The sequence below is a fragment of the Phyllostomus hastatus genome, unplaced genomic scaffold, assembly GCF_019186645.2.
Source record: "Phyllostomus hastatus isolate PE091 unplaced genomic scaffold, TTU_PhHast_1.1 phas_scaffold_1066, whole genome shotgun sequence".
Classification (NCBI taxonomy): Eukaryota; Metazoa; Chordata; class Mammalia; order Chiroptera; family Phyllostomidae; genus Phyllostomus; species Phyllostomus hastatus.
In genome coordinates, this window is record NW_025334004.1 from 26,235,957 (window position 1) to 26,308,045 (window position 72,089).

Genomic DNA, 72,089 nt, shown 5'->3' on the forward strand with positions numbered 1-72,089 from the left:
ATATTTTACAGCTTATAAGTCATGAAAGATGTTCAATAACAGTACATTACTTTAAAAAAAAAACCCTTTACATGTAAACATAAAAACATGCAATGTGCTAGGGGACCTGTGAATGGTTTACGACCAACAAATTCTTTTCCTGCAAGAGGCGCTCACCCTGTGTGGTCCCAGAGAGCATCACCCGACTCGGTCTGAGGGTGGCAGCTAGTCCGCCTGTGAGCCCGGCCTCTCCTCTCCTGCAGGTTCTTTCTCTGCCATTCTTCCCCCCTCCCCGGCCCCCCAATTAACACACCTCCATCACTAGGAAAGGAGAGGGAATTCGTAAGCCAACTTTGTTACTCTCTGGACTAACTTTAGCAAAATTCTGCTGAGAGAGGCTAAAACCACATCATTCGACTTGAGGATTCTGAATCAGCTGCGGCTTTGAGGATCTGGAGCCCTTTTCATGACAGGCTGATGCTGGCCATGGATGCTTCCACTGGGGGGGGCGGCGCATGATGAGTGAAACAAAAAAATATTTTAAAAACCCAAACCCAGCAACTTTCGCCAGTGTTCAGATGTCTTCGAATCCATTTTATGCTCTTCGAGTTCTCGCGATGATTCCACCGAGGAATAAAAGCTGTTAAATATTCCCCTGGTGGGTGTCCCTTCTCGCCACGCTCATTTGAAATTGTGTTACTTAACCTACTGTTGAACGGCCTGTTCCTAATCATTGGGTGTTTCTACTACGTGTGCAAGATCACGCGAGACTTTGAAATTTCACCCTAGATTTCCCCAGACAGGAGGGCTCGGCTCAGAATGTTTGTGAAAAGAATGTAACCCTTTGATGAACTGATTGCCCAGATGATCGTCGCTAGCCAAGTTACAAAGTGCCTGTTAAGGAAAACCTCTCACCTGACGTCACAAGTTGGCTTTGTTATATCAAGGCTCGTTCCCCAACTTCACACATATGTTCAAAACGCTGTTCCCCACGTTCCATGCCTGGCCGCACTTTCTCTCCCCTCTTCTACACTTTCATCTGTGGCCTCAGGAAAAAGGCCTCTGGGCGGCTGGAAGAGATGCCCTCCTTCAGCCAGCATGGCACAGCCGAGTCCCAGCAAAAGGAAGACATTCTGCAGTTTCGCGTTAAAGCCCCGCGCAGTCTCCGTTCTCAATCATGACGGCAAACCGTACCGCACAAACGAAACCCATCACATCAAGGAATCAGCAGTCCGCGCTATGTATCCACTCTGTGTAACGCAGGGCACGTACCTTATGAACATTCTACCTCTGTGAAGCCTCATCGTGGAGATTAGGTTTCTCTAAAATACAAAATATTCATTAAAACACTGAAACAGCAAGGAAACTTACATTAAGTAAAAAAAAAAGGGGGGGTTCTGTAAACTACATTGAGCCAAGAAAAAGAGGGGGGTCTCATCTCTACTTCAGTGGTTCTCCAATATGCATCTGACACCCCCGGAGGGCTTGTGCACAGGGCTCTGTGGGTCCTACCCCCCGAGTTTCTGACTCACTGGCTGTGGAACAGGGCCTGGGGATCTGCATTCTGACAAGTTCCCGGGTAACACCCACATTGCTGCCCGAGGCAACACTGGGTGAACCAGTGGTCGAAAGCAACTACCCTTCTTCATCTGGCTCAAGTCAAAGACTATGGTAGATTTTAAATGGCTAATGTATCAAATCCAACTTTGGAATCCCTGGCCACTACATTTTAAGGGAAAACCATTATTTTACAACCTAGAAACCTGATGGAAACACATCAACTTCAGTATGCTGGAAATGACCCTACAACACACGTGATCTGACCTCCACAGGGCACAATACTGGTATTACGAGCTTAGCTGATCTTGGGGACACTAGTAGTTTTCGTACCATTTTTACCAAAACACAAGACCATCATAAATATTGAAAAAAATCATACTTACCACAAAAAGGTAGGTAACCAATCCTGGGGTAACATTCAAGTGCCCTGACCACTGGACCAGGGGACTGGAGTTCAGATCACGTACCTGTACGGTTCCCCCCGTCAAAAGCACCTTCACAGTCACGCCCAGGGACGGGCACACTGGAGAAAGTCTTTTTTCCTCCTTAATTGTTGTAAGAGCGTTTAACCTAAGATCTATACTCTTAATGGAATTTTAAGTGTGCAGTACAGCACTGTGGATTACAGGCACGGCGCTGCACGGTGGATCTCGGGACTCAGGCATCTCATACAACCAAAGCTGTGCACCCGCTGAATAAGTATTCCTCCTTCCCTCCCACATGCCAGGTTTGGGCTGTGCTTCTGTCTTACATCTCATACCCGCCGCGCCCCCCACCCCAGGTGCCCCTGGACCAAGCCAGTCTTTGAATAAACACACAGTCGTTTGCGGGAGAAGCACACCAGCCCCCCCTCTGAACTGTCCTCACCACGAAGACGAGGAGAAGGAGAGGATGCCAGACGGCGCCTCCACACCAGAAACTCGCTGAAGACGAGATTGCAAACTGGTGGCCCTCAGATTTCTTGTGAAAAAAAAACATCAAGAATTAGTTGCTCGCATTTGGAAATCGTATTTCATGTAAATATCTGTGGTTTCAGTTTCTCTACGAAGACCACGTTGAGTGGCCCTGGCCTGGCCTTTATTCCCATATGGCCGCACAGCTGTTGCCTGCTCTTGGTGAGAAAAATGGGCTCCCCGCATTGCCACTGTCCCCAGGAGTCCCTCCTCTTCCGCCCCAGGCCTGCCTTCTCAGCCGCCCTTACCTGCCTGGCCCTGGGAGCATCCGAGTTTGCAATCCCGGCTCCAAAAATACAGGGTTTGCTGGGAATTGCAAACAACCCGCGGTCTCCGTCTCTCACACTGTCGTGTCACTCACCAGCGCGTAATACAACGTCATGTTGTAACAGTGACAATCTTACTCTCATGTATTAAATAAATAAATCAGTTGCAAACTTCGATACTAGTATTCGAACACACTGGGCCCTATCTGACACGTGTCCACGACGCACCGTGATTGAAAACCTCTGATGGAGAAATTTGCTCTTGTGCTTCCCGGCACCAATTGTGACTTTGGACTATGCTTCACAAATGATGAAACCACTGACCACTTTGGAATCGGGCTGCAGGCTGTTAGGGGTGTCAGAGAGCATCAAGTGCTTCTAGTTCATGTAATTAAAGGTACATAAAGATGGTGCTTATAAGCATCAACTCTGCCTGTCATACAAATGTGCAAGGATGACATTTGTGTTACCATGTGAAACTACTGGGGAGGAAAAATGTAGAATGCTGGGCATCCAGACCATAAATAAGCTTTGAAAAACCGGACAGAAACATTTCTGGGACAGGCGCTGCACTAAAACAAAACTTACGTGAAAAATAGCCACTTTGCTTCAGTAATAACTCTCTACTTTCAAATTCCTCCAAAATACCTTTGTCTCAGTAGACCAAGGGAAAATAAGCGTGTGTACCAGGAACGGGTAGGAAGGGGAATGATCCAGAAGTGTGCTGGGGGAAGTGAAGGGTTAAGTTCCACGGGTCCTCCAGGACTGAGAGCGACGGGAGGCTGGGAAGGCGTTCTGGCCTGCAGAGAAATCTCTTGCTCCAAAGGCGTATGACTGATGCCCAGGACTACGATGTAGGGATCCCTTCTCAGAGCAGAGAATACAACCGCCTAATACACTGCCATGACCTGCCCCACCCCCATCCCAGGTCCTGAGATTCCCGCTTGCCTTGGACAGACATGTGTGTACATGGATGCTATGCTGAGAAAGCACTGGGCATAGGCCTTATATAAAGACTCATGTTATTTTCTACCAAACCACAGCTCCATCCCTATGAGGGGACATCCTGTACAGAGGGCATTCACACTGCTGTTGCGGAATATCCACTCTAAGGCACTTAGACATTTGCCTCTCAGTGAGTTTGCAGAAGTCTTCTCACAGTGAAGGAGTCTGTAGATCTCACAGAACACCCGCTGCAGTGCATCCAACAAGAGGAACCGTCAGGATTTGTGATGGACAAGGAGGACTCATGGACAAGTGCCTATGCCACAGTGTTCTAACTGCAGTAAGAAATTAGCCCTGGCTGGCGTAGCTCAGTGGATTGAGCGCGGGCTGCAAACCAAAGTGTCACAGGTTCGATTCCCAGTCAGGGTACATGCCTGGGTTGCAGGCCATGACCCCCAGCAACTGCACATTGATGTTTCTCTCTATCTCCCTCCCTTCCCTCCCTAAAAATAAACAAATAAAATCTTAAAAAAAAGAAATTAGACAACTGAATTAAGATTAAACACTTTAATCAACGATAATAAATCAATATATATTATATAAAAAGTCTGATTCATGCATCAGATTACATAAATTATACAATTGTCACATTATGCAATGCTTACATACTTTTGAGTTTGTACCTGCAAAAACGTATACAAGTTACTGGAGCATTTTACTTAGTAAGTGTAATACTCTTCAGTTATAAATAATGCTTATATCTTTCAAATACCTGCTAAATATATACATTTCTAGATCTGCAGCATTTTTTTTTTGTACCTCGAAATACAAACCACCTGGGAGCTTCAAAGACGAACAGGCCCACTGGATTGTTTGTTACAGACTTCGATTCCACGGTAAGAGTGGGGTTTTTTTGGCATAGAAATAAAACAAAACACCAACTCCAGCTTAATGCTTGGAGAGTTGCTACACTACTTATCAAACACATCAGAAAACCCTTCAGATGCAGATTAATTAGTTAAGGTGCTACCTATTGCATATTAAATACTTCCAATAACGGCATGTGGATTAGGCAAGTTATAAATCTGCGAAAATGGGGGCTTTCGGCCGTGTGCCGACAGACCCTCACACCTGCCCTCACGAGCCAGCGGCGCTGCGATCCTTCCCCTCCCACTTCAAAGAGGCCGAGGGAGCGAGCGTGCTTCATACTCCACTTCCACACGCCCCAGCGACACCTAGCACGTCGACGAGACACAGGAGTACACGGACACCAAAGTTTCCGCTGGGCTTACAAACCCAAGGTAGGTAGCTTTTCCTAGAAAGCTCCAGAGGCGAATAAAAGCTCTAGTGTAACAGGTACTGGATAGATTGAAGACAGTTCTTTTCTTTTCACATTCTCCTTGCTAAAGAACAAGCACCCTACTGGGGGGGGGTGGGCGGGGGGGGGGGTGAGCGAGGGCAGAGGGGGGAGGAAAGCAGGGCTGTCGCTAATGAGCTGCGTTTTACTGAGGTTTCCAGCCACGAAACCCTTTTAAATACAAGGCAACATTTTCACAGCTGGAAAATTACGACGACATCTTCATTTACTGCCAAAAGCAATAGACGCGGTTATGTATAATCTATGGGTAATACCACATTCGTGGGGGCATGGCAAAACCAGGCTCAATGCAGAACACAGCAGCCAAAAGCAACACGTGAGCATTTCTCATGAATGGTGACGCGTCACTCTATGTACAATGCTAAGACAGGACCCAGGGGTCAGTGCACGAAGTGGAAGCTGAAGTGGAAGAACAGTATGTTCAGTATTTTCAACACTGAGTTTTAAAGCTGGGAGGGGAACTGGTTGTAAAATAATAGAAATATTTTAATTACATCAACAGAAGTATATTAACTTAAGATAGACTTGAGATAAGCATCAATTCTGTGATTTTTTTTAAAATCCTCTTATTGGTGGAAGTATTTTTGAGCATGCATTTTTAAGCATAAACAAAATCCATTTATAAGCCTATAGTGCTGTGCATTATTTCATGAGTACCTATATTTTATCTCCATTTCTAAGCTACGAACAAAATACACCATTAATACTTAAAAGCTACATTTTGGAAAAACAAACTAAGGCAATCTTTCTGCCGTTTATTCTACGATGCTAGGAAATAAACCTACTGTTTGCACTTCTGCCCAAACATGGGAAATACTGATATGTTTACTGGGAAGCGGATTTTCACTGCTTTTCAGTTTGTTATATTGACTAACTATGAAAATATATGTAATATGTTGTGTTCTAGGTCATGACTGAAACTTCATAAACATCCAATTAGAACATTTTTAGGCAGTGATAAATGCAGATTGAGTTTTCAATAGAATTCTTGTTTCAGATTTAAGGATAAAAATATTGGGTCACTTATAACTAAATCCGCTCACATATGGATAAGTCTAATTCTTAACTATTTTTATACAAGCAAAGAATGTCTCCTTAAAAATGAATTTCCTCATAAAAAGAATAGCAGTTACTTGAACCATAGTTTTTAATGAGCTCTTTCACATAAAACATATCCCCAACACAAAACCAACATCTCCATTCATTCTATAAAGAGCAAATTTGGCCAAAGCAAATTAAAATATCTGCAAATAATCTGTCATACTACTAAAAACACATGGATTTTGGTATTTTAAAAAAGTGTAAAATGTGCTTCAATCATACTAACAGAAAAAATAAATGCTAAGAATTTTTTAATATTTAATAAACATTAATTAAAAATGGCACCATTTAAAAAAATAATTATTAAGACTTCAAATGGGAAAATAAAACTCTACCCCAGATTTTGAAGTTTATTAAAGAAATATGTAAGAAGGAAAAGTTGGTAAAGCTATTTTTCCTTCTCTATTTCTTCATTTTAAAAAATTATTTTTGTACTTGGGGAAAATTTTCATAATTTCAAAATGTATGCTCTTACAGGAAAACTAAAAAAACTCAGAAAATATAAATAACAAAGGACTTTAGCTTATACATTGAATATAAGCTTAGCCAAGTATTATATGATTCAAAACATTAAAATGAGCAAAACTATGATATCTGCTTTGTATTTAACGTTCAATGAAGTCTTAGTAGAGACACATATTAGACAAAAATGTACTTCATTAAAAGATTGAGAAATACGTGTCTCCACACACAGGAATGCTTTTCATTTTAAGTTCAGAGGAGACAGATTCGGTGTTTCATAGCAAGTATTTCATACGTTTAAGGTAAAAAGCAGTAATTAGTAATATTTTTATAACCAGTGTTCTTCACTTTAAATTTCAGACTAGTTTTGTACAAATACATAAAGACAATTCGTGGAAGCAATCAACATTTTGGGGGGGGGGGCAGACTGATTTAGAAAAGCCGACGTATAATTTTGTGATAAATCAATTCCTTTTTAAAAGGGTCAGTGAAGAGCAATGTGCAACGCCATGCGAGCCAAGATCCCTTCTGCAGACTCCGTCCTCCTTCAGTAACTTGTTATTTTGGTTCAAGACCCAAATGCAACCATCTGTTCTATTATTTATGTAACTGGAAACCGAGCCTAATGCTTTATTCCCAGAGTTTGCCCACTGCTTTGGATTATCAGGCATCAGAGGATCACCGACTCCTCCACCAAATTATCGTCAGCTTGAACTTCTTAATATTTTCTTTGCCAGTGATTTACAGGCATTCAGAATCTCAACAAAACAAATCGCATTAGCTTATCTTCTGCTGAGAGCTTCAACAAAACTCAAATGTTAAAAAAAAAAATGAATTCAAGAAGTCCATGCTGCTGTGACGTTAATCAAGTTAAAAAAAGGACTTTGGAGCATTACTTCTGGGTGAGGAGCAAACATCTGATGCAGGAGTGGTCCAGAGCAGCAGCTCCTTTTGAAACCGAGGTTCACGCCGTCAAGAGTGACCGGAAGCAGCCCCTCCGGACCGAACCGTAACACTGTAGTAGCGGTGGGGGCGCGGCAACAGCGCACGCACGTTTTCAAGTTAAGAATCGGCATCCTAATTTTAGAGGCAGCCAGTTGTTTCTCAATGTCCTAAAAACACATGTATACGTGAGGTATATGCACGTATTTTATACACAAATATACGTGAACTTACATTCACGTACATATATATGTATATAAAATACGAACTTTTTTCTTTAAAGTAGTGTGTATCGTGAGCAGTATTCCTGCAGCTGAATCGTCTACACATCGAATGCTGGGGAACCAACCACAGTATCAATTCTCACATCTCAGTTGATGAGAAATCTATTCCTGAGGAGTAAGTCATGTACCTTTGAAGACACTCCTAGGCCCAGGGGGGTTCACGGGCTGGTTCCAGCACCTAAGAGAGACCTAAGGAACTGCATACTGATCGAGAATCTGGCCCATTTTCACTTTTAAACTTGAAAAGTTTAAGTGACATAGCTTACTTCAAAGGTCACGCTTGCTAGTCCCTGCTGGTATTTGCAGGTAAAACAATTTTTCACAATGGAGAAGAGCATGTAATGAAACCTGGAGGTGTAGTAGTCTCTTTCGGTAACAAGTCTTTCTTCTTTTTTTTTCCCTGTCCTTTGCTTTCTTTCTCTTTCTTCCCTTCTCCCCTCCCCCGCCCCCGCCGCCCCCCCCACCCCCATTATAAAGCACGGTACAACTGGCTTCCTAACTGTTGGAGAATTTGCCGGCCTTCCTGGACGGTTCGTAGGGCACTCTGAGAATGCTGGGCGTCTCCTCCATCACCCGCACCAGGAGGTTGTCGATGTAGTCCTCCAGTTCCCGGATGTGGGTGTCCTTCCTCCGCAGGAGCTCTTTGTGCTTCACGAGCTCCTGGAGCACCTCCTCGTAGGTCAGGCTGCGGTACCCCGCCGTGGCGTCAAAAGGGTTGCTGTCCTGGAACAGGATACAGAGTGTCACTTCAGTAGACACAGTATCAGGGACAAAATCGGAATCATTTTGAACTCCAACTTTCGGTTTTTCGAGCCCTGGTCAAGTGCCCCCTCTATCCCTGGCCGGAGCCAACGCAACAGCCCACAGGACGGCGGGTCTGTGCCGAGGCAGGCACGGGGCCAGACGTGCGCAAGTCTTCATTATGACTCTGAACTCTCCTACAACCCTTTGCTACAATGCAGGCAACGTCCTAAAACAAGGAATCGACATACAACGTAAGATTACGATACGACGTTCTATAATAAATATATCTAAAAATCCCCTAAAGACCTCTGAGAATTAACTTGGAGCAACTACAGAAAGCTACCGAAAACGACGCATTGGGACATCAGTTCTCATGGAATCACTTCCCTTGAACTGTCATTTACTGTCACGCCTTTTGATTGGAGAAGGTTACAAGCAGCAGCAATACCAAATCGGCTTCTTGCTGTGAAATGCTGAAGGCATTCAGAATTAAATCAACGGGCTTCCTTATAAGAAGCTCCCGTGGGAGTAACTTCTGCTTTAATTCAGAGGCAAACAGCTCCTTCTCCCTTGAGTAACTAGTTCATTTCCTCCTCATAGTACCAATACCTATACATTTTATCTTATTTCCCTTTTTGCCCTGGTTATCAGGAAACTCAGAGTTCAACTCTGATAATGATATTTAGGATTAGTATATCTACATTGTCTTCCATGTCACTATTGGCTTATTTTGTAAAATTTATTCTATTGATGAAATTTTTTATGTAAACGTAAATATAAACAAAAAAGAAAGAAAAGGGCACTGATTTAATTCATGTTCATTACACATTTTAACATTAAAAATGTATTTCTTGGGCCCTGGCTGGCGTAGCTCAGTGGATTGAGCGCAGGCTGCAAACCAAAGTGTCGCAGGTTCAATTCCCAGTCAGGGCACATGCCTGGGTTGCAGGCCACGACCCCCAGCAACTGCACATTGATATCAGTTTCTCTCTCTCTCTCTCTCCCCCTCCCTTCCCTCTCTAAAAATAAATAAATAAAGTCTTTAAAAAATATATATATTTCTTGGGAATGTGCTAAAAATAATGACATCTATTACAGTAATAAAGTAATTAAGTTTTTCAATATGTAAAATATAATGGCCAAATATAAAGTAGCATTTTAATGCCTTTTCATATGCAGTTCTAGTATTAAACTCAACAACTTAGAATGGTTTTCATCACTTTCTTTCAAAACATTTCCATTTGGCTTTAAGGAAAATAACCTAAAATACTGAGGAAACTGCTCTTACTCTTCCAGACTAAAAGTATCTACTCTAAACAGCGGGGGACGGAGAACAGGAACCAATGAATGCAGAAAGGCCATTTTTCTTCCTTTCTTTAAAAATAGGGATTAAATGTGTCTTTACTCATTTTCAGGATCTACTCTAATTTGCTATGTGTCCGGAAGTCTTCACGAGTGGAGCCAAGGTGTAACTTTCTGTCCTCTCCTGCCCCAGGCGCCGCGCACGGCTTTGCGGGCACCGAAGCTCAGGCTGGGGCCCGGACAACAGGGCGTTGCTGGGGTCATCGAACCACACTTTCTTCTCTGGGACAAGGAAAAAAATTCAGGGTGGAGAACTGTTTCCACCCCCATGGGATCTCTCCGGCTTTCTGGAGAAGCCACAGCCTGCCCTTAGCAGAAACGCTTCATGGGCATCTCAAACGGTGGGCATCTCTGCGTGTTCAAAGAAAGAAACGAGGTTGCGGGCATACTGATCAAACAGGTCATCGGTGGAGTATGCGGCTGGAAGCTGCGGTTCAGGACAGGGAGCAGAGAAAGGCTGAAACGGTGGGTTCCAGGCAGACCTTCAAGGACGTTCGATGCCATCATTAAGGACCTGTAGACTTACTGCTGTGGGGAAAAGGAGGGCATTGAACGTCTCCAAAGACAAGAAGGAAGTGATTAAAGCTAAGTTCCAGGAAAATTAAAATGGCAGCAGTGCGTAGAATCATTTGGAGGGACTGAGGTCAGTTATAAAGCTGCTGAAATATTACGGAGGGGACTTAGTAAGAGCCTCCACCAGATTAACAGAATGGAGAGAGACAGCACTAAAGGATGCGAGTTTAAGTTCTGTAATATGTACTTGTGAAAACTTACTTTGTTTCAGCATTAGAAACTGGGAACAAATACAACTTTATGTGTTGTATTACCTTTGTCCCTAAAAACATTCCAGAATGTTGCTCTGCAACAATTGAAGGACGATTTTGGACACAGTGTGAATTTACTTTTTATTCTCTTCTCTCTCAGATCAATTAATCCTTTTAAAGATTAATCCTCAATACACATACTCTCTCCTGTGTTTAATTTGGTCATGAGTAGTTTAGACATATAAACATTATAATTCCTTAACCACATTCTTATTAAATAATTGTAATATTAAGCAGGTTTCTACAGAAAAGATAAGACATACAATACAGGTAAGTATATCTTTTAAATTTATTAAAAATAAGCTGAAGTGTCTCACTTTAACCGGAGTAATTCTGCACAAATTTGAGCCAGAAACCAACCGAGGCTCCGCTTTCCTTATTTGATAAATGAGCTCGCCTCCAGGGTCTCTTGTAACTCTAAAGTCTCCTTGTCTACACGCCGAGTTTTCTCAGCTGCACTTTAGGAGAGTGGCACCATCCAACTGACTCAGTTTCATTCTTCTAATAAAACATTTAATGAAAAATAGGGATTCTTGTGAGAATTGTAGGGATTAATGTCATTAAACTAAATGGGATTCATTACTGATTGGTTGACTTTTATGGTTTTCTCTTAATTTAACATAAGAATAGCATGTATGAGTCTCACTAATCTTAATCAAATTATACATATATGAACTGACTTCTCCAAACTAAGTACTCGATGAACACAGAAAATCACTTGAGCACTACATGCCGGCACTATCAGAAAACACAGCTAAAAAAAACTTTACCATTTCTCTAAAGACAGTGAGGAAGAAAGATGTTAAAAAAATCTTATTTTGATATCATCTAAATTTAATGCCATGATATAAATCAATTTAACAAGTTAATCTCAAAATAATCCATTATTATTCTGGAATATTGTTTGACACTTTACAGTCACAATTTAAAATATACAGATCCATTATTTGGCTTATTTTTTTTCCCCTACAACTGTCTAATACTTATATATTAGACTTAAGTATTATTATGTCTATACTATTATAGACAGATTTCCTGAAAATACATTTCTGACCTTTTCAATAAATTTTCCATTTGTCCTTTTATGTGAAAATTTTACCCCAAATTTCTGCATCAAGTTTCTAGGCAGAAAAACATCTTAGAAACACATGTACTATAAACTAAATTCTGAAAAAGAATATAATATAATTAAAAACAGTTTTATGCTTAGTTCCAGATTTTACCCCATATTTGGAAATCATGTAAACCTTTTAATATTAAACAAGAGATTCTTAAATTGATAAACATCAATCCTTGTTTACTGATATGATTCTAAATAAAATAATAAAGATTAATATCAATTAATATATACAACAGAAAACTAAAACATTTTCCGGTCAGGAAAAATTATTTTGCTTAAAGAGGGAAACTCTCAGGCAAATATAAAAATTGATTTTTTTTTCAAAAGATTTTTTTAATACTATTATTGGAAAAACATCTAAAATTGAGAAATTTCCAAACTGGTAAAGACTCCAAAAACCTACAGGGCGATTCCTAAGTTCTCAGCATTTCCCCCTGAGCCTTTCGACAGCACATATGTTTTTAAGATGTCTTCTCACACTGACATGTAATGTACATTTTTCTTCTCTCTTCCCCTTTCACGACCAACCCTTTCTCGTTCATACCCAACCTCTGTTAAAAATTTTCATACGCAGGAACAAGAAATTAGGGAGAGAATAGTGGAATTATTACAAGAAGTTTCCTAATCAGAACTTTAAATAACACAGTTGTGCAGAAGCCTTTGAGTGCGACCAGGGATCTGTTGTTACTTTATACACAGCCTAGCCTCTTACTTACATCAGGAAATGGATATGTTTTTTACAATATTTAAATTGGAACAAAAGCAAATTATCAGGACTCAAAATAACTGAAGATTTAAAGAAAGGTTGTCCTGGCAACCAAATATTGGTGGGGCTGTAGCTGACACCCAAGGCAACTGGAGGGGAGCGGGAGAGAGATAAGATGAAGGGTTGGCATTCTGTGATCATCTCATTATTGTTCTAATGAGGAACTTTGCTCTGGGAATATCATCTCAGCTACTTTCACATCTTTTGTCCTGCTCCCTTCATCTCCCTTTCAGGTCTTAATTAGGCCTTAAAGAGCTCGCGCTGCCCTTTCAACTGGCTACTGGTCCTGTTTAAACACGGCGCTCTCACCGACAGGTGTTGGCACCAGCCTGTAAGACACACGAACTTAATTACAAAGTACTATGTCCAGAAGGGGGAAAAAATAACTTGCTGGATGGCTATTATGGGAGAACTTAATGTAAATTACTTCAAACATCTTATGATCTTCACCATAAAAATCGTTCAAATACTTTTCCTCGAAAACGATCAGCATGAGGATGAGCTTTCTCCTCTTAATTGTATCTTGCAGTAAATTAACAACACCTAGTAATCCTTTAACTGTCATTTAGAAGAGTTAGTATTCCGGAGAAAAATAATCACACATCAAGGATTCTTTTATCACCTTTAAATCCTTTAACTAAAACAATTTTCACATTTTATTTCTTTAAAGAATTCTAAGGATGCTTTTATAGAAATAAATTACAAGATTTGGAAAAGTACATTTACAAGCACATAGAAATTGTAATTAAGGTTACTTAATAAACAATCGCTGCACATTAAATCGATTTTTTGATGTTGCATTTTGTTTGAGATTAAGTAATCGCCTGATAGAATTCATTTTACTATCTGATCAAAGGCTGACTTCATACATTCTGACATTTCTCGCCAGACTGCCATATTATAAAGACTTGAGTATTTATGAAACATAAAAACTTACAAATCATTTACATAAAGCAGCAAAAACACAATACAAAGTCCTCCGCTTCTATGTTTTCTACAATTTTAAAGAAATGACTACATTTAGAATGGTTTCTACACCACCATGGTTTATTTTGGGCATATCTCATTATAGAAAATTGTGGCATCTTATTGCTTTAAAAAATTCTTATTATACATCTGGACCGCACACTTTAAGGACAGATGGTTCAAACAGCAACCGCCAGCCTCTTGGAATAAAGGCTCTATTTCTGTTATTCAGTGAGAGTTTGGTTTTCTACCAAGAACATGTGCCCAAGTTTTTGCAAAGTAACCTCTTCCCTAGGTTTAATATATTTAGAACTGACTGAAGATGCAATGGAACTCTGAACAGACACAAAACTGGATTTCAAATAACAATAAAAAAAAGTCACAATATCTGCACAAGCCTTGCCAAAGACGTGCGTTAATTTAGCCGGTGGCTGGCGAGCCTGTGAGCATACACGGTTTTGTCCTGACTAGCCAGGTGAGTGTCCGGCAGGTTCTTTCAAACACTTTCATGGTTAGCGGGATCTCTTGCCAGGACGCTTTTCTTACTGTTGAATATTCACAAACAGTTTTAGTCTTTCTTCAGTCTTTGTCCCAGTAACAACAACAAAAATGTTTGTTTTCCCCACATGCTCTTATTTTATAACTATAATTTTGACCTTGACATACAGCTTCCCTATTTATCTGAACAGAGTCTGCAAACAAAATGCGTAAACTCCAAGCACACATCAATTCTAATTCCGTTTACCTGAACTTCCAGAAATTGTACAGAAGTCACACCCTATCATACGGTAAAAATAAAGATGTTGCTTTCCTTCTTTCTCCTCCAATCATCACGCTGAGCTATAACCTGCAGGTAACTGGAGGGTTCAAGGAGATGGAGGCCCTCTTAGAAACGGGGACCAGACAGAAGGCTGGCCTGTGGTTTGTTTCTCTGTTCTCCTGCAAACCCCTCCACGACTTACCGGGATTTTCCTGAGGTCTTCACTGCTTGTCAGGTTCATAGGAAAACTGAGCAACAAAAGACAAACATAAATGTTAAAAATGCACCATAGTCCACATGGGAGGAAACATAAAAACAGAACACTGTTAACCAACATTTCAGTAACAATTTCTAAAGTCCTAAATCACTCATCTGGGTGAAACTTTATCCAGGATTTAGAAGAAAACCAGTATCTACTCAACATTCTGAAGCCACTACAATTTTTAAACTTAGACAAAAAACCCCTCAGTTACTATCAGAACTGAAGAACTGTACCTCTAAACATGCAGTTTCTGAATAGCTTTAAACAGAAGCATTTTACCCATGGAGCAATTTCATAAAACCCAGTTTCATAACGTTATTATTCATTTTGCATGCACACACCTTAGGCCTCTTGATATAAAATGATGGAGAATAAATTTAAGTTGGAAAGATGGTAGCATAAAAGAGTTAAAGCAAACTTTTCAAAAGATCCTACAGGTATTAGAAAAATTACCTTTTAAACATTAGCCTATCAATGAGAATGCATTCACAGTGGTCAGAACCATCTCTGCAATGAATGTGATTTCTAAGTAGCTGGTCTTCAAAACTCAAACACCCAAATGGACCAAAAAAAAAAAAGGATTTCCTCTACACAGAGAGTAAGAAAACATCACAGCTGAGGGCTGTAATCATTTTCTTCTCCGAAACATGTCCATTAGGAGGAAGGCCGCGACCAAAGAGCAGCTAAACTTCAAAGCCATCTGATGAGTAAATATTTCATCGTTGCAATTCAAGTTTAATTTTTACCCCGCACTTAAGAGTATTAGCCATTATAACCTCCTCAAAGCATTTCTATCCTAGGAACCTTTTATACCTCCTCCAAAGACTTCACAGTAAAATATTTTTTTACATTATCTGTGCTTTATCAGCTGAATAATTGGAATCCTTTGAAGAAATTCACTTTTAAAACTTTTGACTGTGCACACAAAAATCTGGACACTACATAGGACGTCTGGGAAATAATCTATTATTGCAGGTACACGTCCCAAGCTGTAAATCTACAAAGCATACACGCCATGTACAACCACCTCAAAAGAATCTCTCTTCTATCCAAGGCTTCATGTGTTACGACTAAGATTTGTAGTGCTAGCTTCCTGAACTGGTGGCTGACCTCTTCTAGCTAAGATGCCTAGGCATACATTTAGGACTTCGGTATAGCTGGGCAACGCGGCAGGAGAGAATGAAACATGTTTTCAATACCTCGAATGCACTATTTATAGGCCGAGGCAGCTGACACATTCTCACTTGCTGTGTCTCACCACCGCCTTTACTGTGTTCTGCACGGTCCCGGGCTAGATCGCTGTACCAGCAAGGTCTCAGGAGCCAGACAAAAACAGCGGCTTCAAAGGAAACAACAAAAACAAAACCCGAAAAGGCACGATCACAGAGCACACCTCGGCCCGGGGCGCCAGGGGAGCAGCTGCGCACACATGGGGTTCCCATCCCCTCGGGCTCTCAGTCCTGGCGGTCAGCGCCAGGGTCCAGCGGGACCGATCTCGCCATTCTCTCACGGCTCACCGTCTTCCCACGGCCAAGAAACACATTCTGCTGCATCTCCCTCCATCTGACCGTGATAACCTCCAGGACAAAGTGACTGACACTCGGTGTCACAGACACCACGGCGGTTACAGGCAGAGGGTGCGGAGGGCCCTGGTACCAGGAAGTGTGGACGCAAATCCTGGTCCTGCCCTGTGCCTGCTGCGTGACCTTGAGCAAGTTACTCAACTTTCACTGTCTGGGCTCCTTCGTCTGCGAAGTGGGGATGGCAACAGGGTCGACCATGTGCGACAACAGTGAAGACTAAGTTAGTTCATAACGTGTAAAGCACTCAGCACGGTGGGCAGCAGACAGCACGGGTTCGATCATTTATTTTATTTAATAATTTACAAAGCACTTAGACCGTTCGAAGCATTTTCCCCAAATTCACTCATTTCATCTTCACGGCCCTTGAAGTAGGTAAGATCTTCATTTCCAGAATAAGGAGCGAGAGCCACGAAGCGGCGTGGTAGCTTGAGTGTGGTCATCCCGTTGGTGATGGCGGGGGTGTCTGGCTCTGGCATCCGTCCTCCCGCCTGTGACACGCAGCCCCGGACCCCGTCCTTGCACGCAGTGAGCACGGGCTGCACTGCGAAGCCGTGAACACACGGGACGCGTGGATTAATCGGAAAGTGCGCCTCCCCTCACGGGGGGCAAGCGCACGGCCAGGCTGCACTCGGGGGAGGTCGGGACGACACTCTTGAGAGTGAGACGTTCCGACCACTTGGAGGAAGGAGCACCCCACCGCGGCGACTGGCCGAGGAAAAGGTGGGGTTCTCAATGGCATGAAGGATCCGCCGGCAGGCCAGAGACAGAGGACTCTGGAGACGCAGGGCACGGCCCGGGCCTGCCCGACAGCGGTGTCCCCGCGGACAGCAGAGACTGGAACCCAAGGCGGCCGCGGGAAGCAGCCCGGGAAGGGTTCTGATGCCGAGATGGGGCCCTTGCACCTGCTCACAGAGCAACAGGCAACTCCTTGGCACGTTCCGTCTTCTTGCAGGACGTTCTCTAAAGGTTTCGTGTGCGGCAGCACAGCCCGCCCCGTCCCACCCTTGAAGACCAGTATGATGACTGTGTACATTTCACTACGTCTGGGGAAGAAACGGTTGAACTAAGAAATAGAGATGCTAGTATTCTATTTACATTGATAAGGGTTTTTCAGAAACAGACATTTAGGACAAAGATTTTATCAAAGTCATAGAAGTTACGGCACCCGACGGCCGTACCCTCTGGAGCTAAAGTGACACTCGGTGACGACCTGAAACATGTCTGGGGTCCCTTCAGAAGGGTGGCACTGTGAAGGTGGCAGCGGCAGGGGTTTACAGGTGCAGGGACACGGCAGAGCCCCTCCGGGTCCCGGCCTGCCTGAGTGTAATCGGAGCCCTCCGACGCTGGAGTGGTCCCCAGCCGTCCCCAGCCCCCCAGCCATCTCTGCTGCGGACAGGGCCATTGTGTGGGGCATTGTCTGAAATCTAAAGGCAGAACCCTCCCTCGTGGGTCGGCTTCCCAGTCGCACCCTGACGTGTCAGACGCATGACAGACTCACTCATTCATGGCCGCTTTTTTGATCTGTCCTCGTAGGGGAAGAAACAGTTAACTGAACTGGATTGAATTAGCTTGGTGAAAAATAAAATGTCTCTATTTATCGAAGTGTGGCACCAATTTGCGATATCTTTTCCTTTGGACCGCTCCTCACCTCACACAAGATACTGAATAATGCAGCCTGACTGCTCAGCTGAGCTGCTGACAGGTGAAGGAACACGGTGTTTTCCATCAGGTAGAAAATGAACTTGGACATGTTCGCACTGAAAAAAGTAAGTTTAAACTTCAGAATTAAAAAAAAATTATTTTAGAAATCAGAACTGAAGGAGTTTGGGGGTGGCAGGGGATTTTAAAGTAACTATGAAGCTGTTACAAATATTTTAAATTCATATTTTTAAAACTTTCTTAAACTAATAAACTGCATTACCTTAACATTCTCTAGTTTTTAAGTAAAAGCTTATTTTTTATTGTAATATTCCAATTTTAAATAGTTTTTCTAAGTAAACTCTTTAAATTTTGAGATGAATAGTATTCGAACGTATCTTAAGGAATCACTAATATCTCTCATAGAACATCACTTACTGATTTATTTTGTAGAATGAATATTGAGTAAAGAAATAAGTAAACCGGCGAGAACCTCCAAGTGTCACTTAATTTTTGCTAGGAACCAGTCTCCTACCGACAGGTCAGGAAAGCCAACCTGCTACACGGCGATCAAACTGACCCCTGCAGAAACCACTCACACACTGAGCAATCGTCAGAATTTTCTCATCATCCTTCCTTGTCTCTTCTTAAAACATAAACAGATTCTTTCGGAGCGAGAATACCTAAGACTGGGAAGGGACTCACGAGAGCAGAAAAAAAAGTAGGAGGTGCTTGTCAAGATAAAAATAAAAACCCGCAGAAGAACAAAGGTCTCTTAAAACTGCTTAACTGTCTTGTTCGTGTAAGACACCGCAAATTGCAAATTCTCTGCTCTGGGATTTTACGTCTTTCAATGGGAGAGACGCTGGAAGCTCTTTTGAAGGCATTTACACAGTAGTATATATTGCATCTTCCGTAAGATCTCCGTCCAGGCCCCATTAGCGCTAACGTTATGAAGGTAAGTCCATTCTGGCCTACAACTTGATCCACTTCGCGTTTACCGAGGGCATTCAAGCTCTCTGAAAACTCCCACCTGGCTGGGGGTCCACGGGGGAAGGAGCGGGCGGCAGAGGAGTAACGCTCTTAGACGCCATTCATTCCCCATTGTGTGTGGGGAATATGTCCAACTTTAAACTATCGCAGAAGAGCTTCTGACATTAATTATGTTCAAAGGGGAGTAGCCCATTGATCTTCTTGTTTCACTGAGAGAGTGGGCTCCAGAGACCTGGGCCTTCACTTTGGTGACAAATGCAGCTGGGAGGAGGGGTATAAACAGAACTGTGACATAACATAACAAAACCTTTAATGAGTCTGAAAAGGGGGGAGATGCCCCATTTACAGTAAAGCAAGGGCAAAAAAAAAAAAAAAGACACTAGGCCTCACAACAACTGATATTTATTGGACGTTAACCGTGGTACCTACCACGTGCCTTTCTGGGCACTTGAACACACTTACTCCTTGTAACTACCCTAGGAGGTGAGCGTTGTTTTCATTCCCATTCACAGAAGAGGAAACCGGCACAGAGGAGGGGAGCAGCTGACTCTGGGTAATGCAGGTGCCGGGAGCCAGAGACAAAGAAAGGCAACCCGACTCCACGGCCCAGGCTCGGAGCCACAACCCGCACCTCTTCCACACAGGTGTTCCAGCCTGTTCAGTCCAGTCCCGCTGTGAGCTGGTTTCAGGGAGTCCGATACGATCTCCTAGGAATTCTTCTCCACAGAAATGACTACAAAAAGTGCAAGGCTTAGATCATTGTATAGAGATAGAATAAAGGCTGAAATGCAGGAGGTGTTGAAATAACAGTGCCCATTACTTTGTTTGCCCTTCCTGCTCCCTCCCTGCACCCCAAGGAGGGTGCATCACCTGGGCACCCCCGCTTTGGCTTCCATTTATGCTCAGAAGGGAGGGGAGACAGAGTCCCCTGCCCTACTTTGCTCTGTCCCTCTCTGTGGGGGCACAGCTTTAGCCGTAGCTTCTCTACAAACAGCCAGAGCTGCAGCTACAGCTGCTCCCTCACACCTAAGCACGGCAGTCCCACCCAGACGCCGCTGGTCCCCAGGGCCATCTGCCCCTCCGCCGCGTCCCTCACCCTCGCCACCCCTCTGCAAACAATCTCTTTCCTAAACTTTCTCCAATGGTCCATTTTGAGTGTATCACGTGTCTCCTGCTGGGACTCGAACTGACACAGGTATACACAATAAATGCTGTAAACTATTCACTTAATAATTTTAAACAGTTTAGGACAAAGGTTTATATTTATCTAACAAAAAACAGAGAAAAAGAGTATGTCACAATTATTCACATGAATTATCTACACTGTCTTCTCCCCCTCAACTTGGAGCTTATGCTCCATACCTAGTTTTTTTAGCACTTTTTTTTGTTTCCAACTTAGAATTGCATTATTAAAGACTACTCCTGCATAAAGTGACATGTACTTGAATAAATATCACCTCATATTTACATACTGTCTTACTATTTGCAACACGGTTTCACAAACAGAATTTCTCTACACATGTTTTCAAAGGACTGGTAACCAAAAAGGTTTTATACTACTACAAAGGTGGACACAAATCATTACACATTTGTCGAAACTCATGGAAAATACAAGAACCCTAATGTAGACTACGGACTTTGTAGAATTACGATGTGTCGGTATAGGTCCATCAGTGGTGACAAGTGCCACTCTAGTGGGAGATGTTGATCCTGGGGGAGGCTATGCGTTTTGGGGAGCAGAAATATATGGGAAATCTCTGTACCTTCCGCTCAATTTCGCGGTGACCTAAAACTGCTCTAAAAATTTCTTTTTCATGAAGTTTGCCTTTTGTGTGTCTTAATCCCTGGATTCCTTGCCCCTTCTGTAAATTACTGGAAGAAATATTTCCCTCATCTTTTCGGTCCTAGCATGTTACAGTACTTAGAGCATCACAGCGCATGCTTAAGAAATGTGTGGGGAATAAATTAATAGCCAGGGCCTACTACACATTAGTAAAAACAAACCTAATAGTTGACTGAGTAAATCAATGGTAGGTCGATACAAGTTTCAAGAGCAAGACATAAAGTCCCCAAAGAGGACAGGAAATCACTTTTTCCAAATAATGAAGATTACTTCTTACATCTAGGCCTGACAGTAGATTAGTGGAATTGTTTCAGTTCTTTTTAAGATAGGAAGAATTGTTCTGATACAACTGCCAGGAGGCAGCAAAGTAAGTGTCAAACCGGTGACTTCCAATAAACTCCGTCCAACCAGCCAGGGTAGGTAGCATTTCACCAACCGGGTGCACCGGTTTCGACCTCTGCCCCCAGTACAGATTAACTTGAGCTTTTTCTGGAAAATGCTAAAATAGTTTACGCCATAGAAATTCAACAGAGATGAAAGGAGTTAAGGAGTTTAAAGAAATGGTCTTGAATGACCTTCTTTACAAAAACCCAGATAAGTGGCGTCTCCACAGAGAACTTCCACTAGTAAATACGACAGCCTGCCTTCAGCACGTCTGCACCAGGGTTATTCCACACGCGGGTGGGGCTGAAGGGGCAACGTGCGACCCGCACTGCTTTTTCTCCCCTGTCTTTTTTTGGGGGGTGGGGGGCGGGAAGAAGCATTCAGTGCCAAATCAAATGAATGATACCAGAGATGAAAGTGCTACCTTATCTCTCTTGGGACTGGGCAAGTATGCTAAATACGCGAATAGCAAAATAGAGCCTAATGCAACATGTCTACCGGGATTACCAGTAATTTACGGACTAACGTCCTCACAGGGTAACTCCCGTGGGATGCCACAGGCATAACGACTGAAACTGTGGTCAGTGACCCCAGGGGACACGGACAGCACATTCAGACCCAGCTTCGTGTCCGTCACAAACAGTAACAAATATGTTGTTGAAAAAGTCCCAAAACGGAACAATTCAAAGATATTTATGAAATTAAAGCATGTTTCATTAAGAACACTATATTCGACTGAGTTTAACTTACTGTTCTCCTCTGGAGAATAAAAGAAATAATTATTTCAAATATAGCCAACCATTAGGGATTCTGGTCAAGATGGCGGCATGGGCAGACACGGCTCGCCTCCTCCCACAACCACATCAAAATTACAGCTAAAACACAGGACCACCATCAGAACCGGCAGAAGGCGCTGAATGGAAGTCTGACAACTACGGAATTAAAGAACCCACATCCATCGGGACTGGTAGGAGGGGCTGGTCCCTCACCCGCAAGTGGTGGATAAAAACAGGGAGGGATATCTCGGGGACAAGGAGACCCAACCCCACACCAAACCCCCAGCCCAGGGTTCTGTGCCAGGAAGGTAAGTCCCTGCGACTTCTGGTTGCAAACACCAGCAGGGACCGAGTTGGTGGAAGTAACTTCTGGAGCCCCAAGCAGTTCCTCTTAAAGAACTCACACACAAACTCACCTACTCAGACTCACTCCCTCTGAGCTCCAGCACTGGGCTGGCAGCTGGAAAGGCACCAGCGGTATGCAGGGGGATACTGAAGTGTCTGGCATCAAGGCAAGTAGAGGCTACTTTTCCTGTTCTAAACACCCCCCCCCCCCGAAACTGGCAAGCTGGTGCCATATCTGAGACTCCATCAATCTGGCTAACGCTGTTTTACTTGCCTTGGAGATCCCCAGAGACTCTGCGCCATCCAACTTACAGGCCCACTGAAGCTGCTTTTCCATATGAATGGCTGGTCTTGGCTCATGCTTCACAACTTCCTAAATCTTCTCAGAGAAGCAACAGCTGGCCTCAGTGACCCTGGCCTGGAACTAGCAGTGGCCAGCCTAGATTCACAGCTTGGCTTTGCCTGGGAATCTCCAAGCCCAGCCCAAGTAGCAGCCATCTCAGATTGCTTTGTAGCTCAGGCAGGGTGGTCCCAGACAAAACACAGGTGGAGACTGGTCTTGGCCTGCACCACCTAGGAAACCCCAGGGCCAGGGCAGCTGATGGAGAGCTAGAGACCGTGTCAGAGCACCACCACCCTGCCCCTGCACAGCTGATCCTCCATAGAGGGCAGAGGTCGGTGCTCACAGCCAATCCTTGCAGCTGACTGGCCTGGGTACATCCCTCCCACTGATCTACCAGCAGCAACCAAGGCTCAACTATAAGAGGAGGGTGTACTCAGCCCACACAAAGGGTGCACCTCAAGTATCCAGCTCGGGGGCAAGCAGAGGCTGTGCCACTGGACCCTACAGGACACCTACCACATTAGGCCACATTGCCAAGACACAGAGTCAAAACAGCTCTACCTAATACACAAACATAAGGAAGCTGCCAAAATCAGGAGACAAAGAAACATGGCCCAAATGAAGAAACAGATCAAAATTCCAGAAAAAGAGACAAACAATATGGAGATAAGCAATCTATTAGATGCAGAGTTCAAAACACTGGTTATAAGGATGCTCAGGGAACTTAGTGAGGACCTCGACAGCAGAAAGCAAATCCAGTCAGAAATGAAGGATGCACCAATTAAAATAAAGAACAATTTACAGGGAAATACGGTAGAGCAGATAAAGTTCAGAATCAAATCAATGATTTGCAACATAAGGAAGCAAAAAGCAACCAATCAGAACAAGAAGAAGAATCCAAAAAAAATGAGGACAGTATAAGCAGCCTCTAGAACAACTTCAGGAAGCCCAACATTCGCATCATAGGGGTGCCAGAAGGAGAAAAGAGCAAGCAAGAAATTGGAAATCTACCTGAAAAAATAAGGAAAGAAAACTTCCCCAGTTTGGTGAAGGAAACAGACATGCAGGTCTAGGAAGCACAGAGCCCCAAACAACATGGATGGAAAGAGGCCCACTCCAAGACACATCATAATTAAATTGCCAAAGGTTAATGAAAAGAGAGTATCTTAAAACAGCAATAGGAAAGAAGTTAGTTATGTAGAAGGAGGTTCCCATAAGACTTTCAGCTGATTTTTCAAAGGCAACTTTGCAGGCTAGAAGGGATTGGCAAGAAAGAGTCAAAGTCATGAAAAGCAGGACCTACAACCAAGACTGCTCTACCCAGTAAAGCTATCATTTAGAATCAAAGGGCAGATAAAGAGCTTCCCAGACAAGAAAAAACAAAAGGAGTTCATCATCACCAAACCATGAGTATATGAAATGTTAAAGGGACTTATTTAAGAAAAAGGCCAAAACTATGAACAATAAAATAGCAAAAAATACAAATCTATCCACAATTGAATCTAAAAAACTAAGCAAACAAGAACAGAGACAGAATCATGGACACAGAGAACGTTTTGATGGTTGCCAAATGGGAGGGGGAGGGGGAAATAAAGAGGCGAAGGGGTTAAGAAGTACAAGTAGGTAGTTACGGAATAGCCCTGGGGATGTAAAGTACAGTGTAGGAAATGGAGTAGCCAAAGAACTTACATGCATGACCCATGGACATGTATATTGGTGTGGGGATTGCCTGCGGGAATGGGGGTGCTGGGGGGAGGGGGTAAAAGGGGAAAAAATCAGGACAACTGTAATAGCACACTCAATAAAATATAATTAAAAACAAAATAAACAGATAAAATAAGTCTTTGTATTAAATTTTTTAAAAATACAGTCAAACAATTCACAAACTGTCCAGTATAAGGTAAGCCCTATGGATCCCAGCAGCTCTCCATTTCTTTAAAACCGAGCTTCTCAAACACATGTCTCTTTAGCACCCTAATGCAGGAGGACACACCTGGCAACAAGCACAGAATGTCCGTGACACCTCAAACTGAAGTTACAAATTCAGGCAGACTTTTGCGCCTCACTCATATTTCTTTCTCTTGATATAAAAAGAACCTTTTCTCCCTAAATCTTTAGGGATACCGTCACTCTGAGAAGTTGTGTTTACCCTGTTGCTCTGAGCAGACCCTGGCCCACTGCCTGCTTTATACCCACTAGAGTCTATGTGGGGTTGGAGAGTGTGCATGTGTGTGTGGGGGGCGGGGGTGCAGTGAACATCAGGTTCTGTTTACTTTAGAAGCAGACGGTCAAACTGGAAAGGAGTGATGAGAACGAGGCCACAGGCCCCCGGACGGGCCAGACCCAGCACAGGCTGTCTCTCTGTGTGACCCGGGCCAACCGGCCTCTTCCCTCGGGGAAAGAAGGAGAACCGCCTGGTGCAGCAAGTTGGCCCTGGGTCGCTCTGGACTAGGCACAAAAGGGTAGACGGCCCGCAACGCCCTTGGCCGAGAGTGCCCCAAGCTGGCTCTGCAACTGAGACAAGGCCAAGTTCTGGAGACGACACTAGGGTGCCCTCTTTAACCACTAAGCTCAGCCATGTGAGTTTAGGAAAGAGGTGACATGCTTTAAGTCAAAGTCAAAGCTTAGAAACGTACCAGTCACCGGCCTTACTCGTGCTATGCAAGAATTTCTGAACAGAGGATTTCACAGCAGTATTGAGTATAACGCCTTTGCCACGAATAGGAACAAAGTAAATGTTCTCCTTAACACAGGAAATACTTTTACTTAATCTCAATGTAGTTTAGTTTATTTCATCAAGGACTATTACTGAACAGACATCTTGAAAGAAACCAGAAAAATCTATAAAGTTTGTTTTGGGCCAAATGTATGTCCTTTATTGGTCAGGAAAAAACAGGAGCTCCTAAATTCCACTTGTATTTAATATTTTCAGAGTTGAGGATGTATTACTACTTAGAAAGATTCTCACTGAACTGCCAACGGTTCTGGGGATGCTACGTAACGGAGTCACAGAGACAGCCACCGTTTCCGGGTTCACTGTGTGGCCCACACTCCGCTCCGCGCGGTCCTCTCTGCTCCTGCAGGACGCCAAGGTCGCTGTCCCCTGTAACGGCTGGAAAACAACGAACAGCTGGAAAACAAGGTCGCTGTCCCCTTAGAAAGGCTAATGCAAGGCCACACAGCTATTCGGCAGACTCAAATCCAGACCTAGGTCCCAAACCTGAAAACTTCTAATTCTCCTTTCAGAATATTCTATGACTACACACATATATTTTTTTCATGTTCTGCTTGCAAAGCCCTTGGGTAGAAGTTAACTAGAGCCTCTGAATCAAATATTAGATTCTGCTCAGTATGATTTCCATTTTTAATTTATTTGGGGCATGTCATGTCTTTAAAAAGGAAACAATTGAGATGAAACAAATATGATGTGCACCTCAAGAAAACAAAACACGTGACTAACCTGGACACCCCGACTGCCACCGCCCCAGGCCCCGCAACAAGGAGGTCTCAGTGCGGAGCCGCTGCGGGGCCCTCCCCTAATTGGCTCCTCGGTAGCCGCAGCAGCGAGCAGAGACTTCCTCGGGGAATGGCAGACAGGAGGGCACAGCGCCCGACTCCAACTAGGGACGGAGGGTGAGATTTCTCAGGAGTTGGTGAAGAGCTAATGATAGGAGTTCAGAGTCACTACTTAGAAAAGCTCCCTCCAAAACGCATCTCACAATTTTAACGTTTTGCTGCTCTTCAGGACGACGACTCTCTCTCGTAATCATTCCCCAACTAATAAAATCACGTTCCATGGTCAAGGACGAGCTCAAAGGCCTCTTCCTTAAAGGAGCATTTCCCAGATTCTAGCAAACGGTCCCTCCACCTCCCCACAGCAAGCACCGTGGTCAACACGGCCCACTCTGCCTGGATTACGGGTCACTGCTCACATGCCCCGCTGCGCAGCTCCTGTGGCTACCAGTCCTCTCCGAATCCCTTCTTCGGCCCCGCACCCCAGCCCCGGCCCCGGTGGAGCTGCACATACATGTTTGCTCAAACAACTTTAAAAACTGGCAACATGGACTAGGTTCTATTCTGGGCCTCGCTGATTCATGTAACTGCTATTTAAGCAGTATTAGCACTTTTGTCAGAAAGAGTTCTAGGCTTAAAAATATATATAAAATACATTAAAACATTTTATTCAATGTATAATATTTAACAGTAATACATGTTTATATATATTTTAATATTTATACAATTATACTATGTTGTAATTATTTTATAATTTAATGCTGTATTACATTTAACACATCAAATCAAAAAGCAATAATTTATCCTTAAAGTTTAAGTTCAAGGAGACAAATGTCTGGATCCTAACATCCTTAGAAACTAGACAAATGCATTAAAAAAGTCATTTCATAGTCAAGTTAACTGCCTGATTTTCTATCACCAGCGGCCATTTAAAACACCCTGGCCACAGGTAACGCCACTCCCATACATTAAATATACAGAAACAGTGCCTGTTTTCCAAAAGTTGAAGCTTCGTTGTCATGAAAAACAGTAACGACAGCTAATGTGGTCACAGTGGCCCCAAAGAGCTGTTCTCAACATGAAAGCAGGAGGCCTGGAAACAATGTGTCCACAGAAGAAACGAGAGTCATTCTCTTCTTGAGAAACTAACAAAAGGTGTCCAACAGGGGATCTGGTAAAGCCAAAGCCACCGGAGAGACATACATGTAGTAATCACAATGCTACAGTGAACAAACTTTACATGCATTAAATCTCTAAGCAATTACAGAAATTTGCGTTCTTGTGTTCAAAGAAGCCGAAGTGTGTTTCAAGGATTTCAAACCGCACTCCTAAGAGCTACTTTACCATGTTGATACTAACTTGCCTGTCTTGTCAACTCCATACACATAATTTCCCTTCTCTGAAATAAATCTCTAAACAAGATAGCATCTCATTAAAAACAAAAACAAAAAATTCAAACATCTCCATCAAAACGAAGCTGCCAAGCTCAGTTCCGAGACTCCAGACCTGACATTGCTGCAGTGGTTCTCCCAATGCTGTGTTTCATCCAATGTAGGGCACAGACCGAAGACACATCATTGGGATGACCCTCACTGTTTCTTTTCCAATCCCCCTCCCCCTACACACACACACACACACACAGAGTAGTTAAGCCCTGTCTGTTTCAGCCCAGAAAAGTTTGTCAGAGATGTTCTCTTCCATCCTCGCCGCCAAGTAACCCGTCAGCTGTCAGCTCAGCCATCACACTCCCTTCCTAACTGCTTTTCCTGCCCCGAGTCGTCCCCCTCTCCTCTCCACTCCTGTCCCCGGCAGATGCCCCGCGCCACAGGGCTATCTGCGTAAGATGGTCCTTCGATCGTATTACAATCCAATTTAAAAACCTCTTATGGTTCCCCAACGCCTGTAGCATGCCCAGTCCTTAGCACAGAATTCAGACCTAATATTTACATGCCTGCTTCTACATGCTCTAAGAGCAGGAGTTATATCTCCATAACCTCTGATTTCCACGCATACAGTAAATTTCCAAAAGTAATGAAAATGAAAATATCATTCGATCACCAGATCTGAAGTGCGGGAAGAAGTCACATTGCGGGACGGAAGTGGCCGCCCCGTGGGAGCAGGGGAACGCAGCGGGAGACCGGCACGGGCGTCCCTTCCGTTCTAATCCTCAATCCTGATAGCGTACGCCATGTTTGTACTGAAGGTTTGCTGACTGTAGGAGTTTTCCGAACCAAAACTCAATTCACACCCCAACAACTTCAAATGCACACAGGCGACAGTTAGACCAAATGCTTGAAACTGGGCGTATCAAGTCCCAGCCTCGAAGGCACCTGGAAGCATGGCTGGAGGGATCTGTGCGCGCGGGTGAGAACCAAAGCGGTGAGGGGCAGTCTCCTCTCTGGCCGGGGTCCCAACAGCCTTCCAGGGGATGAGAAAGGTCAACATGGAAGAGGCAAGAGGCAAGATGGAAAAATAAACAGAACAGTAAGTGTCCAAAACAATTTAGAATCATATCATTTAGTCTCTCCAATGTATTGTTCTCAAAATACACCTGTTGTTCACCAGTGACAATGAACAAAGATTAGAAATCTCCATGTAACACGCTTTCCTGTTTGTTGGATTTTACAAGGAAATAATCCTCTCAAATTCTATATGGAAAGTTAAACCAAAAAAAATAAATCACACATTGATTTACAAAAACTAGTGCACTGGGGTCACTGGAAGATAATTTTCATGCTTCCCTATCAGAAGCCTCGAGAGCACTTCCGTACCGGATCTTGTGTTTGATCCTATCATAGCAACCTGTTCTCTTTAACTATCGGACTCACTACGTGTTAGCCTGTGTCCAGTGCCTAAGAGCGCGTTAATTACCTAAACTATATCTCCATAGGTCTTGTTAATTACCCGTCTCCTGTCTCAGAGGACCTTGTTAATAACTTGTACAGTCTCTCTAAAGAGGTCCTAACAACACATTAAAATTAAAGATGCTTTTCTTTTAGCACCTGTCAAGTGTTGTAAATTGAGAAATTTTCACATCAGTTTATTAGCCTACAGTAGTTTTCATGGATTTGTTTTTTTTTTTTTGGCTTGTTTTCTTCTCTCACAGAGTCTTTCTGGATCTCAATCTCTCAGCTCAAAATAATAATAACTTAGCTAAGTTTGTCTTTTTGTCACAGAGCTTTTTTTTGTTTTCAATTTTGAAGTCTATAAATATCAATTTGCATTAGTGAGTTAGCAAAAGGATGGCATGGTTGGTATCTGCAAATTAACCCATTGGGAAATGGACCAATTAATGAGAGCTATTATAACGAGTATTAGGATGACAAAGGGTAAGAAAGTTTCAAGTAGTCTCTGCGGAGTTAAGCCCAAAGTTCTAGTTAGTGGGAACTAATCACATTGCGTATTTCATGTTCCCAGTCACTGTTTCACGGGACACACTCTGTTAATCCCCGGGCGCTAATGGATCGATGGGGCTAGAAATCATCCCCAAAGTTTTTGTTTTCTACCTCATGAACGAGGGTATAAATTTTCAGCTGTGTCAAAGATTTATGGCCTGCCATGACTACCAGGCAAATTATCTTCAACACTAGACAAATACGAACAAAAAGCATTGCTATTAAAATAAGCCTTATGTGTGTTAAGGTTTACTATGCCAAAGAGAGGCCTTTAAACTTACACGAGAAAAAAATCTCTGTAAGGAGCATGATATAAATGGAAGTTTTAAAACTAAGAATAGGATCTTTTCTTTAGGGTCATTTACTGTAGCTTTTAAAATTAAAATGTGAGCCTACAGTAAACAGTCTATCATTTTTTATGCACGTGTTATTATAACTTCATAACAATGATTACACGCTTTTAAGCCTATGGTAATTTTTTTGATTTGGGAAAATGAGAAACACATTTAACTATACAGTGCAGGTAGCCAATTTTTGTCACTTCAAAGAGAGGTATGATACAAGCACAGTCAGGAAGTGACTGGCGAGGGCAAGAAAGGAGGGAGGGAGGGGAGCAGGGCAACCTGATCCCAACGGTCAAAGGCATATCTGTCGTGCAAAATTATAAAATATCAGTAATAAATAATATTTGACCTTGGACACTATTTCTGTACTGCCTTAAAAAGTAAATGATTGGCCCAAGTTCACTGGCTAAGTAGAAGACACGTTCTTTCAAGCAAACACTGCAAATGGAGGTGTATGCATATATGCTCTTCATGAAATCAATGATACTAAGTATATCTAATGTTATAAAACTAATACTATGAAACACTCAAGTTATCACAGAGTGACTGAGCGCTCACTACGTGGTCCTCACAACTACAACGAGGCAGAGACGAATGCAGGGAGAGCATGTTCTTTGCGCAGGTCATAAACAGAAGCATGCCCCGCCCCAAATTCTCGGGCAAAAACATCGCTGGTAACTTCCAGCTCTCCCATGAACTCCTCTGACATCAAACATGAGCTCATCACACAGAGTATGCTTATGTTATTGGTTACATTATTTAAATTTCAGAATAAGAAATGCACAACCAACTTGCCCCCGACCTTAATGAATTCCCTAACTACGCAGAATTCTTCTGTCCTACCTGAAACCTGAGAAATAATTCACCTGCAGATGCCATCAGTATTTAATAGTCAGACATTTCTGCCTAGTCTTCAATGCCCACTATAACTTAGATGTTTCTGAGCTACTCTGCCAAATCTTGTATTCCTCTCCACATCTGTTTCCGTCATTCTGGTCTTCTTACCGCACCCTCGACCTTCGTTAGGGCCCTGTGAGGAAAGCTAATGTGACTCAATTTCTAGTCAACCACAACCAGACAAACACAACTCCTGAGTACTACTCACCAATAAGTACTTACTGAACCCCTATGCAATAAATGATTTAATTTAGATGGGCAATGTTTAAACCATCTGAGAATCAGTGGGAAGTTTTAAAAATGCTGATTTTTATTTCAGGCCCATTCCCTAAAAATTCTAATTCAGCCTGAGTTAGGACCCAACAAATCATAGCTTTTTAAAAAGTCCCCAGGAGTCCCTGATGCCTCATGCCAAGGATGGGCACGGACCCAGACCCAGGTTCTGTGGGGCACTGAAGGAGACACAGCACCCCTGGGAAGCTCACATACCCTAGCGAGGGGCACTAAGACCCAGACACAACCAACAGGGCGTGGCAAATACATTCTTCTGTGTCAGCAGAAACCCAAAGAAGGGAAACATCACATTATTAATCAAGAGAGCAGTGCAGAGTTTTTAGCATCAAGGGCAGACAGGCTTAGGACACGCGGGTGGGATGAGGGTCCATTCTAGCACCGAGCCAGAGAACGGGGATGGGGAGTCTCGCCAAGGCCTCCGGGTGGGGAGGTAAGGAGAGTAACTCACCGGAAACAGAGAGACACGGAATGGTAAAAGAAAAGTTGCGCAGTTAAGAAAAGCCTAAAATATAGTAAGTCTTAAAAAGCTGAAGGAAGGGTTTGGGTTTGGTATTGCAAATGAGTGGTTCTTGGCTTTTGTCGAACTGGGCTTTCCTAAGCAGAACCAGAGGGCCCTGACCTGGGTGGCTCAGTGGGCTGGGTGTCAGCCTGCAAAGCAAAAGGTCGCTCGCTGGTTTGATTGCCCGGGGTCAGGGCACACACCTGGGTTGCAGGCTTGGTCCCCAGTCATGGCACATGCAAGAGGCAATCAATCGATGTTTCTCTCTCACATCAACGTTTCTCTACCTTTCTCCCTCCCTTCCCCTCTCTCTAAAAATAAATAAAATAAATCTAAAGAAAACACACACAATAGAACAAAAGGTACTATGGCCCCTATGCCCTAAGTGCTAAACAATAATCATGCTAAGTGCTATAATAAATAAACAAAAATTTCAGTAATTTAATACTTTGAGAATCCATCATTCAGACGAAGTTCAAGGTTCAGCTGGTATCCGTATTCAGTTAGGTGGCCTCAGGTTGTTCCTATCCTAGGAATCTTCTCAAAGGTCTCCCTCCACTCAGCTAGTACAGAGTTCGGCAAACTAGTTCTGTTATACTTTGGCTTTGCAGGTCATAGCCTGTACTACTTGGCCAGCACAAAACTACCATAGACAAATAGGCAGGCTGTGCACCAACAAAATTTTATTTACAGAAACAGGCAGCAAGCCAGACTGGACCCCCCGGTTTAGGATACGGAGGAAGAAAGACCATGGCATTGAAAACGGCATAACAAACATCTAGGTGTATTTGTCTTTGGAAAACTGTATGCTGCTGATGTGAAAAAGCATGACTTCACACCCTATGGGGTGAGCCACACAGCAAATTACTTGATTCTGGTGATGCTCAACTACCTGTGACTTATAACTGAAAACCAAGAATAGAAGCAATTTTAAAACACAAACAACTCCAACCGGTAAAACAATGATCATTTCAACTACATGTCCGTGTACCTTTGTGTGTGGTACGAGTTTTGCAGCCCGCCAAGTGTCAGCATCCAGACCTCTGAGAACCGGCATCTGCAGCAAACACAGAACTGTGTACTCGCCACCCCCAGCTCCGCTTCCGCTGAGTCAGAGCTGCTCTGCGTTTCTTAGCCGGCCGCACCGAAGTTGGGGTACAGCTGAGCTCTGGCCGATGGGACATGTGGGAAGCGCTGCGCACCACCGCCAGGCCTGGCTTACTCAGAGATGTCCCGCGTGGGACCCTCCACTCTCTGTCCCCACTGCGTGGCCCTGGAGGCCATGCATTAAATGGGAGCATCCCAGGGAGGAGGAGCCTGGCTCCTGAACTACTATGTGGAGCCAAGCACCTACTCCTCTCATCCCCATCTCCATGAATGAGGCTGTGACAACCACAGGCCTCTCCTGTAATAAGCCACCGACATCTGGCGTTGTTTATTACAGTTGATAACCTATTCTAACTAATACAGAGTTCCTAATAAACTCCAGAAATGTGCTATTTAGGGTATGAATATTAAATTTTAACAGTCCTTTAAAACTCACTCAGATTTTCCATAATGTTTTGCTGCACATAAAAATGCACATATTTGCCTTTATGGATCTGTTCTCGGTCTATCGGAAAGATGCCCACAGCCCACACTGAGCTGGAGGCAGGAGACTGTGGAAGTGGAAGTAGCCTTTTAGGAAATCAGTCAGTTCTTCTGTGCTCACTGATTGAAACATGTTTCTCCAACACGTACTACCTACCAAGCATCATGCTGGAGATGAAGGGTGGAAAGATGAATGAAATTCAGGCGCTACCTTCAAGCTGATCGGGGCAGTGGGAGGGGAGAGAGTGACGGGGCTCCCGGCGAGTAATGGGGTGCCATGGGAAGTAGCCGGGTAAGAAAGAGCTGCGGCACAGGATCAGCCTCCGCCCCCAGAGAAGAAGAGGGGGGCGGTCAAAGAGGGGCCTGGAAGAGGAAGGAGACTGAGAAGTAGAAACTTTGGGAAAAGCATTTCAAAGAGCCCCGCTCTCTGTGGAAGTCACCCCACGAAACCCTAACTCGGTTCCGTCATCAGTTCCACGCAAGGCCGTGGGGTCCCCCCAGGAACAGAAGCAGAAGGCAGAGTCCCTGTGGTTTGCAGGGCGGTTTCTCCGGGTGGGCTTCACTGACACTGAGGAACAAAAACTCTAACGTCTAAGTAAGGAAGTGTTCCTCAGCACTCTAGACTGTTCTGGCATGAAGGAACCGCTCCTGCTGTCACCGTGCACACCACGCACGCACGCACGCGGAGGGCAAGGACAGTCCCCGGGCCCCGGCAGCCCCCGCTGAGCCAGCGGACTCCCGGAGACAGAGCCCAGTTCCACAGCGTCACGTCGCTCCCTCGACTCTGTTCAGCGTCCTCGCCACCTCCAGCCACGGGAGTCCAGGGAACTGTGTGGGGAGGCCTACGAAGCACGACTAGGACAAAACAATCATCCCCAGCACACGCCCTCGTGATGCGAGTCCGCAGCTGCGACAGCGCAGGCGGGCTGGCGGTGAGTGCGAGAACTCCGAAATGCCCCGTGGAACGGAGGGCGGACCGGCAGCGCCAACGGGGCTGCTGTTACCTACAGATGAAGCGTCCCAAGTCCCACGCAGGAAGGAGCCGCTTTCCCAGGACGGACCGCACTCTCTCTTCCCAGCCCCAGCCCCAGGCCATCTTATTAATTAGAGCTCCTTTACAGCAAATGCTTTAAGTTCACCACAAAGGGCGTTTATGACACAGTAAGAAAGAGGAGCCTCCAAGAATCTACACGTGTGTCTGTCCTTGTCATTTCTGGCATCTCGCAGAATAGGAAGATGAAAGAATATTAAAAAAGAGAGTCTTGAGATTTAAAAATCTATTGTTTTTCTATATGCCTGCTATCATTTTATACATATAACATGAAACAGCTTTAACTTTGACAGAAAATGCATCAATACTGAAATAACCCAAAACGAAGCTTAAATCTCACAAAATGTCATGCTCACTTTTAGAACCCATGACAGTCCGTGTAAACAGCCCAAGTATAGGGCAATTAAAGGTTTGAGGATATCTATTTTTCCATACGCTGTCATAATTTAAAAACATTATTTCCCTACCATTTCCCATTTTCTCTGACTCTAAAGTAACATAAATTACCCAATCTCTAAGTTATCTTAGATGGTTGTTTTCAACAGTCTCCTTCCAAACAAGTTCAATGCAGGAGGAGAAAAAAGCAGATGGGTTCCTACTCACTACGCCTATAGCTTAGGAACTGATGCAACATGTAAAGTACACTATATAAAACCCCAAAATAAAACAGTTCAGAATGGCGTATCAAAACTATGGACTCCTTAATAAAATATTAATGCCATAAGATAAAAATATACAGTACTTCTTTGGAGTGCAGTCTGCAAAGAAAACCGACCGATCCTTTCTAGAGCCACAGCAAATCCCATTTACTGCTAAGGGAAAACCGAAGAAACACTTCCCCTCTGAAAGGTTTAAGTGCAAGTTGTAACGTGCCATTAGGTCACCGGAGAGGTGGGAGGGCGCGGCCTAAAGGGCGGCTGTTAATACCGAATGCTGTGTGTACAGCGGGATGAGACAAAATCCTGTTTTTAAATACAGCGGGACGTGACGGCAATAACACAGAATGGTAGCTGCCATTTTGGGGGTTCCCTATTTGGGGCCTGGCTTTGTACCTTGTACTGAATTTATCATTTATAGGAATTATGTCCCTTGTTTCAAGGGTGGAGATGCTGAGACGGACAGAGGCCACAGGGCTACTGAGCCAGCGCGCCCACCAGTCTGTACCCATCACTGCCTAGAGAAAAAACTTGTGTGTCACACAGCAAATACGCTACCACGCACTTCTGTGATAACTGCTTAAGACCGAAATGAATTCATCTTTTTCTTTGTTTGAGGTTTCCTTAATTGGCTACTCCATCGTTCACTTCTGCAAAATCCATAATCTTAAAGGCATACAGTTCCAACCTGTGCTAAGGAATAAGAAAAGTATTATTATACACATAACTGAGAATGAAGATTTTGAAAACCTTTATCATAATAGTGATTATGTCTATGACTATATATCATTATACAGATATTCTTTGATGTATTTATAGTACCCACAAGGGTCCCTGAGGGTACCCACAAGGGTCCAATAAACATTCACAAGTAAAATTAGTTCTACACTGCCATTTGATAAAGAGAGTTAACATCTATTATGGAAACCATTAATACCCAGGCCAGTATTTCCTAAAGAACAGCCCACGGGCTGCTATTGGTCCGTTAACCCTCTCCCGACAGCCTGCAAACTGGCTCCTGGGAAATAATACGTGGAAACACAACTCGTCTCCCCAGCTTCTGGCTTCCCTGAACAGCCACCGGGGATCCCCTCACCACGTCTCCTCGAAAGCCCTTCTCGCCATCAGTTCTGGTGAGCTTCCGGCTCACCTAGGTACACATACAGGGTCTGGCACAGGGAACGCCCCTTTTTTACTGCACAAACATCTTTTATTACAAAATCACAAGTTCTGTAACCTAACAGTATCCCGCTCAAGCACACCGTATGACATTTTAGGTGAAATGTTCAAATTAAAACCATAAATCATTACACCCACATTGTTACCCTACCAACCACCCTCAAACAGGGGTTATTTCTGCCAAACCCTGTAGACCAGGGCAGGGATTAAGACTCTGTCGTCCTTCTAAGATAAAAAGTTCAAGTCCAAATATTATCTGACTCCATCATTAACTATAAAAATAGGAACTTTTTCAAGTAAAACAAAAAAAAACTAGAATATTCAAGTATTTTTAAAAGGGGTATTTGATGCTTTCAAGTACAACATTTTTCAAAATAGCATAGCTTTCCCCCTGTTAAGCTTACCTTGAAGATGGCATTATATGGGAGGCCCTGAATTTTGTTGTAAACGGATTAGTTGACTCATAATCAAAATAGTCCTGCCGATGTTCACTAAATGCATTCGGTGATTTCAAGTCACAGGGGCTGCCGGCCGCCCCATTGTGGAGTTTATCGGATCTCCTGCTGTCCTTCTTCCCAGTCACCCTCTCAAACAGGCTCACCTTCTCCCTTTTCTCTCTCTTATTTTCCTTTCTTACTTCAACGGATTTCGAAAATAAAGTCATGTTGCTGTCCCAGGATTCGCTACTTTCTTCGAATGGGTTTTTCTTCCTTGGCAGTGTTGCAAATTTTTGGGGTAATGAGGCAGTCACATTGGTAAATGGGTCACTTTGTCTCCCGAAAGACGACTCGCCTTCCTCCACGCTGCTGTCGGGCTGGTTCATTTTGGAAGTATCAAAGCTTAATGTTCTTCTGTGCGGAGACTTGAGGCTTCCTGCAAACAATTTTGTAGGCAGTACATAATCAGCGACACATCACATCACACGAGCTGGCACATTCTGTGTGCGTGCTGCTGCTTTTAGAACGAGAGCAATTAGCTACTTAAAGATTTAACCTCTAAAATCATCAAAGAAAACAATCCTAAAATGCTAAGGGATAGCACTCTGAAGTATCAGGCTAATAATAATTAGTATACTGCTAGAAACAAGCACATAAACAAACTCTCATGTCAAAACTAGAGGCTCTGCTAGGCACGCCAGTGCAATAGATTCTCAAAGACTTTTTTTCATCATTAGCATTACACTGACTTTCTTACGATACTTCTGAACGTGGGCCTTTTCCCAGGAACTTTCTGATTAAACGAAATATCCATTCATGCTTCAGCTTTGCAGACGGAAGCAACAGCAGGAAAAAAAAAAATGAGGCCGGGCCATGAGAAGTGGCTGAGACTCATTTTTATTATCATCTAATAATATAAATGCAATGCTGAATGCAGACAGACTCAGCCTTTAGTACTCCTAACAATGTTATTGGATCGCTGAATTTAGAAAATACTATTAAGAAACTGTAATTATTATTTTCTAATTTGAGAAGTTGAACTGTGAAGATTGTAAAGGGTATCTCGGGCCACGGAGGACACAAGCAGAAGAAGATGCGTCACTCACCGCTTTCTGGAACGGCTCCAAAGGAGTCTACCTGGCGGCCAAGAAGATGCGCGTGACCGGCGGGGCCAGACTTGAGCTTCTCGGAAGACACGTGGGTCCCCGTTAAGTCAGACATCGAATGTGCTGAGGAGAGTCGCTGAGGACCCAGAAGGAAAGGCTTTTTTGGTTTGGATTTCATCTGTATCTCACCGCTCGAAAACTCCGAATTGGCATCCGTCAAGTGAGAACTCGGAATGATCGCAGAAGACGTGTCAGAAAACGTCCCATCGTTCTTCCTCCCTTTCACCTTATCTTTCAGTTTTGCAAAGGGAGACCTGGTCTTGTCCTTCATGGATAAGTCGAACATGCTTGCTGTCATGTTGTTCCTCATGAATTGAATATTGACCTTTATCTCACCCCTGTTTTTGGCTCTTTTTCCTTGTTTGGATTCTAATCTAAACCACCTTAAAGAGAAGGAGAAACTGGGTTGTAACATGTGATGAAGAGAGGACACCAAGCTTTGCTACATACAAATAGCTTCCTAGGTGAAGCGCTGGCACCCGAGGGTGATCTGTGCACCGGATGAGAACGTGCCGGCCAGAGTACGTCCGCTTGTACTCACTGCTTAATTCTCAAAAACTGACCGCTGTTTCTGGGATGGGACATGTACTAAGGAAATGGGTCTGCAGTAAGTTTGAAAAGGTTTTCAGATAATGTTTTCTTTCTTTCATGATTTGCAAATCACTCACATCAAAAATCCTTACCAACGAGGGCTATTTATTATGTTTCCATCTGGGATAAAGGTTGCTAATTGTCTAAAAACGTTTTTCAAAGTGAAATGATACTGAAGCACAGATTCCGAAAGAATTCATCAATACAAACTATTATGGGGCACTATGAAATGATAAATGTCTACATTTTTAATAAAGTAGTAAATATTTAGCTCCATCCCAAAGTTTCTTCTGTGAAAACTATTAAAAGAGTTTTATTAATATTGGAGACCACTACATATAGTTTACTAATTATAAAAATTGCATATTGTGTAACTTAGATTAATATAAAATGGGTCAAAGCCTTTTCCTGAATAAAAAGTGCAACATGAATTAAATGCAGAAAGTGACAAATACTAATAAATCTTATAAAGTTTTCCAAAAAAAAGTGTAAATGCTTCCTGTTACAACTTTTGTTTCATTTACTGTTGCTACTGTGACAATACTGAACAAAACTTATTTTAATAGGAGCCAAATCTCATGATCTTAGCCCTTTTGCTGTATGAGATTGCCCACTGTTAAATGATGTATAAGAAACAAAGTTTATTTTGCTTTTGTTCATAGTATTTTCATCCATGAGAAAGTCTCCAGTTGTCAGTGTTACAAGTGGTCATTCCATAGGGCAAACAGCCAAAAAAAAGAAAAAAGAACAAGAAAACCCCAAAAAACAAAAACCACCCTGCAAAACCAAGCCTAGGAGACAGTTTCTCCAATGTTTTCACATGACTTAACAATGAAGCATAATATCCATTCCTGCAGATGAGTTATTATTTTAATATAGCTCTAATCAAGGGTAACAAATTTTCTTAGCTACAAAGGAACTCAGATCTAATTTTATATTAGTTCTTGCCCTCATTTGTTACCAACAGGATACGCCAGAAGGAGGTACATTTACTATATATCACAGGGGAGACTGGTCCCCAGGTCTTCCCAGGCAGGAGGAAAAACAGGCAGGCGGCAATACACACGCCAGCTGCACCTCAGTGAGTAGCACTCTAAAGAAGTGTTTTCCTGATTAATTTGGAGCAATTCAATCAAGTAAGATCTAGCCGCATCAAAACAAGCAACTTTTTTTTTTTTAAAGAGAGAATATTTTAGAATAGAAAGCATTAACTTGGTTTACTCTAAACTGAGAAAATCCTTTATCTGCGGCAAATGGTGAGATCTGCAGCAGCAGAGACTAGACGTGACAGTGATAAACTCTGTGGAACAGAAACACGAACTTGAGCACTCGAAAAGTCTGGAAATGAAACAACGTTATATACCCAGTTTAAACTTAGTTTTGGAAAACAGAGCTATTTTCAACGGGCGAGGGATACTTCTGATGAGTGTGGTACTACAGAAATATTCTGTGACATCTCAGGCTTTACAGAAAATAGATGAATACACTTTGTACCCGAAACAAAACAAAACAAACAAGCAAATAAAACCTAGGCCTGTAGGGTTTCCATGTGTATAACAAATCAAAGCAAATCAGGAAAAAAACAAACAAACCAATAACCCAATAAATGGAAGGGGATGAAGGTAATCAAAATTCACAGAATTTTACAAATAAGACCAACTACATCGTGTACTTTAATTTTCTGATTTCAGAGATGAGGAAAATGAGGCACACATAATATAAGTAATATCCATTTTCAGTTTAAAGTCAATAAGAAAAGTATCCAAAGTTGATGGATAACATCTGCATGAAAACAGAAGTCCTTTCATATGTGATGAACCAAACATGGTAATAATAGCAAATGCATAGCTGCTCATCTACTTCAGGACACTATTTAATCAGGAGACGAGACAGCCAGAGAGGAAGGCCATGCAGGTTTTCTGCTGCTAGGGTGTAAGGTCCATGAAGATAGTTTGCCTTCACTAAATAAATGTTAACTGAATTATTTCTAGAACTGGATCCTTAAAACAACCAAGCTACAATACACTGTGGGTGCGTGTGGCGTGTTTTGCATTGTTTTGTTTTTGGCAGGGAACACTAACGACTTAGATGAGCTTTATAGAATAAAGCAAGTCAGTGCTTGACTACAAACTGTAAATACAGTATTCTACCATCCTCCTCCCACCCCCCCCAAAAAAAATACTGCAAAGAACTTTAAATATACTAATTTAAACTACAGCCATGACAAATAGCTTAGCGGTCTTGTTTTGAAAGTGATATAACAGGGGAAGTCTTAATGAGACCTTCAAAAATCATCCCAGAGATAAAACTTGTTTTCCCAGGCTTCAAAAAGATAAGATGAAGACGTAGCATTTGGGGCTTAGTGAATTAATGCTGATTTTTTTTTCACCTCCTGAGTGTTGGGTTGAAACTATCTATGGCCTCTGTTCCATTTTTAGTGGGCACACACAGGTCCATGTTCAAAAACCAGCACACATGTGGGAGCTATTCCCAAGCAATTGGCGCTGTGTGGTCAGAAACGGGACAAGATTGGCAGAAAGGGTGCCAGAGGCCAGGACGCAGGTGCACCGCAGAGACACACACAAAAGTCCTAAAATCAGCATGTGCTTGAGTCATACCTAACTCTAGGGACTCTGATTGTTATTACTTTTTATGAGCATTAAAAAAAAAAATCAACATCACCCACTTCTGTTGTAAAAAAAAATTTTTTAAAAAATCAATAGACGTTACATAACAGCATGAACAATTTTACCACTCTATTATTAAACATTGTATTATTTCCTTAAACCTCATGCCAGAACCACCCATTAAAGTGGGAGATACAGAAGTTCCCTCTCTAGGCTCCACTCACAGTGTACCGGTTCAGGCCCCTTTCCCTGCTTCTTAAAAGAAAAAAAAAGGTACTTAATTGAAAGGTATAAAAATAAGTTAAATAATAGTTTTAGCTGTCACATTTCTTTGCCTATCATGACACAACTGGAAGACAGGCTGTAAATACCTGTCTTCAGTGTCAAGAATAAAAAGTGTCACACCCAGCAGTTGCATGGGACTTCCAGCTCAGCTGGTAACCTTCACCATTCACGCGGCTTTTCCCCAAAGCACTTGGGAATATGCCGACGAGGTTCAGCAACGTGCAGAATATTAAATATCTCTCTTGCAATACACCAGTGGCTCAAGTCTGTCCCTCACTGTGCTACATATGCACAGCTGTGCCGCAAAAGGAAACTATTAAATATATTGAAAAACTAGACATATTACCTATAAAGATACCTCATCAAATATGTGGTCCCCATTTATCCACAAAGAAAGAAAATGGGAGGCATTTAATAGCATGAAAATCATTCTGAAAGCAATAACATCGCCAGGCCTGCTGATAACATTTTAAAGCACTCGCCCCACAAAAGTTCTAACCAATTTTACATAGTAGCCAAGAGAGAATTTCTCCAGGGAGTCTACAGTGTCACTGTTTACAGCCAAACGTATTAGAACTGTGATGTTGACAACAACAAGGGGTAAAACAAGAAGGAACCTGAAAAGCTTACTTGGTCCTCAGAATCCCCGGGTTCACAGCTGGGCCTGCTTTCACATGGAGAATTTGCATTTCAGAGAGGGCCTGTGACGCCTCCCTCCTTACCACCGAAAGTACTGGCAGCGCAGCATGAAAGCTGAAGTTACAATGTACTTGAAAGTTTACATTCAGAACACTCTGAACATTATATATTAAATGACACCTGAAACTGGTGATGTGGAACAAATTATTTGATAATTATCCATTTGCAATTTAAATCTGATGAACTCCTCAGAGGAAACTGAATACCACTGTAGATCTCAAGCAATTTCATTAAAATCACTGATATATAGTCAACCTACACTTTTTAAAACCCTTTTCGTTCCTTTTTCTCACAGTATTTTCATCTCCTTAACTAGTCTAAATATTTACCATTGTTTGTCTTGCATTCCTAGTATTTCTTATCTCTCTACCCTTTTGCCCAACACCTTAAATCTTAGGTAAAGATCTGATGGAAAAGTTTTTTTTAATGAAAATTAAAACTCCAGTCATGAGAAGCTTGCAGAAAGACACACATAGAAAAAAAACAAGAGGTGGTTGTTTGAAAATATAAGAAGTTAACATAAATGTCAAGAAAGTTATCATTATAAAAAAGTTTCTAAAAGGGTAACTAAATTTCAGTTATGAATGAAACAAACAAGCAAAGCTATTTTGGAAATTTCAATTCCTCTTATAAATTCAACCTATATTTTTCTCTCATTAATAATGTTCTCCCAGACCAGAAAAATTATGTTTAAGGAAGAGATAAGTATACCTATCTCTGAAAACGTTCTATTTTTCAATGTAACATCCCAGTGTTAACTTACATGACGGTATTCACATTTAGAATGTATCTGTCTTAAGCTAAAAGGTCATATTTTAAAAGCCGTGTTTTCACTGAAGATGTCATTACATCATTTCATCACAAGAATGTAATCACTGTCTAAATCTGACAGGTTTTAATGTGGTCTAAACACATTAGCTTTGTACAGCTAATTCCGAAGGAATTCACCAGCTCCAATGTATTATAAATTCCAAGGGAAACATTCGTGTGTTCAAGGTTGAGGATGTTTGTACACACTTATAAAACTTTTTTTTCTTTAAGCATCTTTAGACTCCATCAGGACGTCCTTACCCTGAAAAATGGCTGCACTCAAATAAAGGCCACTGTGTTTGCAATGTTGAGATGACATAATGAGCTCTAAATCTGGTACTTCGTCTTTTAATAGCTTCCAAGATCAACGTATATAGCACATTATATTGGCAGATTTAGTTTTCTGCTATTCCATTTCCTGGAAAACTGTTATGTTTAAAGACAACTTACACTCCTCATTTGAGCTGTGCTCCAGTCTTGTAATAAGTAACGAAATAATGTTAATTTACTTAAAACCCAGGCCGAAGCATTCAATTCTTTAAGATGAACACCTCAAACAAATCAGAGTAAGGGACCATTCAAGACTCCATTTTAAAAATGTTTCTTCACAAGGGCTATTTTTACTTCGAAGTCATGCAAGTATGGTGCTTAAAACTGGGTCATATTTCAGTCCGAACACCAATGCCCCGGGTATACACATAATTTCCAAGAAGAGAAAATCCATAAACAAGATACAGTTAAGCTTCCCCAAATTAAAAATAAATTACATAACTTACTCTGTTTTCCTTCTTTGTTTGTCCTCAAAGATGTCATTGAGGTTGACTGCCACCTGCCCTAAAAACTTATCCAGCCCCACCAGGGACCTGTGCATAACCACGAGGAAAAGAATGTACTTGTCTGGATTGCCCTGCATTAGCAAGCCGGGTAGCTCAAAGGAGGCCTCTTCCTTCCAGACTGGCTCAAGGGTTTTCTCAGCTACGGAGGTGGAGTACTTTTCCTTGCCCAGCTGAATTATAGTGTATGTGTCATTGGTGCCACTTTTGCCTTTTGGCTTAAGACCTTTGGCTTGGAGCACTGTGACCTGCACGTGGGTTGGAAACCACTTTTGGGCTTGCTCCGACAGCATCATTCTGTCCTTCTCTGCACCCAAGTCCCCCAGCTCAGGCAGTGCCCCTCCCGGAGGGAGAACCTGATCCCCAATCACTGCATCCTAAGGACACTTAACGGAGATGGGCAATCTCACAGTTGCCCAACTTGCCCAAGGCTGATGTCCAAGGGCCTCACGGGGGCAGCCCGGGGACACGGCTGCTCTGGGGGTCCCCTTTCTTCAAAAGCACAGGGACCCACCATCACCTGGCCGCGCCGTCCCGGGCCCCGCGCCCGCACCTTCACGCTCCCCCGGCCCTAGGGACAAGCCCTCGGCGGCGGGCGGCTCCGGGCCTGCGGGAAGGTGAGGCCTGGCCGCCACGGCCCTGGCGGACGGCTGCGGAGTGGGAGGGCGCCCCCAGCCCTGCAGACTAGAGCTCGTCCGCCTAATTCGCAGCCCCCGGCCTCTCGCCCGCCTCCTCCTAACCAGGCTGCCCTCGCCTCCTCCGCGCCTCCCGCCCGCCCTCCGCTAGCCCGCCGGCCCGGCCCGGCCCCTCCTCCCGACCCCGGTAATACGAACCGCCGGCGGCTCGCGCGGCCTCGCTCCCTCTAGCAAACCTCTCCCTCCACCTCCCACTCGCCTCGGCTCCTCCTCCGGGCGGGGGCGGGTCGCCTGGGGGTGGAGTGGGACCTGGGGCAAGGGAGGGGGATGCAGCTGCCTAGGCGCCGGCTTGCCACGGGCGGCAGGGCGGCGGGCACCGGGCTCGGCCTGTTGGGGTCCTGGGCTCCTAGCTCCGCGCAGGTAGCGGCGGCGGCGGCGGCACCCGCATCGGCACTTCCGGGTTGTCCATCTCCATGTTGATTTCGGGAATGCAACGGGGCGGGGCCAGGCGGGGCGGGGCCGCCGGGTCAGAGGTCAGCACCGCCTTGGTTGCCGTGGCGACCGAGGGCGCGCGACGCGAGCTCCTTTCCGAGGCTAGGTGCTCCTCTGCAGGGCGTGCGTCCTCTGTTCTGGCCTGGCTCAGCTCTGGGCTCTGGGGACGTGGGTGCCTAGAGCGGACGGCGGGGGACGGCTCCTGAGAGAGGGCAGTCAAGCCCCGGGGCCTGCCCGATGTAGGGACAGGCCCGATTTCAGTCTTTGGAAGCTGTCTTTGCTGTGTCCTAGATGCCCTGTGCTTGGCACGGAGCAGACGTTCGACAAATAGTAATGGAATGCATCCCTCTCCTTCACTGCCCCTTAGAAAACACAGTTTTCTCAACCCCTTATCCCCTCTTCTTTTGGGAAAAAAAGAGAAGGCTGTTAATTGACTGAAATGGTACCCCCTACTCCCCTCCCCCAAGAAAAGGGAGAGAGGGAAGCAGGTAAGATTCCAAAACAGAGGTATGAATAAAGGTCGCTGAAGCCACTGGGCTGGAGTCACAGGACCTGTTTCCGACCCCTGAGCCTCAGTTGCTTCAAGGGTAAGAAAACTCATGCCTACGACTCCATCGCGACTCTATGGACTCAATGTCAAAAGGGCCCCTTGGGACGCTTGAAGTCCGGTAGACTATTCAACTTCGGAAGCCAAGTCCAGAGACCTTCCTGGTCATATACCATCGGCTGAGAAAAGCAAACAGCCTCCACCAAAGGCACAGACAATTTGCCTTAGCTGGTCCTGAGGGCAACACCTGATGCACCCCGGTGCTGTCGGAACGAAAGGGGCTTTGTTAAGAGAAGAAAATGGGAATATGTTAACACTGCCCTTTTTCTACACTTGCCTGATCTAGTGGGAGAAACATGGTAATAGCTGATAAGTCAGGAGCCTTGCTTGATGTCCTGGCTCTGCCAGAAATTCAGTACAGGGCTCGTGATAGGCACTTAGTTTCCTGAGGCAAGGAATTTAGAACCTGGGAGATTTCATTCCCTTGTCCATAAGTTGTTGATAAAATAGCTATTACAGAGTTTAGAGAAGTATTCTGAGATAGTGTACATTAGCTAGCATAGTATGGCACATAATTCTAAAGCTCGCTGTGCCCCATCTATTTCTCACTTACAAGAGACTTTTTAATACTACCTTTATTGTTTTTATTTCCATCCATGTCTTATTTTCCCAAGGGAAGTCTCAGTTCTTTGGACTGCCTTATGCATCATGGATCATGATTGCATAGTGCCTACCGTGAAGTGGGCACTCAATGTGTTGAATGACTTAATGCTTTTTCTTTCCTTTTATTACTAATTTTGAGAGTAGAACAATATGATAAATGTGCATATACTTTTCCAACTTAAAATGGCCATAAAGTGTAAGATATCGTGTTTATTATTTTCAGACACAATTTAAAACTTTTCTATTTGAGAGAGACATTAAGTTTTCCAGGGTTTTTTTAGTGTCCTTGCGTTTACAGGTCACTAGCCACAGCACTTAAACCTCTAAAACCCAAGGGTCTTTTCATGAAATATACTTGTATATTGCATGGAGGTATGTGAGGGCCAGTATACAGGGTGGGGCAAACGTAGGTTTACAGTTGTTCATATGGAAAAGAATGCAATAATTCATAAATAATAATATAAGAATAGCAGCCCTGGCTGGCATAGCTCAGTGGATTGAGCACAGGCTGCGAACCAAAGTGTTGCAGGTTCGATTCCCAGTCAGGCCACATACCTGGGTTGTAGGCCACGGCCCCCAGCAACCGCACATTGATGTTTCTCTCTCTCTTTCTCCCTCCCTTCCCGCTCTAAAAATAAATAAATAAAATCTTAAAAAAATTAACTGTGTGTTTCATGTACTCACAACCATAACCTACTTTTGTCCCTCCCTGTATTTGTGACAGAAAAGCAATCATAGAGTTTAAAACCTTGGGAGCAGGGGATAACGTCAAACATTATATAAACCTTATGGAAGGGAGATACTTCCCTGACTCTAAAGGATGATACCACAGACCTCAAAGACCACCCAGATCCCAGCACATTCTTTCAGGGACCCACTGACACTTGCTAGTATCTGTAGATTCCCTGTCATTTGTCTGAAACTGTAATTTTTTCAGTGCTGCTTACACACAGTGGCTGGCGTGAGTTCTATGTGAAATAGGCACTCCAAAAATAGACAATGGATTAATTTACCACCAAGATCTTCAGGAAACCAAACTGGAGATGGTATCTGGAATGAAAAGACCTGATTTTAAGCCATTCTAATGAAAGTTTACTATCAAATGTATAAAAGGAGGCAGAATTTTTCATCTCTAAGAGACAGTATGTAAAGGCCATGTACAGAAAACAGAAAAAAATCATCATACTGTGAATATAGCATCTGGATCCCAGAGTGGGCAGTTGTCAACTTTAAGTTTCCCAAAGAAAAATATTCTTTAGGAATTTTTAATTTTTAGAGAGTGCATTGGAATACTCATGATGGAATGTCAACCAACATCCCCAGAGAGAAATTATTTGATACTTGAAAGTTACAAAACCAAAATTCAGTTGAAAATTTTTATAAATTGCATTTTACAAGTCTTCATGTCTCAATTGGTTGTAATTAAAAAAATAGACAATTATAATAGCGGATGTGTGTTTCTAAAGAGCTCAAATTGTTTTGGGAAGCCTTATTAATAATTATAAACTTGTTTACAAGTATCATTTCACTCATCTGTGAAATATAGCCATCTCTAGGGTGGAAGTTGGCAGAGGGAGCTCACAGCAATGCAATAATGTACTCCAACGCAATTTAGGGAATACTCTAAAGGCAAGAGTCGAACAACTGGAATTGCTAACATCTATTCCTGTAACACCTAAATTTCTTTGGAGGTTTCCTGAGACCTGGTAGAGCCAAAATTATTTAGTTTGACTGTCTGGCAAGATCAGGAGTTACGACTTAATGTTTGTAAACCAGAAAAAGAAAAGAGTACACTTTTGCCCTGGAGAAGCAAACAAACATACAAAGAAAAATGAACTAAACAGAATTCAGGATGGTGTTATAAAAGTGAAGTGATTTCCTATAAGACAGTGTTTTTTTTATTTTTTGATTATTTGTATTAAGAGAGTTAAAGACAGGTCAGCTGACTCACATATATTACTGGCTCGCAGTGTAAAATAGTGGCAATTACACTAGACCTGGGATGTAAGTGGTTCTGCGGAAATGTTTATTGTCATACAGCTTTAAAACTGCTTCTTACTAATTGTAAGATCCACATGGACAATCATTTGAACAAGGAAGAAGGTCTGCATACATAAGGACACCATAACCAGAACAGAAGACAGTCACGTTTTATTATTATGCTGTGACTAATGATACTTCCGGGAACGTTTGGTATAACTCTAAATTCAAGGGCTTGGGGAAATAATGCAAGGGCTAGGAGGAAAAATGGTGAAATTTCTGATTTTAAAGAGTTACAATGTCTGATGCAATAAACAAGAACAATGTGAGTGGAAGTTAAAAATAATCACTGTTCTCCAATAGTGGAGGATTTCACAGATGAAAATACCTGTATAGCACTTGCACCTTCCAGTAAAGTCTCATAAGGAGACTTATTTATTCCAAGCACTGTGTGAGAATGTTTTTCCTTTGGGCATCAGCATCTCTAAACCCATCACTTGGAAACCTACTGTAGGAGAATGATGAAGTTCTAGTGTTTAAATAACCCATGAGGTCAACCGTGTTAACACTACCATGTACAATATTAATTATCTTCCAGTTGGAGGTTAAAAGACACAAAGGCAACACGAAGCTTTCCCAAAGTATCGTTATAATCTTCCAACTCCAGATACACACACATTCACTTCGAATATATATACAATTCAAATATATATAAAATTTATGCAGATATACATGGGGAAAACCTCTAGAGTTATGTTAGAGGTACGCACATAGATTAATGTCCACATCACCATTAAAAAGTTAAAGTATTTGGCAAATGGATTTGAAATTATAATTGCAATAAACTAGTATTTGGGGTGGGGGGTTGGTGATCATCTTGTTTTTGTCACTGGCCTGATTAATCTGTCTTGTGGGCGGTGTATGGACACAGTTGGTCCTGCACGAGCAGTGTACTGCACAGTCCTAGAGCGAGCTCTAGTCAACAGCCTGGGACTCAATCCCAATTCTGCCTATTACTAGCTACATATGTTTAGGGAAGTGACTTTCCTGCTTTGGGTCTCTGTTTCTTCATCTGTAAAATGAGAGTCTCTAACAGGAACCACTAAAGCATTCTCTAACACTTAACAACCCTAAGTAGTATATCCACAACACGGAGAAGCAAATTGTATTATAATTGCCTAATTGAATGTGGTCAATACACTAAAGCAGATTCCTTTTTCATGTGATTTATTAATGAAGAGTCCTCTAATTGGGAAGAAAAAGTCCTTAAGACATCCTGAGAGCGCTTCCTCCCAAAGATCATCACAGTAAGGAAGTAAATATATCTCTTATTTAATAGACCCTGCATGAGGAAATCGACACTAACAGCTTGATTAGGAAGAAATTACATGTAAGTGCAATTGGTTTTGAAAAGCCTTAAACTTTCCACTTGTAGTAATAACTATAACTTCTACTCATATTATTTGTAGCTTTTTCAGGCTATGAAAAGCTGTTGAGGAGGGTAAGAATTTATGGAGCAGAACACTTTTTTTGCATATAAGAATGTTTTGTGTAGATGTCTTTTAATTTCTTCTTTACGGTATCATAATATGATGTGCAATTTTTGTTTTCTCAACAAAATCCATGTGTGTTAATGCGCACAATATGAATTGATTTACTTTCATTGTTGTACAAGGTCTGTCCGGAGAAAGTCCAGCCATTGTTAACATAATGGGAATGGTTTGTGCAACATCAATATTAACCTGGCAGCCAAGGAGAGTGGACTGGAATGTGCATGTGTGAACAATGACGACTTCACTGTGCTAGTCAGTGGGGGCGGTAGACGTCATTGAGTGAGCATGTGTACTGTGTGGCCGTCACATTCAAAATGACTGAGCAAGTAGAGCAACAAATCTGCACCATTTTCGCATTAAGCTTGAACATTCCTCTGTGGAAACTATGCAGATGCTTCCGAAGGCCGCAGCTATGGGCAACTGGTGATGGACAGCTTCACTGCAACAAAGCACCCACTTATGCATCACATCTCGTGCAGATTTTTTTGGCAAAACAAGCAAACCACCCAAGTGACTCAGACCCCCTACAGCCCAGATTTGGTGCCCTGCAACTTCTGGCTTTTCCCCAAACTAAAATCACCTTTGAAAGGGAAGAGATTTCAGACCATTGATGAGATTCAGAAAAATATGACGGGGCAGCTGATGACTGGGAGAACCGTGTGAGGTCCCAAGTTGCTTACTTTGAAGGGGACTGAGATGTCACTGCCCTATGCACAAGGGTTCTTGTACCTTGCGTCTTCCTCAATAAATGTCTCTATTACATGGCTGGATACCTTCTGGTCAGGCTTTGTATGGTATTGGGTCAGATGAACGAGTCCCATTTGATCTTTTCCGCTTCAAAGGGGTGTTTAAGTTGTTTCTAATTTTCACTACCATAAACAATGCTGTGTAAATATCCACATGTATCTCCTATGCACATGTGCAGATAATTCTTTTTTGGTAATCATGCTTCTTTTGACAACTGACCGTGAAATTATTGGAAGTTTGTGAATGACAGTGTGGAAACCAATGGGCCTGAGCATCCGAAGGCCTGTTGCTGGTTCTGGCTGGGTAACTAACTAAGCAGCTGTAGGCCCGACAAGTTGTAACCTTTTTGTGCCTCTGAGGCCCCTTCGGCTCCAGAATTCTCAAAGTTCTTCATACATATACACATATATAATATGGATATAATATATATGTAAATGATAAAATAACATATCATAAATTTTATATATACACAGTATATAATATGTAATATAATGTATTACATTTATGCAATATAAAATAATATATAATACATTAATGTATATAGATATAGTTTGTTTCTATATATTGAGTTGGCCAAAAAGTCCATTTAGTTTCATCCATAAAATAAAAGACATATTTTTCATTTTCACCAATAACTTTGTTGATCTGGATATTTTACGCATGTTGGTTATCTCCCACTTGGTTTTTAGTGGGTAGAGGCCAAGGGTGCTGCTAAACATCTTCCAATGCATAAGAGAGCAAAGAATTATTTGGTCAAAATTCAATAGCACCAAGAAAACTTCGCAAATCACTTCTGACGCATTCGGTCAGTCACAACATCTTCTTCATACACGGCACAAATCTTTTTTTGTGTTTCAGTTGCATTTTTACCTTTCTTGAAATACGAATGCATTATCACCAAAATGTTGCATATTTTCTTCTATCTTCAACATTAAAATGGTTACTAAAAATTCACCAATTTTAGTAAGTTTTTTTAATGCGTGCTGACATGACAGCTGTCATGATACAATCTAACAAAATCATTTCAAATGAAGTTAAAGACAACTAAGCGCTACTAGAGCCATCATATGGGAAAAAACTAAATGGACTTTTGGCCCACTCAATAGAATACAGTAAATTTATATATGTGTAGAATTACTGAAAAGCAGCAATGATTGTTATTGGAGAAAGGTTTTTTGAATACTTACATGTTTATCTTCAAATTTCAATTGCCTCGTCATCCCGAGTCTTTCCAAAATATTCTAGAACATTGCTCCTTGCATGGATCTATAACAACGACTGGGAGACTTTGACTATTGCTGAAAGAAATGTTTATCGGAGTCTGTAGATGTATCCTTGTACTTTGTAAACATCTGCTAATATTTTTCATATTCAGTTATCATCCAAGATGGAGAATCCTTTAAACAAATAATAAAGGATTAGAATTGTAATATTTCTGAAACTAATGGATATGATCATTTGGAGAGCATCAGACTGGTGTGCAGCTGGCAAAAACATTTGGTGGTGGTGTTTTTCCCCCTATGTGAGATCTAGTGTTCTCTCTTTCTACTTATTTAATCTATGCTAAACAAAGTAGAGGATTTTACAGTTTTTTTGTTATATTGGTATTTGATGTAAAGGTGGGTGGGGGGAAGATGGCATTTTGAGGGGGTAGATTCAACTCTTTTTGTCCCAAGGTCAGGTTTGAAACTGCTTCTTCTAAGCAGTTTCAACTAGCCTGAACAATGTTTTAATCCATCTGAATATTTGATAAGAAAAATATTTTTGGCTTAGAACAGGGTGCTTATCTTTCATACGGTCTGGATTGGATCACCTTCAGAGCACGTACAGGTTATGATATAGGGAATGGCTGTCATGACTCTGTATTAGAATCATTCTCTAGTTATTGGAATAATCACTGATCACCTACACAGCCAAGATTAAGCATAGGATGTGTCTTGGCAATGTAGACCCAGAAGAAATACCCGCTTCCAGGAAGTGCAGTAGTGTAGTGGAGGGAGCAAGGAGCATCTCTGACCCTCAGCAACTTCAATTCTTCCTCAGTAGAACAACGGCATTTAAACGTCTTCTCTAAACTTGGAATCTCAGATTCTCCAGGATGCCTTCCCAATAGACTCCCATCAGTGAACAACTGTGCTTTACTGCGGTGGTTTATCAGGAGGTTTGTCTGCAGGAGGACAAGGTATGAACGGCGTAATCTGTGCCGATAACTGGGCCCTTGGAACCTGAGGTCTCAAGAAAAACTAACAAAGTCTTTGGAAAGCTTGTGTCCTGGGTATGAAGTGCATTGTATGAATTTCTAAGTTAAAGCTTTGCCTAAATCACCTGTGTGATTTCGGTGGATTTTGTTTTCCTTTCCGAAGCTTAGACGCTGCTGCAAAGGCATGGAACAGACTGGCTCCGTGCTCGCGGAGCCTGGTGCACAGGCGCCCCAGGCAAGAAGGGTTCGTGTTTTCTAACACAGGACTTCCTCTAAGGAGCCCGGAAAGAGACCCTCACTGGACGGTCACTGGCTGCCCGTGCGCGGATGGGTTTTACCCCTCGGGCACTAACTACCCGAGTGACCTTGAGCAAATCATGTCAACTCTCTAAATTCAGGGTCGCTCACCGGCAACATGAGTTGCTGGGAGCATTCAGTGCGGGGTCAGTAAAGCGCAGGGGAGCCAGCTCCTAGGAAGTCGTGGCGGTTGGGTGGATGGTGCAATTCCGCTTCTCTCTGCAGCTGCGCTCCTCGGATCTGAGGGTTCTTCTGGGCAGTTCTTTCCCAGGAAGTTAAGGATCGGCGGATGCAGTAGATGCCTCCCTCCCTAGGCCAGCCGGTGAGAGCCAGCAAGTTGAGACCCCGAGTTATTTTTGTTTAGACATTTTCCCTAAACAAAAATTAAAATAACTCAATAATATTCCAAGCCTTAATTTGCAATAGAATAATGACTTTTCAAAGTATCAAGTTAACAACTTGTTTTAAATTTTATTTATTTATTTATTTATTTTTAGAGAGGGAAGGGAGGGAGAAAGAGAGAGAGAGAAACATCAGTGTGCGTTTGCTGGGGGTCATGGCCTGCAACCCAGGCATGTACCCTGACTGGGGATTGAACCTGCGACACTTTGGTTCGCAGCCCACACTCAATCCACTGAGCTACGCCAGCCAGGGCTCAAGTTAACAACTTTATAAGAACTAATCAGCTTCTTCAGTTGCAGAATAATAATAAGGGATTCCCTAAATTATAAACCTTCTATCTCTGCAAGCAGCTGAGTTAGAAACTTAAGCAATAAACACAAAATAAAATGTTAAAGAGAGAAACTTGAAGCATAGATCATACATCAAATAACATTTTAATGTACTGGATTTCCTTTAGGAAGAGAATTGTGGTGAATTTTTTAAAAAACGTGACATCCTTTGGTATACCTAGTCACATAAATATTCGGTGACTAATCAGTGTTTTCTAACTCCCGTGTACCACTCTGACTTATGTTATCTGGTTTCAATATTATTAAATAATAGCTAACATTTGCTGATTGCTCACGTCATGCTAATTTTTTAAATTTCATAATTTCATTCAATTTGGAAGAGATTCAGCTACAGCCAACACAAACACTCCCATTGTGTTTCCCCCATCACACAGAAGGAAGGAAGGTTGCGTGGTGGACTCTCCCCCTCAGGCGTTGCTCACACAGGGACGAGGCACGAGACCTGGAAACCAAATCCTTCCTCTCCTTTGAACAACTCTTGTCCTTCAATTGCCTCTAAGCACGGTCATAGCATCCTTGACACAATCCCCGAGTCTCACACTGCTTTAGTGGAAGTGCAGAGACAAGCCGAAGACAGGTGATCTGTTTTGCGGCTCACAGCAGACTCACGGCAGACTCGGGGAAACAGGAGTCTCAGCCGTGGTGCTCGGCGCCCACAGCTGCACAGAAGGACTGAGATGCGTCCTTGCACCTTTGGCATCGCTGGGTTCTCTGCAGTCTGTCTCTTGTGGCGAGTGCTCGGCTCCCATTCAGAAGACCAAGGCTCCGCCGCCACCTCAACCTACCGATCATGTTTATTACAAATTTGCTGGGGAGTATAACATAATACATGGAAAAGCATTGTGTAAAATGTAAAGTATTTTACAAATATGAAATTTTATCACGGTCTTTAGGCTTGTCTAATGCACACTTTTTTGCCCACATTTTTGTGGGAAAATAAGGAAGCACATTATACATAAGTAGTGCTAATTCCACATCTTTCTATATACATATATGTTTTTAATTATTTTATTTATGCTTATGCATTAAAGGTGTAACTCCAGAAAGCAATAATGATATCCATATGCAAAAATAATAACCTGGAATGCAATCATTGGTTTTGTTTCTAAATATTAATAAATAAATAATTGAATTAAAAAATTAAAACAAAAGATAATTTTCCTCAAAGCTTGGACCAAAAATGCGGGTGCACATTATACACGGGAGCACATTATATGGTATTAAATGTGTTTCTCTTAACATTCATACTTTTTCCTCTAGCATCAATGATTGCTTAAAATGGTGAGCTGAACAAGATTGAAAAGCAAGAAAGTTCTAGTTGACTGTCATTCAAACTATGTCAAATCCAATTAAACTTTGCAACACAGTGAACACATAAAGAATAAATAAGAACTTGATAGCCGAGTGGAGAAATACTTACGATGGGTCAAAGCTGATTGACTATCCCGGGACAGGATATACCCTGTGAACAGGTGATTTTCTGAGGGGAGGGGGGGGCAGAAGGAGTTTGAAAGGAGCAGAGGGGGTCAGATGCGTGGTGACGGAAAGAGACTAGACTTTGGGTGGTGAGCACACAATGTGATATACAAATGACGTCTTACAGAGTCGTAAACTGAAAACTCATATAATGATATTAGCTAGTGTCACTCCCCAAAATTTAATTTAAACAGGCAAAAAAGAGAGATAATTTTTAAGTTGATTGTGCAATGAAACACCCAGTGCATTCTTGGGAAAACATACCTTAAGAAGCTCATGTGATTGTAAGGTTGACAATCTGCTGATAATAATTTCCATGTTTCTCATTGCTAACACGCCCAGCAGTCTATGACCTTCCTCCTGGTTTCAGGCAGCAGTTTTGCCATTTTAAGGTGGACAGTAGGGAAAAGGGTAACAAAGGGCAAAGTTGGTGCAATGAATAAAGAATTTTGAGCCCTGGCTGGTATGGCTCAGTAGATTGAGCATCAGTCTGTGAACCAAAGAGTCGCCAGTTCGATTCCCAGCACATCCCTGGGTTGCAGGCCAGGTCCCCATTGCGTGGGGTGTGCGAGGGGTAACCACATATTGATGTTTCTCTCCCTCTCTTTCTCCCTTCCTTCCCCTTTCTAAAAATAAATAAGTAAGTAAAATCTTTCACAAAAGAATTCTGAAAGAATGCAACTGATGAAAGATCTGGGCTGGACGAAGATTTCACTGCTCAGGGAGAAGGGGGGGAAATGGGGGACTGGCGAAGATCGAGGTTGTCAGATATTTTTGAGGGTCTTCAAGACCTTTCTTCTCCCTTCCCTCCTTATTCAGCATGGAAATTGGGCAACTTGTTCACAGAGCCTCCAGCTTGATTCGGGCATCTGGTTATCTATCACTTGTATCTTCTCAGGAGGGACCTTCGAGGTGAGCAAGTGCTGTGCACTGAGCCGGCCAGGGGGGCTCTGGGCAAAGAAGGTTCCAGGCAACCCCCTGAGCCTCCTGTCATCAGAGAGGCACCAGAAAAACCTCTCAGAATGTCATCTTCCCCTGAAAGGTGTGCGGATGACTAAGAAACCACTGGTAGACTTAAGGGATCCCTCAAGCGAGGGTTGGGAAGATTTACTGTACGTGGATCAAGGACCAGGGACCAACCATGGCGTGGTTCAAATTTCAGGGTCGTGCTTCCTTTAGGAACAAAAATGCATTCTACTTCTCCGCTTAGATGAAATCAAGTGTTTGAAATCACTAAATGTTAGCTCTGCTGTGTGATTGGAGCACATCTTATTCCAAGTATTTCTTTCTGTATTCCATTTATGTTTGTCCATGTTTTCCTTTCAGTTGTTAGAGTAATAATGGCTGCAAATTATAATTGCTAATATTCTCTAGAGGAGAAGGCTTTTAAATCACCTTCCAGCATTAATACCTATTAAAAGAAACTGAGTTGCATTTGGAATTTCCTGGATTCTTCTGTTTGTCATGCAAATATTCAGTTCTGCTCTTTTTATGATAATATGAAATAAAGTAGTTTCTCATAGTAACATTGTAAATCATTTGCTTTCTATTACATGCAGCTGGTTTTGTTACTGTAATGATTTTCTGTGAGTGCACATTGTAGAACACATAAGATGCAATGTGATATTCCTTTATTCAGAATTTATATGCAATTATTGCTTGCCCAGAAATAATGAGACAATTTGGAAATATACTTATTTATTGTGTAATGCATTTCTTTTTATTATGTGTCTACATTCAGAGGGAAAAAGTCTAAATTTCTAAAAGTGACATGCTATCTCTTGGTTTCTATAGACTCGAGTGTTCATTGCACTAAAATTCAGAATCAAAATCAGAAACAGCTGAGGTAGTTCCTCGGGTGCCTTCCTTCAGCGTATTCAAAAGAATATAGGATGAACGGTAAGAATTAAGTAAACCACAAATTATTCTGGAGTGTCTGGTTTATATTATAAATAAATTTTTCACTGCTGGTTATTTTTTCAAAAATATTGCCTGTATTTTTGATATTCATGCCTGTGATCTAATGTAAAGTATGTCCTACCATTTTAATGTATTGTTTATTCATAATTACATTTTTTATTACACTCATATGCTATAAATATTTCTCATTATGCTCTTTTGGATCTACCCCAAATAGCCATAGTCTCTAAGACACGTCTGGAAAATGTTATTAAGAGCGCTATCCGCCCCTTCACGTTGGCACAGAAGTGATTTCACACCTTGAACACAGCCTAGCCACGTCAGCAATGAGGCATCCATTTCTAAGACACCAAATTAAAGATTATATATTAAGAAGCAACAACAACAACAAAAAAGTCCAGACAGTGTCCCTCTCGTATCAAAATTGTCTTTCTTATTAGTCTAGACAAGAATTTTTAAATTCTTGATGATAAATTTGTATTAGTTTGTAGTTGGATGAAATCAAAATTGGTTCGTTTTTGGTTTGGAAGTCCAAATGTTTGCAAACCATTTCTTATATACTTAAACACTGTACATGTATTACAGTATTCTCATAGTTCATTTCCATTTGCAAAGGTAGCATCACCACCACGATGCATTGCTTGCAGCAGGGAAGAAAGAAGATTACTAGTTCTTGTCCACGGGCCACATAATGTAGAAGGGTGTTTACTTCTCGCTACTACGTTCTGTCTTATTCTCATTTTCCTCAGTGGATCCTGTGGCTCTGTAGCCAGAAGCACCAGGCTCAGGAGAGGGTGTAGAACCGGGCAGCACTGCAGTGAGAAAGGTTTTTGGAGGCAGGAACCGACGGAGAGGATTGGCCTCTTTGAGTGGGACACTGGTGGAGGGCCTGGCCTGGTGTCAGCATGCCACAAGAAAGCATGGGCTCTATCCACACGGGGGACACCATCCTGGTGACATGGGGACATCCTGGTGACACACCTGCCAGAGCAGCAAAGTGAGAAAGAACCTCTCCACACCACTGACTAGTGACAAGAGTGTTAGGTCTTCTAAGGGAGTAGGGCCATCTCCAACCACATGTCTCCTCCCTCCCCAGCCTCGCCTCCATTTATAAAGAGGAGGCCAATAAAAGTGGAACCTCATGAACAAAACAAACAAATGAGCAAAACAGAACCAGAGGCAGGGAAACAAGGAACCAACCGACAGTGACCAGAGGGGAGGGGGAAGAAGAGCAGGGGCGAAAGAAGGGGAAGAGTCTAGTCAAGGAACACGCATGCATGACCCATGTACAGGAACAACAGGGTGGGGACTGACTGAGGGAGTGTGGGGGGAGGGGGTGGTAGAGAGCAATGGAAGAACAATTGTAACAACCGGAGTAGAACAACAATAAAAAAAAGCAATAAGAGAAAAGAAAAGAGGAGGCCACCCTACCTCCCAATCCCATGTCCCGTGAGCCCCCTGTCTGGGGGCTGGGTGAGGTAAGGCTGGGTGGTGCTTTGAAGAAGATATGAACTGGACTTTCTAAGCCAGCCCAGACAGGTTTGTGCTTTAACCCCAGAGTGGCCAGAATATGATGAAACATGCTGCAAAGGTTCTCATGGGAGGTGTCTACTGATACTGTCTTAAAAGACCACCGGGAAAACCTCTCGATCCAGCCGAGAGAAGTTATTAGACCTACTGCCATAAGGGAGAACCCCACCTTGACAGCCTCAGCTGGGACTGGGCATTAGAGCCAGGGCTGGCGACGTTGAGGGGGTACGGCCCGGCAGCAGTAGGGGCAGCTGGGTGACACTGGGCAGCTGGTGACATAATCGCTTTAAGTAAGCGCAAAGCAAGGCTAGAGTCTTGGAGTGAGCTTTGTTGAGCAAGTTGTTGGTCTTGATCAGTAAGCAATTCAGTCTTTTCTTTCAGGACGATTGTTTTCTAGATCAGACAGCCACGTTCTCTTGCATGGTCTCAGTATCATCTAACACAGGGACAGGAAATTGTTTCTGGTCTCCATACTCTACCACGGGCATAAGAAATGAGAAGGGTTCAGTTGCCAAATAAGAAAAGTAGACTTTTCCAAAACAATGGTAAAAGCAGCGATTGGACAAAACTAAAATCATCTCATGTTTACACCCCATCACTGAAACTTGCAAACAAATAAATTACACTACGTAGTTATCCTCATTTAAAATTAGAAGCTCAAAGAGGTTAAAAACTGGTCCAAGGTCACAAAACTGATTATGGGAGGAGCCAAGACACAAACCTAGCTCTGGGAAGGACCGTCTGGCTAAGGTATTTGCCACCCCAGCGATCGCCTGGGTTGGTCCTGCTTGACTCTAAAGTATTTCGGTTTTTCCCACTTCCCATACTGTATCCAAGGAAGGTAGAGCTTAGCCATTTTTCTTAGCTGAGTTCCGTGTATATTTTCCCCTAGTGATGAAACACGAGACCACAACCTTGACACGACACATGCTGGTACTTAATTACATGCTTCTTGCACAGTCCTTGATTTCTGTCTTTCCTCACAGCCAAACCTGCTTCTTGCATTTCTTTTGTATCTTCCAGCACTTAGTGGGTGTTAAGCACAGAGTAGGAGCTCAACACGACATTGAACTGAATTTAAACTTTTACCATTCCTCGGATAATAGTAGCGCCACGACAGAGTTTTAGCTACTATTCAAGACACAATGGTGTCTCACAAAGACATACTCTGCCAATGGTTTGCTGCAAAAATAAGCAAATATTGCCCCCAATTTTCCAGCAGGCACATTACCTCTGCGAACAGATTGGCCACTGGGAAAATTTCACTTAATGTTCAAAATCTATTTAAAAAAATCATCGCTTCTCAGCTGTATCAGAAATAAAGATAAAACTACAGAAACGTTTGTAAAACAAAGACCAACTGGCATTGCAGCTGCGAACAGGGTGGGTTTTGCTCTCCGTGTGTTAATCAGAGATGGCCGTGCCAGCCCCCTGCCCTGCGGGACTCAGCAGCCCAAACAAAAAATAAACCAAAACCCTCCTCTTTCATCGCAGGGAGTGGAGTGAGGGTGGAGGCAGGCGCGCGGGGCATGCGTTTTCCCGAGAACGTGCTCTGGGAGCTGTGGCCCTTCGACCCTTCCTCACCTGTCCCTCCCCATCCCCACAGACCTCCTCCTCACTGACCTCTAATTCTTTTTTTTTAAATTGTGGTCCTTTTTTTTAAAGATTTTATTTATTTATTTTTTAGAGAGGGAAGGGAGGGAGAGAGAGAGAGAGAGAGAAACATCAATGTGCGGTTGCTGGGGGCCGTGGCCTCCAACCCAGGCATGTACCCTGACTGGGAATCGAACCTGCGACACTTTGGTTCGCAGCCTGTGCTCAGTCCACTGAGCTACGCCAGCCAGGGCCTGACCTCTAATTCTTCAGGGTTCCCCCAAAGGCTGATTACACAACTTGACTTCTCACCTGGTTTAAAATGCGGGCCATGGAAGACCTTGTGCCACGTTATTTCCTGAGGGCCCCACCTTCGTCGAGGGTCAGCCAGAGCTGTAATTATTTTGAAGAAAATGACTTGCTTTCCGTAAGGTTTTGAATTGGTGAACAGTGGAAGAAACAAGTGGGAGGTGGCCAGTGGTCACCGAGTGATTCTAGTGGTTTGTCTGAAGCTTGGTGAGACAGACAGGTGCGACTGTCTGTGTGTGGATGGTGACCCTGGGCTGCGTTTCCCGTGAGGGGGCAGCCAGGTCGTTCAAGGTGGCTCCTAGTCATCCGCAATGCCTGGGCGCACCCACCCAGCTCCAAACGTCAGCACAAACGGGGTGTGTGCTCTTGAGACTTTGAGAAATGCTTTGTTCTTTTTCCCAGTGAAAACCAACTAGCAGAATAAAATGGAAAACAAAGCGATTATTTTAGCCACAGTGCCTTGACTCACAATCACCTGTAAGGTATGCTTTTTCTTTGTGTGTGTGTTGTTGGAACGGAAGCACTTCTCCGAATTACTCAGCAAACGGCTTCCATGACCCATTTTACTAAGTGAACGGACTCAGTGGCAGGTATCGGGGAATTCTGAAAATACCCAGTCTTATGTGAGGGTGATTTGCAAATCTCTGACGTTGTAGGAGGGACGGCCCTTATATGCAGGGTGATGCAGGCTCCTCTGCCTGCTGAGATGAGATGCTTCAGCCTTCCCTCTCTCTGCCCCTTAATTTCTTCTCTCTCCTTTGGTCTTGACTTTTCTCCACTTACCCTCTGCGTCAGATACAAACTTGTTGTTTTCCTGTTTCCAGTTCAGAGTGCTTTGATCTGTGTAGACAAAACATTTCATTGTTTGATAAAGAAATTTTCGTTTTTATGCAAGGACATATTCAAGTTCCTGCCTACAGGTGTCTTTATCGTTTCTTCGCCATGTATCTCCTCCTACGGAGCTGTTCTTTCTAAACTATACCCTTAAAAAATAAACCAAAGTGACTTGTTCTAGGTGGACTTTTCTTTTTTTAATAATATATTTTTTAAGATTTTATTTATTTATTTTTAGAGAGGGAAGGGAGGGAGAAAGAGAGAGAGAAACATCAATGTGTGGTTGCTGGGGACCGTGGCCTACAACCAGGTATGTGGCCTGACTGGGAATCGAACCTGCGATACTTTGGTTCACAGCCCGAGCTCAATCCACTGAGCTATGCCAGCCAGGTAGGTGGACTTTCCGTAAAGGCTTTTTATTGCAACACCTTCCAGAAGGCCACCTGAATGTCACACCCCTGTTCGGGTGACATGACCGAGACTGTCGTAACACAGAAGCTCTGTGGAGAAACTTTTCTCTATTTTTTTCTAAGCACTTGGTGACTAAGAAGGAACAAATCCCTACCTGGATTCTGAGGAATGTCACCTGGCCCTCAGCATTTATCTCTGTTTGGTTTTCGGGGAGTTGGCCTCCAGCGGGATAACAATTCACGCCCTTGTCTGGTGACCTAACCTCCTGGCACCAGGTCCTTGGCTTTGCCCTCTCAGTGCCCACGCTCTTTTCGTCTTCTTATTTTGACCTTGGTGTGTTGACCTCATTAGCTTGGGCCAACTGAACCTCTGGGGAGGCCAGTGCACCCCTCAGGCCCCGGGCTGCCTCCTGCTGATGCCGCCTCCACTAGCCCAGGCCCGACGAAGGAAGGACAGGTACTTCCACCTGGTTAGTGCCTTCCCTCCAGGAGCCAGGGTTAAGTTCAAGTAGGTTAAAGAATTACACTTGTCAATTTGTACAGGATCAAGTTGTGAAAAGAAGGGCAATCTTGTTCTTGGAGACTTTATTAGCCAGTAAATGCAATATGATACATTTATAGCAGCGAAGACTCAGATTTTTCTGAACTTCACTGAGCCAGAGAGATGTGTTTATTTCATAGAGTTTATGGAATGGCTGTAGCATTGGTAGATTTTTTACAAGGCACTACGCTGACTGGAGGTGATCATAAAGTAAAAATAGGCAATGAGTACCTACAGGTCTAGGCATAATTTATATACATATTTACCCCATTAAATGGAAAGAACCAAAGCCATATGTTTTTAATTTTTGGTTTAATTTTTCAGCTCTTTAGTTGCTTTTTTTTTTTTTTGGTGTAAAAGAAGTTGAATGAACTTTCTTAAAAAGTAATTTTGCTCACAAGCTTGGTACCACAGGAGAGGGCACCCACTATGGCTAAAAACACTGATATCAGCCAACGTGACATGAGGTCACACTCACAGGTTCTTCACTGTGACAAAGTGAGTCAGAATGACAAGTCAAACCCCTTATGGCTTGTTATTGTTTTGCTAAGAAAACAGAGCTACTGAATCTTTTTTTTAAGATTTTATTTACTTTTAGAGAGGGAAGGGAGGGAGAGAGAGAAAGAGAGAGAAACATCAATGTGCAGTTGCTGGGGGCTGTGGCCTGCAACCCAGGCATGTGCCCTGACTGGGAATCGAACCTGCGATGCTTTGGTTCGCAGCCCGCACTCAATCCACTGAGCTACGCCAGCCAGGGCTAGAGCTACTGAATCTTTTATACACAGAAGCAGAATGTAGGCAGGGAGGGTTTTTCAGACGAAGTCAAAATTCTGAAGTTGTATTTTAGCACAGGTCTTGTATTAATCTTGTTATTGTATCCTCGTTCTTCGTCCATCCCATTCTTGCTATGTTATGGCCTTTTGAAGAAGAAACCTTCTGAGGGGGAAAGTACAGATGTTACGACGGGCACAAAGGGCAGCACGAACTGCGCAGGGGAGGCAGGCTGTGAACAGCAGGGGTCAAAAAAATTGTTAGACCGGGAGGCAGACAGACAGACAGACATTAGAACTTCCCTTTTAAATTTGTATCTCTCGTGAACATGTACTGTGCGCCAGAAAATGAGATGGCTCAGCAAGAAGCTTGCAGGGAAGGGCATACATACATTTAGGTGGCTGGTGTTAAAAAGATTCAATATTTTTGAATGATGGAAATGATTTTTTTCTTTCTCCTTAGAATGGCAAAGAAAAAGGCAGTGCACTTCATTTATTTCTGTTCTTATTGTGTATTCTCAAGGCACGGGAGCCAAACCGTCACCTTACACAAACCGCAGCAGGGCAGCCTCCCCGGCCACCTCCCTGCCCCTGCGTCCCGCTCACGGGGCGGGAGAGCGAGCGCTGTGGGGCTCCCTCTCGCGCCCCTTTCTACAGGTGTCACACGTTAGTACGTATCTATATCCATATACATCTGCGGTGTACATACGTGAGATCATCATTTATACATTGTTCTTCAGTTTTTTTCACCCCGTGGGCCGCGGGGCTGTTTTCAGGCATGTACACGTAAGTCAACCTCCTTTTTATCGGCTCCGTGGACGGTGATAGCATGCATCTATTATAATTCAGTTCTCTGTGAGAGCACATTATTTTCATTTCCAGTGCTTTACCATGATACAATTCTACAATAAATATTTTTGTGTATTACTTTGTAAAAAGTTGGGAATATTCCTTTAGGATCGTTTCCCAGAAATGGAATTGCTGGATCAAATAGTAATCCTTTTAAAATTTTTATTGGTTTTGCTAAATTGCCTTCCAAAAGCTTATCTTTGCCCTAAATGCACGAGAACCCATCATTTTCTCACATCCCTGAAAGCCCTTGAGATGACAAACCATTTTTTGTTTCATCTTTCCAATTGCGTGAGTGAACATTTATAGTTTATTATTGTTTTGATCATGCATTTACTTAATTATGAGGCTAATTGAGCATTTTTCTCTTTGTGAATTGCTTATTCATATTTTGCCCATTTTTCTTTGGCATTTTTAATGATTTGTAGAAGGTTTTTATGTGTTCTGGTTATTAACTCTCTCTCTATCTGTTAAATGTGTTGCAAATATTTCCCCCAGTCTATAATCTTTTTTTAGCTTTATTTGTTTCTGAATTCTGTTTGAAGATGTAAAATTATTGATAACACTTAAACATGTCAAGAAATCAGGCAGCTGACATATTTCTTCAGTTACACTTTAATTATTATGTAATCAATTTTAAGCATAGGGTTGAATTTTATTTACTATATTCTGAAAGTTTACTTCGAATGCCTTTAAAGTTTTTTTCAACTATTTTTCTATCAAAACACTATTCTACATTATCACCGTCACCTTTTAATTTGTCTATTGTGACCTGTAAAAAGATACCTGAACTATGAAAAGCTTTTTTTAGCACCTGTCCAGACAGACCCTGAGGTGACCCCAATGAACTCTGCTTTCTGATTTTCATATTGTCAACATAAGAAACATCTAAACCCGTAAGAATTTTTTAAGAGTTTATTTGAGCCAAATGGACAATGGCTGGGAAGCAAAACCTCAAAGGACTGATAAAATGCTCCAGAAAATGGCAGCCTGCGCCTTATTTTACACATTACCTTCGAAAGAGAAGACGTAAGTGGGTTATGTGAGAGCTATTGGTGATAGATTGGGGGGGGCAGGATGGAGCAAAGTGGGAGTGGGGTGATTAGATAAAAAGTAATATCATAAATGCATTCTCTTCTGCACAGAGGAATACAGGATGGTTACCAGCCAACCATTAACATCATAACAATAACAATGAGGGGATCTGTGGTCCCCCTCTGGTGCGGAGCCTGTGCTTTGAGGGATCTGGGAAAAGAAAATTACTTTGCCATTCCGAAGGCATGTTGTGTAGATGCAAAAACAATAGGTAGGCTTCATTAAGGTGAAGATTGACTTTTGTCAGAGAACATTCTAGCCCAGGACAGGACTACCTTCCATAAACGGCTTTTAGTTAACGTTTTAATTTCAGACCATCTTTTGTGGTTACGTTAGGTCTCTGAGTGAGTAAGGCCACCACACAGGCCTCCCCTGAGCTAGTGAGGTTTAGTCTGTGGCCCCTTTTCACCCACAATCCCCTCGTACGCCCCCTCCCCTCTGAGGGCGGGCAGGCCTGCTCTGTTTCTATTAGAATATGGCAAAGGGGGTGCGCCGTCACTCCCACAGTTACATCACATCAGGTAAGACTGTGCTTCTCACTGCCATGCTGCTCCGGAAGGAGGAATAAGCAAGCTGCCATGCAGTCACTGCCTATGATGAACTCCATGTGGCAGGGAACCGTGACCAGCCTCTAGAAACCGCGAGGCTCAGTCGTGTGGCACAAGGGAATGAACTCTCCAACCCCCTGAAAGAGCATGGAGACCAACTCTTCCTCCATGGAGTCTCCACATGAAAATGCAGCCTAAGTGATACTTTGTCACCTTGTTCGACTCTAGGCAGAAAACCCAAATAGGCTGTGCCCAGACTCCTGAACCACAGAGAGTTTAAAATAGCAATGTGTATTGCTTTCAGCTGCTACATCAGAGTAGTTTATTACACAGCCCTAATATATAGCCCAGCTAATACAGCCCTCAAATTTGAAATAGACAACCACATGCCACATAACAATGTGCTGGCCAACAATGGACCACTTATGTGGTCAGTAGTCCCTTTAGATTATAATGGAGCTTAAATTTCTATGGCCTAGCAACATCATAGCCTTTGTAACATCGTAACTCAAATGCTGCAAAATTCGGTAAGACTGTGGTTAAGATGATAAACCACTTTAAGCTGGGTGTGGATGAGGGTGACCTTGAGGAGCTCTGGGGGCGGTTCCCGAGGAACTGACTGACTAGTGGGAACGGGAAGAGAAACACTCAGCCGAAGAAGAGGCAACAAGAAAGGAGACTGCAGGAGAAAAAATACAAAAAGAAGAATCCCCAAGAAAAATTTACAGCGAAGGGTTTAGCAGAAGCTTTTGCAGACCTCAACAAACTCTTTAAAAAAGTTGGACAACGTGGACCCCATCCCGAGACATCCTCATTAGTAGACAGGAATGTTCATTAGTAGAGAGATCCGGTCGCAAGCAAACCTAAGGCGAGGCGAACAAAGCAAACCACCTGAGAAGAGTGACTCCTCCCTCCTCAGGAGAAGTCTCAGGTAGGTCCTTCAGGAGGTGTCCCAGAGGAAGGTAGCGTTATGACAGGAGATGTTATGACAGCTCTGTGCATGTCATGGCCCCGATGCCTTCCAGGGTCACGACACGCGGAGGTAGAAAACAGCGACGTTTGTGATTCTGACCCCGGACGGGCCTCGGCTAATGCGTGCGTCTGTGTCTTTGTCTTAGTTTTTAACAAAAAGTTGAAAACTTTAAAAAAATTAATTAAAAAAACCCTTATAGAATAAGGATATGAAGAAAGAAGATATTTTTGTACAGCTGTACAATGTGTGTTTTAAGCTGTGTTTTTATAAAAAGAGTGGAAAAGCTTTAAAAAATTTAAAAGTTTATACAGTAGAAGAAAAAATTACAGTAGGCTAAGGTTAATTTATTATTGAAGAAAGAAAAATATATTTTTAAAAACACTTTGTGTAGCCCAAGTGTAGAGCAGTTATCAAGTCTACCGCGGTGCACAGTACGCCCTAGGTTGTCACGGTGACTCGCCACTCACTCACCGACTCACCCAGATCAGCTGCCGGTCCTGTGGGCTCCGTTCTTTGTGAGTGCCCAAGGCAGTTGCTCCATTTTTTAATGCCGTATTTGTACTGTACCTTTTCTATGTTGAGATACACAAATACTTAGCAGTGTGTTACACTTCACCCGTGGTACTCAGCCCAGGAACGTGCTGAGCAGGCTGGTAGCCTGGGAGTGGTAGGCTGCACTGCGCGGCCCAGGGTGCAGGAGGCCGTCGCATCCAGCTATGCCGCACCATCTACAGATGAAATCGCACTCTGTGATGTTTGCACAATGATGAGATCTAGCGCGGCATTTCTCAGAACACGTCCCCATGGTTAAGGGACGCGTGACTATTCCTAGACATCTTCAAGGAAAGGTAGTAAGGACTTAGAGAAGTGAATGATCATTTCTTTGGCACTATAAATACTTGTAGTAGAAAGATGTGCTACAGAGTATAATGCTTAATGACATAGGGAATGGTTATGTTTTTCTAGCCCGTATTGCGTAGCTTCAAGATTACACTATTATATTATTACTGTAATAGAGAAAGCCTTAGAGACTGGGGAAAACCAATAGACTAAGCTTTAAAACTCCTGGAAAGATGCTGACTCAAATGTCTAGCATAAATAATGATGAGTCTGATGATTGGCATTCCACCTGTGCAGACATTAAAACAAATACAGCCGCCAAAGTGGAGCTTTCAGACTCGCAGGTATTTGTATGTTTCATGAACAAATCCTTAAGTGACAGTAAAAAAGTTGGAAAACAAAACCTTTTGTCCAATGGAGGAATTTCTGACCGTCTTCCATCACCAGCCTTTCTCTGCCTTCCCCCCCGCCCTAAATTTTGGAGGGGTGACCTCTGTAATTTGTCTTTTCTTTCATCTTCTCCTTCCCTGTCTTGCTTTTCTTTTTTCCTTTTGCTCATCATTTATATAAATCCATATATATATAGAGAGAGATATTACTTTTAAAAATTACTGGCTTTAAGGATTCAGCTTAAACTATCTCATATCAGATAATTCTGTGGTCAAACTCGATATTTTTTTTTTCAGATTCAGCATGTAAAAAAAAAGTGTCATTGTAAAACTGCTTAAGGGCACAGAGATAAATTACCTCATTTCCTTTGTCCTATGAACACTCCCTGGAGACACATGTTCTGGGTCATGTCTGAGCCCCTTTAAACTTGCCTCAGGATCATGCATGTTTATTTCAAGCTTAACAGCCTTTGCCTTTCTCCAGCCTTCACTCTTTCAACCACCCTGGGCGACATCCGCTTGTTGTACATCCAGGCTTCAGAAAGCTTCCTGACTCTCACCCGTGATCAGTGATGGATAGGAAAGAGGAGGGCGGCAGCAGGTCCCCCCAAAATCTGGCATTTACTTTCTAGCATGCAGAGGAAGCAGTGTGTAAAAGACAGCAGGACCTTTTATTCTGCATGGGGAGATTTTATATATATATATATATTATATATATATATTATATATATATATCAACAAGGTGCTTGAAAACTAAGACTTTTCCACATTTTTTGTTGTTTCATTCTTCCATTTTTTGTTTGGAAAAGAGTAGTAGCTTTGGTAGAGTGAACCAGAGTCTTAAAGGTAGTTTCTACCAGGACTGCTAACTAAACTCTGAACTTGAAAAGATCAGTCGGATAAGTTTAGAAATAAATGATTATGTACTTACGTACTTTCACCTTTTAATTCAAAAATAGTTTGAGTCACAGGAAGTTGCAAAAATAGTATAGAGTCCCCACACACCCTTCAGCTAACTTTCCCACCAGGAACATCTTTTATAGCCGTGGTACCTCATGACACTGACATACATTGCTGCAATGTCATTCACTAAACTACAGGCCCTGTTCAGATTTGATCAGTTTTTACATGCACTCTTTTAAAATTTTGTGTGTGTTGACAAAAATTTTATTTTTTTATTATTTTTCATCTTTATTGTCTCTTTTCTAAAATTTTTAAATTAAAAAAACTTTTGGTGCATGGTATCGTGAAAATTTCTCACATGTGTAGACTCATGTAACCGCCATCACCATAGATAGATACAGCACTGGCCCCTTACCACAGACTCCCCAGTCTCTCTCTCTCTCTCTCTATTACACATTTTTGAATAATTTATTTTAGTGGCAAATCATGATCCTAGGTATATTCGTTTAAACTCAAGAAGTGAAGGATGAAATTTTCTGAGTTGGAGATGAACCCAACACTGTGAACCACAGCAAGTGGTACAATATTTGGAGTTCCTGCCGACAGCCTTTCTCACCCTGGACACTCGGATGTGCCCGAGCCGAGGACAGTGACGCAGAGGGCGTGGGGAACGGTTGGGAAGGCCATGCGTCCATCTCAGAGGCAAAGCTGCCAGCAGGGAAGAACTGTGCTGGAACCTCTGAGACAGGACCTGTTTAGGGCTTATTCCAAGTTTGGAGGGGCTTGAAACATAGATGACTTGGGTAAGCATTTATTTCAAAGGGAGACCATTTGATCATTCATTTATTCACAGTAAATCTGCTTCTAGATCAGTCTTAAACTAAAAACTCTTGACTACATGGATGCATTCATTCGTATCATTGTTCAAGCTTGGAAGTTCCTACCCAGAAAGACGGAAGCAGACACCTGCAGTTTGCAATGGGGTGAGTTAGTTTCATCAGTTTCATTGGATGACTTAATAGGTTGAGCTGAAGATAAGAGGTCATTTTTAAGCACCAGATTTGAAGTCCTTGTGCCAGTCACAAGGGGACCTTGGGGCACAAACACCACACAGAGTCTTCTCAATGGCGACGAGAGAAATGACAGAGATCTTTGTCTCCTTCACAGTTTTAATTATAGTGACCTTATTTTTAAGGAAGCACATGGTTCAAATGCCAAACAGTTGCCACTTGCACACACTAGAAGGGTTTGTGGGAGGGTACCCCTGCAGCCTCTTGGCCTCTCTGGGCCACACCAGAAGAAGAGTTGTCTTGGGCCACACATTAAATACCTTGTGCCATGTGATCCCCCCAAATCTCATAATGTTTTAAGTAAATGTATGACTTTGTGTTGGGCCGCATTCCTATCCATCCTGAGCTGCATGCGGCCCGTGGGCCATATAGGTTGGACGCCCCTGGAAGGTACAGCCATCCAATACGTGCGTCTCTTGCCTGGGAACTGTGACATCACAAAGCGCGGAGAAGTCAAACTACTCATGACTGTTTGCAAAAGAGAACCGATACCTATGTGCTGGACGGGATGATTCCAGAGGCCTTGTGCACTTTTAGAAATGGAATTAATGTATATAAAATGCAAAGCCTATCAGGTCATCAATAAAGGGTGGGTATTCTTGCCATCATTTCATTTATTTTATCTCCTTGAATCCACATGAAAACATTGGAAAGTCTCCATTCGTATCCTCATTTTTATAGAGGTGGAAACAAGATAAAAAAAAAGAAACACTTTCCATCAAATCACAGAGCAAAGTGAGATCCCCCATCAGCCTTCTGATTCTAGTTGGAAGTCCTTTTTCCTGTCACCAAGCAGTCTCCAAGATTTAGAGACCTTACCTCTTCACTTCCTCGTTATTACAGGTGTAATTTCCTTGTTAGGTTTCCCTACACATAAATGTGTTCCAACCTCAGATCGTGTGTATTTTTTCCATGCTGCTCTTTAGGAGCCTCTTACGAAAGTGGTGAAACACATGAAAAGGCTAACTTGGTTTCTACCTAACACTTCTCTCTAACTCTGGACCTGCAAGGGAGAAAGGTTTGCTGACCCCTTTCTCGGGCGCACAATCCATCTCGCATCGCCTCCCCGCCTTTCAATTCCCTTCCCCCGGCTTTTATCCCTCGAGACACAGATGCGAGGAATGAAAAGATGCAACATGAGATCCCTGCCTGCCACGATTTCCAATTTAGTCACAAGACAGACACCTACACAATTGACCATAATGCACAGAAAGGGATTCGATGACACGGAAGCATTGAGAAACAAGTGGATGCTGACAGGACAATCGTCGCATTTGCGAGGGGACACTTGGAGTGGCACTGGAGCTGGTCCTGGAAAGAAAAGGAAGACTAAGGAGAAAGGGAGTCCGGGCAGCAGAAACAAAGGATGCCAACACCGCGGGTCATGAGCAATCCCCAGGAGCGCGGCCCGTGGCCCGACACCCACCGGGGCAGAGGGTTCCGGGAGGGCGCGAGCCTGGGGGGAGAGGGCTGGGCACCGGGTTGCAAAGGGCGTCCACCTTGCTCGGGAGCTGTGCTAAGCAGTGGGAGCCCGTCAAAGGATTTTTAAGTAGGGATGTGATATAATCACTTTTCCCCCTAAAAATAAAGACCATTCTGGGGCGAGTGTGGAGAATGGATTAAAAGGGTAGGAGATTTGAAAGTAGAGGATCACTTTAGGGGCCAACTTTTACAATAGCCTCTTCCCTCTGGGAAATAAACTCATCTACCTCCCGGTGAGGTTCAAATTAGGAATAAAAGGGTGAGTTCTCTTTTCTTATGAAAAACTAAAGATGAAAGTGGAGATGCCTCACCACTTGAGTGCTCTAATTGAAATTTCTTATGGAAAGGACCCGCAAATAGCTTAAATTTGATTTTTTTTTTTACTCAGGATAACTTTACTGGGACCTCTTGTATTCAATGGGCACTTGGGGGAGGGGGGGGAGGGGGGTAATAAATACTATGTGAGAACCTAATGAAATTAGCCTTTTATATTTCAGTATAAATAGCACTTCACTAAAGTGCCTAAAGAATGATTACTTTTAAGCAGAAGGGAAAAATGTAGAAATCATTCTTTAGTTTCAGCTCCAAAGCCCAACTGTTGCTTTCCTGCTATTTGATGATGTTGAGTTTTCTTGCATTTATATGCATCTGCCTCTGGCCGAGCCACTAAAAAAGCACCTACCTCAAAGCCCTACCTCGCGCTAACGGCTTAATGTGACAATTTGTAGATGGTATTCTTATATTACCCTTTAGGACCTTCATAATTAGTTTTTCTTTAGTGCTGTATTAAAGCATTAAAGGTCATAAATTCCACAGTCACCTGTATCCATTTATTGCTAATTTATTATGGAACATATCATAAAACTTTCCTTGACAGATAGGCCTCTTCATAACAATAAATCTTTTTTCAACTGTTTAGATAACTTATGCTTAAGTTCAAGATGAGACCTCTAGGAGCAAATATTTAAAACATCTATTTATTACACATTGAGGGTGCAGGGTGGACAACCATGTGAAGTCGCGGTGAAGGATTCATTTACATTCAGGATATTTATTACTTCAAACCTTTATAAAGATAAATTCGATTTCAGGAGGGAAAAATGTTCACTGTCAAGTAGCTGTTTTACTAAGTGCTTTAAAATGTCCAGTTGAATAAAGCTATCTCTCTAGTTAGTATATAATACCAAAAAAAAAATGTTGCTAGTGAGATCAAATTTGTCACTAGTAACTCAGTGAAGTTTCAAAA

The 72,089-nt window shown here is 42.8% G+C and overlaps 1 protein-coding gene across 2 annotated transcripts; it reads right to left on the bottom strand.

The window, feature by feature from the left end:
- Positions 1-8,340: 8,340 nt before the first annotated feature.
- RAB11FIP2 (RAB11 family interacting protein 2) lies at positions 8,341-44,541 on the bottom strand. Of its 2 annotated transcripts, none has more exons than XM_045854152.1 (5): positions 43,389-44,541; positions 37,541-37,983; positions 36,402-36,870; positions 14,615-14,660; positions 8,341-8,593 (listed from the first exon to the last, which is right to left on the bottom strand). In XM_045854152.1, exons 1-5 carry the CDS (start codon positions 43,739-43,741, stop codon positions 8,366-8,368), a joined length of 1,539 nt encoding a protein of 512 aa, XP_045710108.1. In that variant the 5' UTR covers positions 43,742-44,541; the 3' UTR covers positions 8,341-8,365. The 2 variants fall into 2 exon arrangements, with proteins under 2 accessions (XP_045710108.1, XP_045710109.1); XM_045854153.1 differs by lacking the exon at positions 43,389-44,541 and adding an exon at positions 41,734-41,841.
- Between the last annotated feature and the right edge of the window lie 27,548 nt (positions 44,542-72,089).

Bases quoted from the DNA above. Each gene is read 5' to 3' on its own strand.
- RAB11FIP2 (XM_045854152.1), bottom strand. From the start codon at position 43,741: ATGATGCTGTCGGAGCAAGCCCAAAAGTGGTTTCCAACCCACGTGCAG. The intron at 37,984-43,388 runs GTAAGTTATGTA...CTTCTCTTTAAG, and splicing joins AAACAAAGAAGGAAAACAGA to GTGGTTTAGATTAGAATCCA. The intron at 36,871-37,540 runs GTGAGTGACGCA...AATTGTTTGCAG, and splicing joins TGGAGCCGTTCCAGAAAGCG to GAAGCCTCAAGTCTCCGCAC.